Source organism: Paramormyrops kingsleyae, chromosome 13 (genome assembly GCF_048594095.1).
Source record: "Paramormyrops kingsleyae isolate MSU_618 chromosome 13, PKINGS_0.4, whole genome shotgun sequence".
Classification (NCBI taxonomy): Eukaryota; Metazoa; Chordata; class Actinopteri; order Osteoglossiformes; family Mormyridae; genus Paramormyrops; species Paramormyrops kingsleyae.
In genome coordinates this window covers 12,618,875-12,690,031 of record NC_132809.1, presented here as the reverse complement: position 1 = coordinate 12,690,031, position 71,157 = coordinate 12,618,875, and the positions used below count along the sequence as shown (strand labels likewise).

Sequence of the window (71,157 nt, the reverse complement as noted above, 5' to 3'; positions counted from 1 at the left end):
TCAAGATCTATCAACCACAACAATTGTGTGAATAACCGCACCTAAGAAGAAGACCTCACTTTGATGACTTCCACTCCCTCTTTGCACCCTCACTCTCAGCAAACTTGTTCACTGCTTAGTACAACCATGTAATACATATTTAAAACACCCTGCTGTGTCTTCCCTGTTCAGACAAGTCAGACAGTATGGTTTTTATTAGGTTTATATGCCAGTACTTTAACTAGATGTACTCTGCTGTTTCCCAGGAATTCCCACAGCAGCTAAACAGGGAAAGTAGAAAAAACACGTGTCACAATCAGCTGCATGTACATCCAGAATAAACTTAATCACACTGGGAGCACCTTCCATGACTGAAAGACTCAAGATGGTTGGAATAGGGTGACAGGTCTGCCAAAACGCTCACGGCCATGTTCCCGTTGTCTGCTTACCTTATGTGTGATTTGATGCCAAGAGAACAAGGTAAACCATCCTGAGATTCAGATGAGTTATTTTATTCTTTCCATTCATTCTCTGTCTGGTGAGTGTGGAAGCCAAGCATGACATCAGGGAGGTAATGAACAGGAGCTGAATCCGCTCAATAAATCACGGTAAATATGGAGCGAAAGCCTATATCGACCACATCTTAATTTATTCTGACAATCTTGATCAGCATGTAATCCATGTGTGTCAAGTTTTGCAATGTTTGACAGCTAACCACTTATACATTGAAGGCGAAAAGTGTGAATTCCACCAGACTTTAGTGAAATTTTTAGGTTACCGGATCTGCCCTGGTGGAGTAGAGATGGACAGAGATAAGAAGGGGCTGTCCAAGTGTGGTTCAGACCACGTGCAGTAAAGGGTCTGCAACATTTTCTCAGCTTTTCTAACTTCTACCGTTGGTTTATTAAGGGTTTTAGCTCTGTAGCCTCTCCTTTGAGAGACCTACTTTGGACTTGGGAGTCAAAGCTGTCCTGGTTGCCAGAGGCAGAATCACCTCAAGGATCTGCTCTGCTCTACCCCGGTTCTGCACCAGCCCGACGCATCACTGCCTCTCCTTCTAGAGCTCTTGTCCCAGAGAGACCCCCTATCAGGTACGATCCACCAGTGTGATTTCACTGCTGCAAAAACTCTCTCCTGCGGAACGGAATTACAATATATGAAAACGCAACTCCTGGCCATCAAGGTTGCCCTGGAAGAGTGGAGACAATAGCTGGAGGGAGCCTGTCACCCATTTCAGGCACTCAAGGACCACTGAAATCTTGAGTAGCTCCGAGAGGCCAAGTAGCTCAAGGCCCATCATGCCCGACGGACCCTGTTCTTCCCTGGTTCCATTTTTGCATAAAGCGTGTTCCAGGGACCTAGAACATGAAAGCTCCTACCTTGTCCCGCCTGTATGACGCCCCTCGAACACCAGAAGAACCAATGTCCATATTGCCTCAGTCTTGTTTTGCAGGCCCCATCACCTGGGACTTGGAGGAAAAGCTGAAGGTGCTAAACCAACGCCAGGCCCCACCAGCAGACTGTCCAGATAGAATGTATGTAGCTTCGCCGCTCAGGAAGCTCCAGTGGCTCCATACTTCCATAGGATCAGGACATCCTGGGATGGCTGCCACTGTGCACCTTGTCTCCCGACACTACTGGAGTCCTGCCCCATCAACCCCTCCTGCTGGCTTCCCCCAGCCTCTCCCAGTGCCGTCCCATGCCTGGTCTCACATAGCAATGGATTTCATTACCGACCTGCCCTAGTAGTAATACTCCTATTCTGACAGTTGTAGACCGCTTTTCGAAGATGTCTAGGCTGATATCTCTGCCGAAACTCCCATCTGCTACGGAACTAGCCGACCTGCTGTTTACCTGGGTGGTGGGAAGACATAGTATCTGATAGGGGCCCCCAGTTCATGGCCAGGGTGTTTCGCATCCTGTGTTCCCGTCTCTGAGTCTGTCCTCCGTTTACCACCCCCAGATGAATGGTCTCGTGGAAAGAACTAATCAGGAGGTTGGAAAGAAGCTGTGCATGTTGTGTGTCTCCCAATCCACAGAGTGGCCCCATTAGCTGTCCTGCACTGAGTATGCCCGAAACTCACTCCTCCAGCTCTCCACTAACCTTACTCCATTTCAGTGTGTGCTAGGCAATCAGCCTTCTCTTTTTCCATGCGATTCTCCACCTTTCCATGGGATTCCCCACCCTCAGTGGAGGACTGGTACCACCGCAGTCGGGTCACCACCACCTCCAGCGACCAGGTCTCATTGTCCACCCAGAAACTTTGCCTGCTGGTCGTAAGTTGGGACCCAGGTCCCAACTTCATCGGTCCTTTGAGGATTCTCCACAGGATCAGTCCCGTGACATTTCGAGGTTCTGTCAAGCCCTCCAGCACTTGGCCCAACACAGACGCCTCCAATTAGCACTAATCCCGACATACTGATATAAGCGACGTACTGAGCATACTAACACCTGTCTTTTGTCTAGCTCTGCTGCATCATGCTCGGTCTGCCAGTCCTTCCTGCTTCTCCAGCCCCTTCCTGTCCTCCCTTTCCTCCATCGTCCCACAAGTAGCCTCCCAGTGTTTCCTGTAGGTGTTATCGGACGGATCTCTCCATCACCTGGACTTTCGGACCCTGTTCCCTCGGCGATGACTCTGCCTGCTCCGCCCACTATGCTAGTTTACCCCGGTCTCAAAATAAAGCTCAGCCTTGCAAGTGTCTCCCCTGACTGGTGTGTTCTCTACAGCATTAATCGTTATAGTGATGATGGTAGTGATGATGCTGGTAATAGAGGTGTTGGTCATTATCATTATGATGGCAGTGATTATGCTGGTAATAGAGGTGTTGGTCATTATTGTGATGATGGCAGTGATGATGCTGGTAATAGAGGTGTTGGTCATTATCGTGATGATGGCAGTGATGATGCTGGTAATAGAGGTGTTGGTCATTATCGTGATGATGGCAGTGATGATGCTGGTAATAGAGGTGTTGGTCATTATCATTATGATGGTAGTGATGATGCTGGTAATAGAGGTGTTGGTCATTATCGTGATGATGGCAGTGATGATGCTGGTATTAGAGGTGTTGGTCATTATAATGATGATGGCAGTGATGATGCTGGTAATAGAGGTGTTGGTCATTATAATGATGATGGCAGTGATGATGCTGGTAATAGAGGTGCTGGTCATTATCGTGATGATGGTAGTGATGATGCTGGTAATACAGGTGTTGGTCATTATCGTGATGATGGTAGTGATGATGCTGGTAATAGAGGTGTTCGTGCTTATATTGGTGATGGTGGTGGTCTTGCTACATCATAAGTTTATAGTCCATCACCTTTGACCTTTGACTTGCCAAGCTGGGGCAAGGCAGGTTCAGCACTGATGATATGATTCTCACACATTCATCTTCTCAAAGTCAAAGACCTGTTCATTCTTACTCCCCATAATGACTAACGATAATAATCATAATAATCATGGAAATATCAGCTACACCAGCATTCAGTGATTATCCACCCATTATGCTGTGAGCTTTTGTTCACTATTTTCTTAATAGACAGTCAAACAACCCAAACAACGTCCAGGGCTCCCAATGTGGCTAAATCTCCTTAGACAACCATCCTGCGCCACTTCTAGCTGGTCCCCTGGAGCAGAGATGGCGGGCATCCTCTGTTCCACCTCCACACGACAGTCCTGGAGCTCCTAAAACCACAAAATCAAACCCGTCCTGCAGCAAAGTCAAAAAAAGAGCACAAAATCTGTGGTTAAAAAGAACATTTTAGGCCGTCTTTCACAGAATAGAGGAATTAAAACTGTGGCACAAAGGCCTATTAGTGTTGGACATGAGCATTAGCATAACAGTAGACTTATCCCTGAGCTTCCACAACGGCGTGGCCCTGAATCACAAAAAATGCTCCTTTAAACATAAGAGCTTTAACAGGCAGCATGGAATGGCTGAGATCCATGAGAGAAGTATGCAAACCAGGGTCTTTCACCCTAAGTGAGCCAGCATCGCGCGGAGGAGAGGGGCCACATGACAGGCGGACGGCCCGTTGGACCCCGAAAAAAGAAGGGGGGGGGGATAGGGGCACATTTACAACACATTTATCCCGCCGCCTCCCGCGTTAAAGACTGTTGCCGTGTCACTTTGACATTTGGCACGTATGGGGCCCGACTCCATAGCCGCAGGCTGGCTTTGCCCAGAAACGCAGCTCCCAGTGAAACCGGGAACTATGAGATGCCATTACAAAGGGGGGGCTCAGCATTCAGCTCTTGCGGCCCCCCAAAGACAGACCTGTACCTATCCACAGTGACTCCCTTCCGTGGCTCACAGTCTCTGGCGCTGCTTTGCACCCTCCCGCCATTTACGCATTAAAACGCTCTTCCCAAGACATAAATAAACGTCATGAGCAAACTGCTTTCCCGTCGCCCTTCCCCTTCAGTCGCAGTGCGAATCAGCATGAAGCGCCTCTCAAGGGATATTCAGCCCATAAAGACTAATAATCACTTTCTTAATAATCTGCTTTATTCCTTTTGTTAATCCGTGTTAATAATTCGATTTAAACGAAAGGTTCATCACTGCAGTATCAGTATTGAGCATATAATAAAACTCCAGGAGTAATACAGTGTGTGGACACCCTTCATTTGAATATTAATAGTTTAGGGGATTAAAGTATTTAAAATGACTTGGAAGTGAAAATACAGTGATTACTTTTTTCTGGGGATCCTTACAGTTGAATCTTCCCCAGGAGGCTTGCTTGCAGCGACACTCAATTCAGAGGGACTTTTGTCATCCGTAGATTATGCATAAACTTTTACGGTATTTGATAAAGCCTTAACAGGGGTTTTCAGGTTGTTGTCTGGTTGACATTTGCTTGACATTTCTTAAAAACAATGGGTAAGCCTTTACTTAAAGCAGTCATCATAAAGCATAATGCATAATAATGCATTCATAAAGTATTATAAACATGGCTATAACTATTTATAGGCAAAAAAAGGCATAACACATTATACCCATGTTTATTATGCATTATGAATGCTCTTTGAAGCTCTCATCTACTGTATAATGCACTATTGATACCTTCAAAATGCATTATGATGGTAAGTATGAGCCATTATAACGCATTATGAAGATATTTTTAGTGCATTATAGATGAGCGCCTCAAAGAGCATTCATGATGCATAATAAATATGGTTATAATGTTATACCTTTTCATAAATAGTTATAGCTGTGATGATAATACTTTATGAATTTATTATAATTCATTATGAAGGTATCTATAATTCATTATATGTGAGTACTCTAAGTAAACTGTAACCAAACAATGTAACATAAGTTTTATTCGCAACGAAGGGTTTTGAATTTAGATGAATGAGGGTGCAATCTTATTGCACCGATCTTATACTGACCTAGTCCTGGTTTTGGAAGTACCAGTCCCAGTGGGCATTCGCAGGGGCTCAAACAAAGGGGATACCCAAGCTAGCTGAATCCCTACCACGGATAATCTAGCGGTGGGCATAGCAACCACCCCCAAAGCGAAACAGGAGGATGGAGAACTCCCGAACAAGCCCTCTCCAAATAGCCAGATCTGCCAATGCGTCCTGAGTGCTCACGGCAACTAAAATAAAAGGAGGATGACCTTCAAACAGGTGATTTTTTTTGCTGTCGTGATTATTGCTCGAAAATGCCAGACTCCACATATCACAAGTGCATTCTGCATACGTGAACTAATTATTTTAAAGAGTCCTAACCTGTAGTTCTCAGTGAACTGACGCCCCAAGGTTATTTAGAAGCCACGGTCAAAATGGATTCAAAACAAAGCATTAAAGAAGCCCATGGAAACAGTCTAAAGAGAAACATTTGCAGGGACCCCCCAGCCAACTGCTCCTCTCTGGACTGCCCTGTGCCCCCCCCCCCCCCCCCCCAAAAAAAGGCCCCATGGCAGAGATCAGTTCAAATGGAAGGGAGGATCCTCATGTGTAAAACAAGCTGAAGAACACTTCACGGTGAGTTTAGGTCTCAATGAGGAGCGCTGGGCCGAGCAGCGGCCAGAGACACAGAGCGTGCGCGTACACATACACACACACACACACACAGACACACACACGCGCACACGCACACACAAACACACACATACACACACACACGCACATATAGGGTAAACATATCCTTATGGGGACCGCTCATTCATTTCAATGGGAAAAATGCTAACGCTAACTATGACAACCCTAACCCCTACCCTGCCCTAACCATAACCATAAGTAACCTAACAAAATACAAGAGTTTTTGCATTTTTAGTTTTTTCATAGCAGTCACCGATTTTTATAAAATAGAGTTTTCCCTTATGGGGACCAGGAAACCGGTCCCCATAAGGGAAAAAAAACGGATATAAGGATAGGTAAACCTGCTCGCGCACACGCACACAGACATACACACACACGCACACACACACACACAAACACAGACATACACACACACAGACACACACACACACAAACACACACATACACACACACACAAACACAGACATGCACGCACACAGACATACACACACACGCACACACAAACACAGACATACACACACACAAACACACACATACACACACACACACATGCATGCGCACACACACACACAGACACGCACGCGCACTTGTATGCACACACTGGCACTAACACAGAGCCCACAGGATGCACGGGCGCCTCAAAAGTGCAGTGCATGGGTGTGCCGAGCTCCTGGGCGAGCCGGGGGTGCCACGATACAGTGGGGGGGGGGGCACACAAATTCACTGGACAACGTGGGACTGCTGAATGAGAAAGAATTCCTTTGTGTGCTCTGGACGGTTGGGGGGGGGGGGGGGCAGACAAACAGCCCAGCTGGTGAGGGAGTTTTGGGGGTGGTAGTTGGGGGGGGAGGCACCCCCCAGCTACCACTGTGAGAAGTGGAGGGAAAGAGAAGGGGTGGAAAACTAAACACCGAGCGAAAAACTGATCCCGGGAAGAAAAGAAACTTCCATTAACTCTGAACGGCCCAAAATCTGCAGAATAAATGAATGCATAATGTGTCAATATTAATATTGTCAAGCAAAGGAAATAAATTAAGAGAGTCAACAAAGCCTAGGAAGTCAATATTGGTTGGGGTATATATGAGGAAAACGCCGGCGTGATAAATGGGGCAAAACGCAAAACAAAACAGCCGACTGTTGTGACTTGGCAGCGTGCACAAGCGCCCTCAGCAGCACCGTGCAAATGTTTGAACAGTGATTTAATTAACGGCGTGGAGTGGGGGGGCCCGTCGTCATTTAGAAATGACAAACAGTAATATCAAGCAAATAACTGCTGCGTTATCGCCCCCTAAAACAGGCAAATAGAACCCCCAACAAGAGAGGGTGCAACATACATGCCCCGAATTTACAGCCCCCCGTGCGTCTGTGTGTGTCACAGCAAGGCGGATTGGGGACGGGGGGCAGTAAGACTGCAGCTTCTCAGAATCTCCACACAGAATGCGAGGTTCCCTCTTTTATATGGGGACCTGCAGATCATAAAGTTCAGCAGTCGTTATCCTGAAATTTATGAGGTATGGTCGATGCCTCAGGTCATAATTGCAAGCTGCCGCTATTTTCAACTCATGGCAAGCAGGCGATTCACAACTGGGGGAGCAGATGGATGGATTCTCAACTTGCATCTCAAAAGTCATTCAGCACTAAAACGCTCGGCTCAAAGAACATGTCAGAGTGATCCAGTTTGATTGTTACTTTGTCATGCCCGTCTACAGTACAATTTCTGTTTCCGTTTTGCTCTGCTGGGCAGCCTGAAAGGTTTGCAGCATCCCTCAGATTTCGCCGCATCCCGGAGATGCTGATGCCTGCGAAAGATTCACGGCTGCCCGGAATCTCTGCACCACGCCTGAGAGATGCACAGGGCTTCGATAACTTTCAGACACCGTGGAAGCTCTTTGGGTTACCAGAGACTTGCAGGCCTCAGACAGTCAGGCGGCCTAGGAGATTCATCCAGGCCTGAGACAGCCCCCATGCCAGAACTCGCCCATGTGAAGGTATCCCGAATGAGGCTATATGATGCTGCGTGCTCCCCCAGCCCCCCTGCCCCCCAGGGTTCCTGAACGAAAGCCCCACAATCCCCTTCACTCCATTACTGTCACACGGAACAGATGGTGCCTTTCATGGCCGCTGTCCCACACCGCGATCCCACCGCGGTCGCCGTAATGTATTCTGCACCACGAGCCCCTCTCTCTCTGCCCCGACGCACATTTGCATAATTTGTTTATCAGAATTTTTCTTTCTTTAAGTCTCGGCTTTAAGGGTATGCTATGCTGGAAGTCGAACCGTCGGGTGAATCGATCAACAGACGCACCTCTATCTTCCATCGGAATTACTTTCTTTGCCGTTAAACTTTTCTTGTTGTTCCCGGTGAGGGTGTCAGGCGGTCGCTGTGTCTCACGCCGCGAGGATTATCAGAAAATGATTATACATCCACACCACATTTGGACGGCTGGGTGTCAGTGCTGGAAATCATCAGCCGCTGGCTGGTTAGTGCAGTTGGGGATGTTCAAAATACCTTCTGGAGATACAGCATGTGACCCTCCGCAATGCCGACTCCCACGCTCACCCAGATTTACAAAACAAGCTTCAGTTTAACTTTTATAATTCAACCTCTCTGTATACAAGATGCCAAGGGCTGGGAAATTCTGTCAGTAACCCCCACGTGTGAATTGCAAAAGACCCTTCTCCTTGTGCTAAGTGTTTACAACCCCTCCTGGATCCATAATGCTAACACTGATGCTGATTGGCTCAGAGGACCCGCGGCCCCAGTCTGCTTTAGATGAACAGGACCCGCCCCGCCCACCCCGTGCCACACTGACTCTGCAGAACAGTGCAATCTAATGCTAATTCATTCAGATTTTCTGACTTTAAATTTCTCCTTCTTGGCGCAGAGACAGCTACTCGAAAAAGCTAATACAAAAAGGCTAATAGAAAAACGTGCATAAAGATGCTTCAGCCTGAAGGGAGGCGGTTCCTCCAATTTATAAGTCACATGACACACTCATCACATGACTACCTTGCAGGCCATAGTGTCCTGAAAACCCTCAGATAGACACCCCCACCTTACCCTCCCCACTACCAAAATGTTTTCATCTGGATGCACTTATGAATACATTTCCATGCTCCATCTGTTTGTTGGACAGGATACTTTATAGCTCACTTTTATAGCCCATTCCTTAGGAGTTTGACACAAAATGTGACACTGAAATCCCCTTTGCGTGTGACTGCGCAGATTCTGCTGCATCACTGGGGAAGTCCGAGTCTGACTGACGGATGGAAATCACCCTGTGGCTTTAAAATCCCACACCAAGGTTCCCCAACCATTTTTCTCAGATTGCTAGTTATATGAACAACAAAAAGGCCAAGAGCTACCACCTCCAACATTGTTGTGTCATGCCAGCATAAATTGTTTTACATGCAGATTTACATTTAGAGCGGTGGGGGCAGAGGGAGTACAGGCAATAAAATTTACTGCGGGGGGTGGTGGTGATAAAATTTGATCATTCCATTTCCCCTTGATTTTCCCTAATGGTAACGCTAACTTAGCTAAATTGTACTTATACACGTGACATGGGTCAAACATTTCACTCTCACGGGCGGGACTTGGTCCAGGAACAGCCTATTGAGACAACCTTGCCCTAGGGCAATGGCTCCCTCTACATGGCTGTAAATTTCGCCTTAAACACCAACGCCGAATTCCACAGAAACATGCCCGGCAGAGATGCTCCGCAAAGAGGCTCTTAAATGCTTCCCGGCGAAGCGTGAGCTTGTGGTGACAGGCGAGAATCAGAAAAAAAAATATGCCTCCGGACACCAAAACTCAAAGGCTGGAAGAATTCCTCACCTCGTGTCTCCTCCGCTAAAAATAACAGAGCAGGTGTGGGCGGGAACCCCCCCATGGCTACAGTGGGGTACGCCTTACACAGCGACAGCATTCGTTAAATTCCAGCTACGCTCTGTCTTCCTCGTATTTTCTGCTTGACAGTTGGCAAATGGCAGAACCAAAGCCGCTCCACAGTGGTGCGATTGCAACCCAGTTCGAACCTCAAAGCAGCAGGAAGTGGTTTCCACACTGGTTGATCCCCAAACCCCCCCCCCCCTAAACACACACGATACTCCCACAATATTGATACCTACCATCCATACCGAAACCTACGCCCCTTGATTGAAACACAACAAACATGTGATGAGACCATGTAGACCTTACCTGTGATAGGTGGGCGGGGTTAATAGGTACATATGGCAAAAGAATGTTTTTCATGCCAGGTCTGCAGTAACCTTCAGAATCCAGTGCTGGTTAGAGGTGCTCACCTGCCCACAGAAGCCCGTCTCGGTGTCAGAAGACAAACACAGCAGGGTCAGAGTTCAAATGGTCATGAGCCACTGGGAAAAGCGCCGTCCGGCTACCTCTACACGGCCGGCAGCCCTGCCCCCCACAGGGTGCTCTCCGGAGATTAATCTAACTGAAGATCTGTGGCGATAACGTCCCGGCCGGTACACTGCGCGGCCTGGGCAATCACAGCCATATCTCATATTTGCCGAGCTGTGAATAAACTGCATCGATACACAGACCTGCAGGGGGCTGGTTCTGCTTTCGTTTTATCTGTTTGCCTCCGATCCTGCTATTGCCGGAGGAGGGGAAGGTAATTAAGAGTAAATGGATCCACTTTAGCAGTTAAAAGGAGCAGAGCGTGTGGGTGGGATTCCAGGGATAAAATTACAAGCGGAAAGCACCTGCAGGACCCCCACAGGCAAAGGGGCGTCTTCAAGCAGGCGGCGTTCTGAATCGCGTGGCCTATTGTGTACATGTGTAATGACACTACAGCAATAGAGGTGTGTGCTTTAGCAAGCAAAAAGCCCTGTGAGGAACCTGCAGGACAAAGGTTCATCAGAAATGACAGGACGGAAAGGTCCAACAGCATTCCCCTTATCCTAGGTTTGTCGGGGCGTGGTGTGTGACTCAGAAGATAAAGCCTCTGTGCCTGTGATTGGCAGGTTGCCAGTTTGAATCTCGTGCTTTGTGAGGTAGTAACATCTCCGTTGGGCCCTTGAGCGAGTTCCTTAACCCCCAAGGTTTGTTCTCAACTCTATATGTGTGTGTGTCTTTAAAAAGGAGAACGAGATAGTATATGTTTAAAAAAAAAAAAAAAACATTGCAATCTGCCTAATCTCATATTTGTATAAATAAAACTTTATTTCAAAATGTCACAGTGTTGATAACATAACATCCAAGCTGATTATATGGTGACTTGCGTTAACAGTGCACTTCCTCCCCCAGCGCTGGATCACATAGGTCTGTTTCCAGCTAACATGGCATGTCGTCCATCTTGGTGACTGAGCTGGACCTCAGGCATGAACATGGGGTGGCAAACAGGCATCCAGCAGAGATCAGATTAGGAGAAGCACTGAGCTGGTCTGACTGGCTGCTCCTCTCCCTCCCTGCTCGAACCTGGAGCCATGCCAGACCCTAGAACTGACAAGATAGGGCTGCTGTTGTTGTCCCGCCAGGAGGAGGCCCTGTCAGGCCCAAGGCTGCGGGCTCGGGGCTGGACCCGCTGTCTTTTTGTTCCCCAGATCGGCTTGTGTTTATTTTAGTAACTTTTAATCTGATAGGAGAAACCATAAACACACAACAGGTACTCAGCCTTGTGTATTTTGACGCACAGTCATGGGAAAGATTTTAAGTCCTCATTTTGCCTTTCCACGGGCTGGAGGGGCATTAGGGTTTAGTGCTGGGGAGGGATGGAAGCCAAAGAAGCAAGTTTGATCCAGTGGTGTTATTGAAAAAAATATGCCGCCATGCGCACTTAGTCCAGCGTTCCCAGATTCATTAAGAAACACGAAGCAGCCACGTTTTTAAACACATAAGACGGTGCCCCCTGCAGGGGCAGCTGCTGTACTCCCCCTGCTCATGCTGATTGTGGCCTTGCACACATGACTTTACCCAGCATGCATCTTGAGCGTAGGCCTAGAAATTTGGAGGGAAGACGTTTTCTACCTTTATTACTCATCAGGCTGGGGGGTGGGGGGGCATCACAGAGACGTCTATGGCAGTAAAAGCAGCTCACACCTGCCTCACTGTTGACTCAAATCCTTTCACCAATATCTAATCACCCCACTGCAGAACGTTGATAAATAGGCACATGTCTCATACAGGAATGAAGCGCCATGTTAAACACACAGATCGTTATCCCTGGTGTGGGGGGGGGGGGGGGTGGCTGATGGGCAGGTTAATGGTTAAGAGAGGTTAGGCTGAGGTATATCGTGCCAGAAGAGGCCTGGAGACCTGGGTCCAGGTCAACCACCCAATATATAGTCTGGGTTCAGGCCAACCACCAGACAGACAGCCTGGGTCCAGATCACCCACATGACGCATGTAGCATGGGTCCAGACCAACCACTCAATACAGTCTGGGTCCAGACCAATCACCAGACACACAGCCTGGATCCAGACCAACCACTCAACACACAATTTGAATCCAGACCAACCACCCAACACCCAGGCCACATCCAGACTAAAAACCTGACTTGCAACCCAGGTCCAGACCAGCCACCTGACACACAGCTAGGGCCTAGACAACCACCCGACCCACAGCCTGGGTCCAGACCAACCACCCGACCCACAGTCTGGGTCCAGACCAATCACCTGACACAGCCCGGGTCTAGACAACCCAACCCACACAAAGCCTGGGTCCAGATCACCCACCCAACACAGCCTGGGTGCAGACCTTCCATCCAAGTCATTTTAATATTTCTTCATCCATGTGTATTTTGGTTCTGTTTTTGCTGTTTAAAGCCAGTGGTCCAGCAGCACTTCTAAACGTTCTCAGCTTTATTTTAATAATAAAATCACTTATTTTGTGACTTCAATATTTCAGCTGTAGCATCAATGGCACAGTTACACCACAGATAACCACGTTTACCCAGAGACAGACTAATCAGAGAGAACGTTAATGCCACATCTTGGTCCTCATATCTTCCGACGGGTCTTCAAACCCATGAGTTATGGTGCCAATTTAGCCATGACAGTATTATCAGAGAATGTCCCCAATGTGCCGTGCCTTCGTTATTTATCCAAAGAGGCAGGATTCTACCAGTACTATCAGCTCGATGTCAGGGGGGACGAATGATGTGCCCTGATGTCAATCACAATTCTCACCACTGTGTTGCATCACTGCATTCGTGTAGGAAACCAGGGCCCAAACACTTCAGATATGCCTCCCAACCAATCATTTATGCAGCATATTTCTTCTCCTTTTTGACACTTGAAAGGCGTTCGGCTCATTAGAGGAGAATGCTTGCATCTATTGTTGGGTATTCAAGTTGGAGCAACAGGAAACCCACAAAACCTCAAAGTGCCAGATGTTACCCAAGAGGAACTAAACAGATTCACGAAAGATTTATGAATGAAAATATCACAGAATCGTAGGGCATGAACAGCCCTGCTGACAGATATATTCTATAAGTATAAGAATCACTCCAGGCAGGTTGGGAGACAGAGACACACGTGACACATCCACAGGGTGCAGGATTCTGAAATAGGCGACAAACCGAGGACTAGAGCAAAAAACTAAGCGGAATTAAGTCCAGGAAGGGAAGGATGGACTGTGGGAGCAGAACATCAGAATCTGTGTGTGTGGTCTGGTATCTTACATCAGGTCTTTATCTACCTGAACAGTGCGCTCTGTTTGTTCACTGATACCATTTTCATCCATTTAACTTTACACTAAAAGCACATTGAATTTATCCCAATGCACTTTACCTGACTCACTTAGTGCACTTCCCAAGTGGTTTGGTTTATTTGCTACCCTTGTACACGAATGCTGACGGTCGTAGGCTTATCATAGACAGCTACCAGTCACTGTTTTTAATGACCATGGCACCTATCCTGATTTTTTTAATTGTAAAACATCCTGTTGCAGAAAAAGATAAGTCACTTTCTGTGTAGAGTGACAAATGCTGATTATGAAATTCAGTAGAATCAAAGGTGTTAAATGAGAGTGACGATGATTTATGACAGGGGACCTTGGGGTGGGGAGATATAGAGCTCATATACAGTCAGAAAAAAGGATACAGTCCGGACACAGTTACATACCCCAAGGTACAAACAACATTAATACCCTAATGACACAAAAATGGTCAATTTCTGTACGTTAAAAGGTACATCTACACACAGTGAGGTACAAACTGCTACTTCCTTTTCTGACAGTGTACATGTCTGATCACACCAAGAATTTGATAGGAATCCACAGCTATAGCTCTCCAGCTGATCCGGCCCCAAACAATGTTCACAGGGCTTCTGGAACTTTCTTCCTGGATCGGACAGACTCCTGCTGGGAAAAACTGTCTATTTTCTGAGGCCTCTTGGTCAGTTTTCCCCAGGACCTGACTGGCTCAGTAAGAGAAGAAAACATGGGCTGAGGTTTGGGGGGGGGGGGCAATTTGGATGGAGAGAAGACAGTGCTGCGGGAGACTGACAACCACCCCCACCCCATCCCCGCAGCTCCCTCTCTCTCTCTCTCTCGCTCTCTCTCTCTCTCTCTCTGGGAAAAGCACACACTCGCACATGGCGGATCCACACTGAGAGGCTGTCTCCGAGGGGCCTGGCCGCAATTAGGGGAGGAGGTAGTTGACAAATTAAATCAGCATGCCACCTGCATGGAGGGGCTCAGTGACAGCAGCTTTTCAAACACGCCGGGACCTATCAAGATGTGTGTCACTGCACGACAATGGAGAGCAAAGGCAGGCCGGAGATAGTGCAGACGTGCAAACACACATGGGCACAGATAAAGGCTCAGAGAAGCCAGAGGCTGCGGCACAATCCACAGGTGTGATGTGCAGAGCCCAGCGGGAACCTGACGAGAGAACTCTCGTTATGACATAACTGCATCATTAGGGTTAACAATTACGCGCATTGTACTGCTAAATGAAACTAATTGGTAGTCACTGTGCGGGCCTCTGCTGTCATTAAAGGCTCTGCAACATTCTTTGGAACAACCATAATGGAGTGTTGACATTGCCCCGAACGTGTAAGATCGATGTGTGTTTTTTATTTTTTTCTGAAGGCTCACAGCAGTGGCCGCGTGACAAGGTTGCGGGACGAGGCGGGGTGCCGGCCGGCTGGCACCGGAGAAAAGGGACGGCAGGGCAGGCTTGTGGGGACCGCTGGTTCACCCTGGAGCCGGCAGCGGCTGCTCATTCCCGATGCATTTACTGCTTTGTTTATGACCTTTCCCCCGGAGTCACCAGTGGCAGTGGCATTCCTGTCACTGACTTCCACTCCGAGCCGCCTTCCAGGTGGGGGTGCTGCTCAGCCTCCGGCTTCCATGTTCCCGCTCTGGGGAGCCCAGGGCTTTCAGCCTGGAGAAAAAGTCACAGAGCCAGACAGCCTGCTTAGAAAACCCAGCGGCGGCCATTTATTAACTGGCTTTGGAGGAGGTAGGTGGGAAAAAAAACAAAACAAACTAAATAAATCCCAAGAACCCTCAGCATCAGATTTAAGAGAGAGAAAGAACGTAATAATTAAATCACCCTAATTACAAGCCCTGCCCTTTTCAGGAAGGCTCTCTCAGTGGGCTGGGGGGGTGGTGACTAAAGCCCCTTCAAAATGGCACTAATCAATCAGGGCTTCCCCAGTCATCACTCCATCTCAATCTGGCCCTGAAAGACTGACTGACACCCCTCAGACCCGGCATTGTGGCTCCGGACCGATTAGGGCTTTGCCCGGCCATTAGAGGCGCGGCCTGAAGAATTGCAGGGTTAAAGGTTCTTTTTTTTTTTTTTAATCAACATGCTCAAAGTTCTGGACACCTGCTTTTCAAATTGATGCTTGCCCCCCCCCCCTGCTTCCTCCCCCCATTTCATTCTGTCCTTTTTTATTGCGATTTGGGTGGAGAGGGGGAGGGGTGTCTCGATTGCGTGCGGCGGGTAAGCAAGGCTGGCGGTGGTGGTGGTGGGGGGGGAACGGGGGTGGGGGGGCAATGATAAAGTTTGAAGGGGAGGCTTGGCCCCGCGCCCGAGGCTGCAGCCATTGTGAGGACAAAAGGGGGACGCGGGGCAATTTAAGTCGGCTCTTTACATGCACAGCCAGACGGCGCAAGCGGGACATCCTGCCAGCAAACACGGGGCAGAGAAAGGAACGGGGGGGGGGGGGGGCTAAAAGAGATAAGCCCGTCAGATTCGGGACTTTAGGGAGGAGGGGTTAGAAGGACATAAAAATACTACGTAGGATGAGCTGCCGGGATTCACCGTGTTTGTGTTGGACGGGGGGGGGGGGGGGGGGGGCACGCCATCTATCCTCAAACATAGCCAGAAAGATTCAGCTTACAGTAGCGGGGGGTCTCAGGTAGGGATGGGGGACATGGAAAGGAATAAGGGTTGGGGGGGGGGCAACCTGTGCTGGGAGGAGGAATTTCCCGGGGGATGGGGATGCTCATATGGTTTATCCAGTACTCTTAATTTCTGAAGGTACTCTGCAAATTTTGCTAACACAGATGCTAGTCCAAACGGAAGGAGGTTGTCGGGTCACCCAAACACTTGGTCCAAGAGCCAGATCCACTTCAGTGCTTAACTTACCACACATAATGCTGCCACACAGCATATACTGTTTACTTCCTGCTGCATCCTTTAAATCTGATGGACATCACATGCTTACAATATCTAATGCATGACATCCCATCGTTTAAATGCTGTCTGCCTTAGAAACAAACTCTGCAAACGGTTATTAACAATGGGAAAACAACCAAATGAAGCATCCTGTCACATCGGGACCTGAACCACGCCCCACAGCGGACGCAACCCGGAAGGGAACCGCCCCTTTTAGTTAAAAGGACGGTCCTGGACCAACAGACTTTGCGAAGTATTGTTGCCATTGTTTAGATGTGCCTTGCTGAGCGTTTGATCATCTGTTGTCTCTCTCTCCTGCCGCACATGTCCTGCCTGCCCTGTCCTCCTCACCTGCCCCGCCTGCCCGTCCTGTCCTCCTCACCTGCCCCGCCTGCCCGTCCCGGACCTCCTGTCATCCTGCCTGTTCCCTCCTCCGGTCCTGCCCTGCCCCGTGTCCTGCGTGATCGTGTAGGACTGATCCCCTTGGCTTGCGACCCTTCTGCTCTGTCCCCGACTACGTCTCCAGTGCCTCCCTTTGGATTTGTTGTTTATCGGTACCGCAATAAACCTGGTGTCTCCCGCATGGAACATGGGACAATATTTTCTGAAAATCCTCTTCTACCCACTTACCCTGGTCAGGGTCACGGGGACAGTGAAAAATGCTGAAAATAATAATTGTCTGCACCTTGGAGGGTCTGCTAGCGTCACTCCACTCGCCCGCGTTCCTCTTCGGGGTCACGCCACGCTACCTGTGCTCCTCACATTTTTTCTGTCCCTAACATCCCCGTCTAAGCGCCTTGAAATAATTTTTACTTCCCGACCGGGCAGTGGGAACGGCAAAAGAATCGGCCCTCGCAACGGCTGCCGCATTACAGCGGACGTATTCGCAAAGTGCCCCGTTGAACTCTGGGACTTTATTTCGTTTTCCCTGGAGGGGTGTCGCTGTGCGTTTTTCTGATTTAGCAGCTGTGGCTTTAAGCCCTGTGACGACATTCACGCTTCCAGGAAAAGGCCACTCCATCAATGCAGAACAATGCCATATTCTGACAAAAGTCTAAAGACATTTTTGCCCCCCCCCCACTTCTCATCCCCAACAGCAGCTTCCTCTTCTTGTAAGCCCACGGGCCTGCTCGGGGTGGGTTAAAGCCACTTCTACTCTCCATCTTTTCTCTCCCCTTTCTTTCATTTCTCCTCTGGCTGCTTCGGTGGGTGTGTTAACCATTGTGTGCCCATTTGGGCCCGACGAGTCACCCGGGACCATTAAAGGCAGCTCCGGCCTGCGGCCAGATCAAAATAATCAACTGGAGGGGTCACAGGCTAATGAGGTGAAAAGGGCAAAGAAAAGCCCCCCCTCAATGATGCGCTTCTAAAGGCAGGAGACAATAGGCAGGGTAGAAGAAGCAGCCATCACAATGAGCTTATGTGGGTATGTCCACGTGTGTGTTTACATGTGTGCGCCTGTTGGGGTTCGTGTTTGTCCCTGTGAACGTTAATGTGTATAAGAAGCAGTCCTGACGTTTCTTCTTGTAATTCAACAATGGTGGCCGGTCTTGGTGGGCGGGGCTTGGAGGGCTCCTCCAATCATAGGCGAGGACACTGGCTCTAAAGGCACGCCCTTAAAAAGGCACACATTCGCGTTAATGATACGATGACACATGGTCGGCAGACTCATGAAGGATTTCTGCCTCTCAGGGCAGGTTGGGGTGGTCATGGGGAGCAGGGTTCGAAGAGTCACAACTTATTTGGCCAAAGTAAAGTACATGGGAGAAAATGAAAAGAGAGCAGAATCAGCCAGCATCTAGCACTCCTGCATGGAGCCAATGGTTAAGGGCCCAACATTTGAACTTTTCTTGACCCTCACATAGCTAGACGCATCATGAATGGTGATGTTTTAAACTCAGAGACTTTTTTTCCTGCAGAGGTGTCACTGCGCATTTCTTTGAATTTGCAGCCCTGGCTTTTTTTGCGGCCTCTGCTGCTCTGACCTCATTTCCTGAAAGAAATAAGCCATGGCTTTGTACATCTGGGGAATTCATATGATTGCGGAATTCAAACCCATAACCTACCGGTCACAGACTCCTAGCCCACTGAGACTCAAACCGAACAATAGATGGGAACAAATGCATAACAAGAAAAAGTAATATACATTTTTTCCATCCATCCATCCATCCATCCATCCATCCATCCTTCTTTTAATCACTTATCATGGTAAGTATCACTGTGAATATAACTTTTTAACAATACAATTTTGCTACAACAGTCATATTGGCCTGGGTATAATCTCCCAGCATCCTCCTGGTGGGGCACAAATTACAAAATTCCGTTTACAGTAAACGGCATGACATCAGATTGAAAGCTACCCTTAAGCTGAATTAAGATATTTGAATGACAATCTTTATTGTGAGTAGTTACAGTGACAATGGGCAAAGCAGAAGTGCTAACAGTGTCTATTGTCAGTAAACACTTCAAACGGTGAACCAGCTCTGGATAAAAAGCAGGGAGGGGTGGTGGTGGCGGCGGAGGGAAGGCGTGTGCCGCAAGAAACGGGCCGCCGTGGGTGCGTGTCCCGGCCTGCCTGGGCCGGCAGGGAGACTGCGGGGGGCTCTGACTGATGCTGTCCCATGGGGGAGATGGAGGAACGCGGTGCAGGAAGACGGGACATGCTGAAGCAGTGCATGCTGGGTGGAGGGGGGCATTATGGCTGGAGGGGCAGCATCACCAACACACAGGCTGTGGGATTGCTCCATACACTAAGCAGGCCAGAGCACACCTCCAGAGACAGGGAGAGAGGCGCTGCTTAGGGTAACTAGCATTTTACAGTGAAAAGCAGTAGGTGTGGCTCCTCGGGTACCCAGAGCCCCGGGGGGGGGGGGTTACATCCCCGGCAAATGCAGAGAGCTCCTCCCAGAACCAGCCAGAGATGGCGCCAGAGAGTTTCTTTTGCAGGTGCTATAGGGTTGCTTGACTTTTCAGCGGGGGGGGTTTCCGAAATTAAGGGCTTCCCCGTAATGCGCTGGTCGCCACAGTTTAATTTCTACTGCAGCACCCTTGACACGCATACACAAGCGCACGCGCATACACAAGCGCACGCGCATACACAAGCGCACGCACATACACAAGCGCACGCACATACACAGCACCTGCTCTGTGACTATTACAGTGACATTCAGTGTTAAACACAAAGCGAGTTATTAAATTACAGATAAAATTAAATTATATATTACATTACAGGTAAAAAATTCTAAATAAACCTCTGAAATATCTTGGGGGTGGTAAGTGGGTGCTATGGCTACCATAGGGGTAGCTACAGCACTCCCAAGCCCCTCCCTGGCGAGACCCCTGGAACCAGGTAAGGTCACTTTCACCCATCCATCTTCCTACTGCTTCTCCAGGAGTTACGGAGGGTCTGTCGCTCATCCCAGCAAACATAGAGTACAAGGCTGGGGATAATTCTGGACAGGATGCCAACCCACCGGAGGGCACTCGCTGTCCGTAATTTAGAGGCACCTATTCAGGTAAAACACACGTCTTCGGGCCAAAGAAATCAGAGGATAATCCATGGAGGCGCAGGAGGGACATGCGCACGCTGGTCACAGGCGTGAGGCAACAGTGCGACCCGCAGAGTCACTTTGCTTCCCCCGAGAAGCAAATTCACGACAAAAAAAGCATCTGCGAATGATTCAACTACATCGCAGAGGATCTGCTAGATTCTTGCTCAAACCCGAGTTCGTAACGCGACCCTGGAGATGCGAGAAGCCCCCTTTCTCTTGCTGTGTTTTTCTACCCAAACAGGGACTTGGGGGGCCAGGGTGCCTTCGTCTCTCAGCGTGCCATTTAGCTCGTACCCGGCGGGCATGAATGCAGTGGCATGGGTGTATATAACCTTTGGGGGGAACCGAACGTGGGGTCATGCACTGCTGTTTACTGTACACACTGGCAAGGCTCATCTCATTGATTTTCACCACAACACGCTCCCGCCAGCAAAACACCAGACTAGGGAATAATTCCCTTACGCAGCATAATATTATAACCAAGGCGATGAACGTTATGATGACGAACGTTCACTCCACATGCTGCAGTTACAGGACAGACTGTAAATAAACACTAACGTACTGTATTAACGGCTCGTGCACTCCATATCTATGAGTAACACAGGTACCGGGTAATTATTTTAGCCAGAGGATAATGAAATTGTTTTATGCACTGGTTTTTAATCACGGTGGGGTTGCAGTTGGCCTGGAGCCTGTCCCAGGACGGACAGGATGTGCTGGACGAACACTCTGGTGTTTTTAGACACATGAATTCCCCTGAAAGACATCTTTGGACCACAAAAGGTGACCAGAACATCAAGAAAGGCTAAATTAATACCTATTGTGTGTCAGCTACAGAAAAGCTATTAAAATTCCTGCTATTTCCCGAATCAAGCTTCAATAGGGTAACATTCAAACATTCATCACCTGTAGCTGCTTTTCTTTGTAGCCACAGGTTTCGCACTTTAATGTAAACAATTGCACTCGTCATCTGACGCCATTCAGGAGCGTAATTCAGTGTTTTCCTGGCCCTCCACGCAGCGCATTAATGAAGTGCGTCTCTAGTCCAGTTTCCATGCGCCCGTGCCCCTGTCCCGTGCGTGTCAAAAGCACAGGGGCTGCAGGAGGTCCGATCTCCAGGTGACAGCCCCGGGGATGAGGAAGGATGGGCAGGTTGCGGGATCCACTTCAGAGACAAGACCGCCCCTCTGTAACGGGGAGCACAGGAGAGGGGAACCTCCTAGAAACTGTCTCAAAATAAATGGGGCAAAAAAAACCACCACAACAATAGAGCATCCTCAGTACCGGCCTCCGGTCTCACCTCTTCAGTCTGCGCCCCCCTTCAACCAAATTAAGCCTCGGAACAATTATTCTGATCATTAGGCTGATATAAGCTCAGTGTCACAGAAGCGCAGTGGCCTGCAGTTTAGCAGAGGACAATTAGCTGTTCGCCTGGCATAGAATTACCCTGTAAATTGAGAACGCGCTGTCTAAAGGTCTGGGAGAATAGGGGGTGAAAGGAAAGTGAGAGAGGGAGAGAGAGGGAGACAGACACTCAGAGGAGAAGGAGGGTAAAGGGGGAGATTAAAATTGTTTGAATTAAGTCCACGATCTGCTTATCCATCCATTATTCGGCACAAATCAGGGCTTTGTTTGGCCTGCTGTAAAGGAGTGTCAATCATCTCCACCCGTTTTTTTTTCTTCTTCTTCTTCTTTTTTTTGTACAACGGGAGAATTTATTATGAATTTGCTCCGTCACATAATGAGAAGCCTGCGCTCAGAATGGCCGACGGGGACCGGAGTTAGCCATCACCGGGCCACTTGCGCTCTGGACTGACATCAAAGTGCCAGGGACGTCCAATCAGATTTGTCTTACAGGCATTACATGATGAATACGGTGTGGCCGGCCCACAAAAGCGTCTTTGTGAGGCCCGGAGCAGGGGCCTATTCACAGCGCGCAACAGCCAGCCAGAGTGGAAGTAAATGGCGAAAGGGTCCCGCGAAGCGTCCAAGTTGGGCGTCCACAATAGCTCATGCAAATGACCATGCCCCAGAGGAGTGCTGCGAGAAGCCCTGCTCGAGCATCTGAAGTTCAGGGCCCATTCAGCGGGGAACTGAAGTGGCAGTCAGAACTGTCGGGCTCAGAGCATTCAGCTTCTTCAAGCAGAGAGGGATTACGCTCCCCCCCCATCCCTGGGCCTCAAAGACAGAAAAAAACAGGAGTCTAAAGACTAACTTTTTTTGTATGAGAGCATGCCAGACATAAATCCTGAAGGCCTGGTGCAGTGGGGGCTTCCAGGACATGGTGGCGACGAGGGTGCTCTAATTTGCTAGAGCGGCCTCCTGAAATTAACTTGCGCGAGGGGGAAAGACCGAATGAATCCCGGGCCTGAGGCGGAGGAGAATGGCATCATAAGAGGTTCCTCAGAAGTGGTCCTGTGGCGTGATCCAGGAGCCATGTCTCCACAGCCGGACCTGAGCGGCCGCCAAGCCTGGATGCCGATTCTGGTCCGGTGGGACGGCGTCGGCCCCGGACGAGCCCCCCTCTGCCTCAGTCGGGGTGAATTTCACCAGCCGCTTATCTGGGGACCAGGTTCAAACTGAGCCTTGACCGTGAGGGATTGGGGGTCAATCAACAGGGAGAGGGAGGGGCACCCGCCAGGCAGAGGACTCTGATTGGACCCCACATCTTCGGATGTCCTTCCCTGGGCCTCGCTTCATCATCATCACTATGTGGCTGCCCCGCCACCCTGTGTTTGCTGACATCCCTGGGGGCATCGGCACATTATAAATTTGTCTGTCGGCCAAAGTGTTTCCCTCAATTTTTTTAGTGGCTGTTTAAAAATTAACAGCCCTGTCGCAGACTCCCAAGGCCTCCCTGCCTCCTCTGTCAGCTCGCACCCGTAATAAATCGACCCGACCCATTTGCCCCGCCATGACACGTCAGGGGCCCGCTTGTTCTGGGAGGGCATGAGATGGATGGCGCCGGAGGATAGTGCAGAGCGGGTCAGTTTCTGCTGGGGCTGGTGTGGGCCACGCTTGGAACTCTGGGAAATTGCTGCACTACAGTCTCATCACTTTCAAAATCTACTATAATCACCCACAATGCAGTTTGTTCTCCAGCAGTGGTCCCTGCTATCGGATTCAAGTTTTATTGCCTTCCTCTCCTGTGGACAGACCCTTAGCTCAGTAGACTGGTGCTTCTGTCTGATAAGTAATACTCTGGAGTGGTAGCTGACAGATATTCATCACCCAGTGTCCTTGGCAAATACTGAATTCCATAAAGCACAGCTCAGAAATAAATAAAGAGTGAAACAATACAGGTTCCATTTCTTACTTATAAATATCATTATCTTAGAAATATGTGTTAGCTTTGGGAGGTGCTTCTATACAAACTGATACACATTTTGAGAAACCAGTGCCAGACAATTGAAAGGGCCTTGCTGACTGGTCCAAGTGTGGTATTGCTTGACCGACCTCAGGATTTGAGCTAGTGACCTTCAGGTCGCAGACACAGCACAGGAACTGTCTGCGCCGCACGCCAGCGCTCTGAGTGGCGACTCTCATTAGGAGAAATCGAATGAAGATAGATGGATGAATCTCCTAATTTAAAAAAAGCTTCAGCCTTTGAGGACTGCAAGGTTATTTAAATGGTGTACGCTTACCACACACAGCAGTGGGAGTCACAGTTAAAGAAATGCATGACAGACTGAGGGAAGGCTCATTCTTACAGCTGCCCTCATCCTGCATACAGTCACTGCGACGGAGGGCTTGCATGCTGTCTAGGTCACTGCCTCCCCACCAAACTGGCTTACAGCAGGACTTACCAGACGGGCACAGGTGTGGCCCCACGATTGCACCTCCATACACGTCCAGTTCCCCCTGTCCAGCCATGCCTTCGGGTTCCTATGGTAACATACCCTGGACACCCCAAATACATCTCCGATTTACACGGATTACAGAGCATCGACATTGTCTGACCATCATCAGTTGACACTTAATGACAAAGAATAGTTCACATTGTTACATTATTAAATGTACAGCTGCAAATGTATTAAAGTGGACTCCTGAAATGAACCCTACTTTAAGTGGATAAATCATAAAGTTCATAGATCTTTGGGGTTACAGAATTTAAAAATCGGTCCTGATCATGGACACGTAACAGGTAACATGCCAGAGTTAGTACTCTATAACTTGAACAGAAAACAACTTTTCAGTTAAAAAGGGGGTGATAAACAGGCAAGATGAAACGGGACCCACAATCGCGTTTTTAGATGATTTTTAAAGTAGATGGTAGGTTCCCCGCAAGGAAGCTGAAATATCAGCATATTCCTCTCGTTTATAGAAAGAAAAGCGGGACTAAGCACAGCGTCCGTTTATTTAGGATACTAGTGTAAACTCTACACATATATAGCCATGGTGTGCGGCGCATGGCTATCAATGGACTGCAATTGAAACATCACATCTTTTAACACCAGCTTTTTTTTCTCGACGTGAAGAGAAAGGGTATTAAAATACATATCATCAGACGCAACATAAAGGGGTAGCCCTCCTTTTTTCTGCCTCTGTTATGTGCGGACTCCCGGGGATATTGGAGACTATATAAAGGAATGAGTAATTTCCCCCATTAATCACTTGTTGGAATGACGGCGCGTTTAGGGCCCACGCGCTGGCTGGACGCGAGCCATCAGCCAATGGGCTCGAGCGCGGATCCGCCGCTGAGTGCGGGCGCGTGGCTCACACCTGCAAGGAAAAGCATTAAGGCGAAGGGAAGGGGGTGCAGGCAATAAAGTGGGCCGGCTCCGCATGCTTTATCTCCGGAATGATAAAAACGACTTCGGGACACAGGGACAATAGAGCGTATAATGACTAACCTTACAATGGAAAGGCTCAGCTGCGTGTTAATGCATAGAGAAGTATAATATTGTGTCGCGAATGATGCAGCATAATAAGTAATGCGTCAAAAAATGTCGAAATTACTCTAATTAGCCTATGTATGCGCATAATATATAATATGGCATATAATTGAAATTTGAACTTGTTACAGTTGCAGCATGCAATATCTAGTTTAAATCTGAGGACATACTGTATTTAATACCAGTAATAAAGTACGCACCTTGCAAACAGAAAGTGTTAGAGAGAGTAACGTCTGTTAATCTGCAAGTTTGTTTAGTAGAGATTTTAACTTTTATCTCATCTTTCATTTTTTTAAAAAAGTTAGTATCACAGTTAGAAGAAGAATCTTATTAATGTATTCATACATTGGAAGTGAGCACAAGCGATCTGCGTCTATTGTGCGCGCGCCGTAAGTCGCTGAATCGGTCACCTAAAATTACGAGTCTGACATTGTTCTTATGTATGTGTCCACACATTATTTTTGTGTGGTCTCCCCTTTTGAAGCCTGTTTCATTTTGTTTGTAAAGCTAAAGCCGCAGGTGAAATCCAATTCGTTATTTTTTGTCTGCTTCACTGGCTTTGACAGCGATGTTTATTTACAATAAAAGGCACGCATAATACGTATAATGAGGCGCAAAGTCGCCAATAATAGCGTGCACAATAGGGTGTTGTGATCCCCATTTCGGGGGAGATGGGCTGTTTGATTGGGTTATGAATGCGTGCTGAAAAACGCAGTTGGGGATACAAGTTGGTCTGCAACACAGGTTTTATTTAGATTGATCTTAATCGGGCAACAACAATTTTGACCCAGAGCATTGTCCCACTGATTCGTCTGAACGGTATTTTAAAGTAGGCTCACTCTTTGAAAAAACTGAATAACGCCTCCCCCACCTTTGATTTATTGGTTGTTAAAGGGAGAGGATAAAGAGGAACAATGGCTTGCATGAAACTTAATATTAATCTTTCCGTTCACAATGCAAACAAAGCGCATTGCACGTCGCACGTCTTTTAATAGATGGCGTGGGCCGTTTTGCACAGCTGCGCGCGCCATGTTTTCTTGAATGTATTAAAACATGAGTAGTTCTCGTCTTTTTAAAACGTTTCCAGCACATATGCCACAACGAACATCGTGAAGCCACAGCTGTATTTGTTATGGTACTTTCAAGATCGTTGGACTGCCCAGTTGTATGAAACACGCATGAGCTTTACAACAGGCTACTGGGTGGAAGTGAGCAGTGACTGGTAAACCTTACACCTGATCCCTAAGTTGACGGAAATAACGTATCCAAGTCCTGTCAGGTCCTGCGGGGATCCCACCACCCGCCACTACACCAGCATCAGGTTTTCTTAAGCCTGTTGGTGGATGTGTTGTTTGGGTGGGGATGTATTACAAATATCACACTATATAGGCTAATATTTAGTATAAATAGAGTATTCTTTATTTATAAAGCTTGTTTACATAAAATATGATAATTCTGTTAAAAATTGCATATATACATTTAGTATGAAAAACGGGGAACAGAAGTGCATACATTTGAAGTCCTCCATACAGCGTAAAAGCCTTCAATCAGTCTAACAAGCGTCAGTATTACTGCCATAGCAATTCAGTTCAAACATACTATACAAAAATAATAATAATAAAAATCCAGCGATTCGAACAGTGTTTTTAGATCTATCTATGAAGAAAAACGTTTCTCTTCAGCATTTCCCGAAATCTCAAACGCACTCACACTTAAAGGTGGCAGTGTTACGTTTCTGATACATTTGTTCGTTTGTTTACAAAAATAAGTCTTCATTTAATTCAAACTGCTCAATAATACAAAAAAAAAAAAACGTAAATGTACATAAAATGACAAACAGAAATTTGAAAATCAAATGGATCGTTGAATCCCCAGAACAGCTGACTACTTATCTAAAGTTGATCTTAAGTCTTTAGTGTTTCACAGCAGGGCAGTCATACGGGTATCGAGTACAGCTCTCTTCCACCAGCCTACCGCATTTTCATCATTGTGAAGACTGACTAATCCATACGGTTCCAACTAAATAAAATTAATTGCACTTAGTTTGACAATAATATTATCTCCATAGGTTTTGCTGTGACATCCTCCTTGTCCCTCTGCGCTGTGCCCTTAGGCCGGACGACCTGGCAGTCGCCTCTGATGTTCAGAGAGGCACAGAGAGACAGTTGTAATGCCTTCTCCCGTAGCGTGGCAACGGCGACTGCAGATCCATCAGTGGGATCCTTTAAGGTACCGATTGCACCTGCAATAGCTGGAGAAAAGAGCAGAGATTTAGGACCTTTGCCAAGATGTTTAGCATATCTAATGAATCAAATGCATGCTCGGGTGCATGTTTTAAATGCAGATTGACAATAAACAAAACTGTAAAAAAAATATCGTACGTATTTCAAGATTGCAAAGGTAGCGGGATATAGCTTATAGAACTAACACCACACCTCATCAATATCGGTCGAACCAGGTGGTGAAGTCCAGCAGCTCTTGCTCCTCCGAGCTCAGATGCTCGTAGCTCCCTTCGTCTGAAGAGTAGGTGGAGTGCGGCGACTCAGGGTCCGCAGAGTAGCTGTTGGAAAGGGTAGGGGATGGCACCCCGCACTGGAAGGCTGCAGACACCGCGTCGTGCTCGTCTAGCAGCTGCTGCAGAGCCCGAATGTACTCGACAGCGGAGCGCAACGTTTCCACCTTGCTCATTTTCTTGTTTGCTGCCCCGTTGGGAACATGCTGGCGCAGCGTCTGGAAGCCCATGTTGACCTGTTTGACCCGGTTCCTCTCCCGTTCGTTTCGTCTGGCCACGGCCACCGGCTGCTGCTGTGGAATAGTGTAGCCCAGCCCGTTGAAGCTGAGTCTCCTCTTGCACCTCAGGAGCTCCGGGGAACTCGAGCGCTGTCTTTTCAGCACTTTGCTCTTGCTTTGGTTGTTGGCTGCGTTGGGGTTACCGCACTCCTGCGTCGAACTTTGCAGGGCGAATGCAAATGCACCTTGCGTAATTTGCGTCGCTGTTATTGTGCCGCTTTCCATCTCTGTCTGGAGCGCGATGGGGTGACTTGTAGACAAGGGCTGCGCGACCCTCACACACAGTGAAAACAAACGGGAGAGCTGGCAGTGCACTGCTCTCGTGTCCTTCGCGTGGGGCGTGTGGCTCGAGCGCACTGAGGACTTGGATCCAAACCTTAACAGCACCTACTCCACTAGCTGATCTGCTGCAAACTTTGGCAGTACTCCTCTTTTTCAACACGCGTCCTACACCCCACCCCTTCGGAGATGCACGCTTCCCTGGAAGGCCCCGCCCCGCTGTGTGATTCTTCTGCGCACCGGCTTCGCGAGCCAGGCGCGTGGCTCTGGGAGCTCAATAAACAATCCAGCGCTTTCACGGCACCAGGAGCACGCGCGCTACTCATTTACATTCCAATATACCTAGCTTGAAAGCCCATTGGCTGATTCAAATGGTCTGCAACCGGGCGAAAGAAAAGGAGAAAGAAAGAAAGAAAATGGGGAGAGAAGAAAAAAGTGAATGGTTTGGTTCTTTGAAATGTCTTTTGAGTTTGACAATGTACCCCTGGCAAGACTTCAAATTATCTATGTCTCTCACTCTCCCCCCCACACCCCTTCTCTTCTGAGCTTTTAAAATCTAAAATACCAAGGACTTTCTCTCTGGTATCCAGGTTACTGCCGGGGTGAAGAAAATAACTGGCAAGCGTGTCTCTATAGAATAACTGCTCCTTATAGACCTCGCTTGGAAACACGATTAATTTAAAGGTAAACATCTTTTCAAGATGTGGCATAAATCACAGCAAGCCTCCGCATCATTGCTCGTAAGCTCGAGTTTATTAGCTGTACGTGTATAAGTGCATATATGTAAAACGTATTGCTTTGACAGATTGAGCTGTGCGGTACACGATCCGGTACTCAGCACGCACCAAGGTGCTTTGTAAGTTTAACAAGCAAAGCGACGACAATCGGGACGTTCAAATGACTTTTTATTGCATAAAACTGCATATGTCAAAGGCAACAGATCATAAAAGAAATTCATATACTGTTTAGCTAATTTCCATAAATTGGCAAGTAAATTCATTCTTATAACTACTAAAATAAAATGGCGGACAAATATTGTGTTAACATAACTTAAATATGTATATACATCCAACACGTAAACATAAATATTTACATGATGCCTTAAAAACAGAGTAAGCGTCACAAGCCTCGCGCTCTTTTGATCAGTTATTTAAAGGGATGCTTTCTAGCAGCATCCGGGTCAGTAATGCGCCGCATTTCTGTTGCAAGACAAAACTTTGTGAAATTACATATGCATGGACCATGGCAACATTCCTTTGAGGCACATAATAAACTCAAAAACATCAAACATATACTTATGTTGCCCTATATTGAAACTGTAATGATATCTCCTGTTGTGTGAACTTCACGTACGGTGCAGTCTGGCATTGAATCGCGCTATCAGTTAAATCAGATCATAATACACATTTTGCAGTCATTATGAATGCATTTTGAGGTTGACCCTTAGGGTCCGAACTATCAGTTAAGTAAAGGAATTATGGTTTTGGGACGCACCTTCAGCCTCAATTGCAGTGCCGGGAGCATCATCTCTAGGGGTTCGTCGATCACGAAATTATACAGATAAAATCCCAAAGTATCCAATTACCATATTATTATTCATATGCATATGATACACCGAATTTTCATATTGACATAACACGTAATGATTAGTTTAAACATATAACCAGCGGCATTTGGGCAGGAAGACACCCCAAAATTAGACATATTCTGCCATCTAGTGGCCATTGTAACGCTTCAAGATTAGGCCTACATGCATTCAGGTACGTAGAGAGGGGATGAATTTAAGGTCAGCATCATTAGTTAGTTAGTAGATGTTTTATTTACACATATCCAGTGGCACTTGTAAAAGTGTTGGAACACTTTGAGACGCTTAATTATGGTGACTTAGAATTCAGAATTAGAAGCTAGTGTTAAAGGGACGCTTAACTGGTTGATTTAAGTGCCGCCAATAGATGGCAGTTATATACAACACAATTCGTCTGAAACACAAGAATGAGGCTAGTACGCAATATTCTGGTAATTAGGTAAAGTAATTCCAGGGAATAAAATTACGTTTTGTCGAGAAATATCACATTTACAAATAAACTCCAAAAATGACAGCAATAATTGTCAATTGTAAGGCTACCATCTGTAGAGGTCACATGCTCAACATTAAGTGCCGTAATCACTTATGGACTGATCACCAGCAGACTCCTAGACCTGGGACAACCTCTTGAAATGGATACTGAATTGACAGACCCCAACAAGTTGAGACAGGCAGCAACCTCAATTATGTCTCAGCAAAATGTGGATTCAGACTATTACTTTGTATGTCCCAGTAATTTCTTAGCAGTGGGAACAACTTCAGAATATGACCACGCAAAATAACAAACAACAACACATCTAACTATAAAGAAAGTGCAAGTAGTCCTTCACCTAATCTAAACAAAATGAAAATAAAGACACACAAAATTGACATATCTCCCTAACTAGTCAAAACAGTGAGAAAACAAATCAAAACAAAATGGTGTCGCACTCCATACTTCCCCAGCTACTCATAGTGGACTCAATATTTGCAAATATTTACAGGCTATTTACAAAGTAGATTCAAAAGCCAACAAATCCAAAAAAAGTACTAATCAAAATTCAAGTGCCAAAAAGCAACAAGGGCCAAGTACAACAAATTCAAAATAATGGCCTTCTGTTCATTGTCTGGACGACTTACAAGGGAAATGATGAAAAAATAAATCAGCCTATCGGAATGGAGAGGTATGATATGTAAAAGTGGGCGGGACAAAGATCAGGCACACCTAAAGAAAAAAAGTTTCCTTAGAATGAATACCACAGAAACATCTACCCTGTAAGCAGAGCAAATGACTCCTGGGGTCATAACAATGTCTTCCAATATAATCAACACCCCATAGCACAGTCTGTTGAGGTAATTTATTTACCTTATGCTGTTGTCCAAAGCAACAAAGGTGATAAAAACTTGAGGCCAGAGAGCAGAATCAGGATCTGAAGCAGGTCTGCAGTCTTGTTCAAAGACCCAAGATTGGTATGGTGGACCTGCTGGCCCCAAGATTCGATCCCATGGCCTTTTGGACACTAATGCAGTGACCTACCACACTCAGGTAATACAATGACCTATTACATTCAGGTAACACAATGACCTATTACATTCAGGTAATACAGTGACCTACCACACTCAGATAATACAGTGACCTATTACATTCAGGTAATACAGTGACCTACCACACTCAGGTAATACAGTGACCTATTACATTCAGGTAATACAGTGACCTACCGCACTCAGGTAATACAGTGACCTATCACAATCAGGTAATACAGTGACCTACCACACTCAGGTAATACAGTGACCTATTACATTCAGGTAATACAATGACCTATTACATTCAGGTAATACAGTGACCTACCACATTCAGGTAACACAATGACCTATTACATTCAGGTAATACAGTGACCTACCACACTCAGGTAATACAGTGACCTATCACAATCAGGTAATACAGTGACCTACCACACTCAGGTAATACAGTGACCTATTACATTCAGGTAATACAATGACCTATTACATTCAGGTAATACAGTGACCTACCACACTCAGGTAATACAGTGACCTATTACATTCAGGTAATACAATGACCTATTACATTCAGGTAATACAGTGACCTATTACATTCAGGTAATACAGTGACCTACCACATTCAGGTAACACAATGACCTATTACATTCAGGTAATACAGTGACCTACCACATTCAGGTAACACAATGACCTATTACATTCAGGTAATACAGTGACCTACCACACTCAGGTAATACAGTGACCTATTACATTCAGGTAATACAGTGACCTACCACACTCAGGTAATACAGTGACCTATTACATTCAGGTAATACAATGACCTATTACATTCAGGTAATACAGTGACCTACCACATTCAGGTAACACAATGACCTATTACATTCAGGTAATACAGTGACCTACCACATTCAGGTAACACAGTGACCTACCACACTCAGGTAATACAGTGACCTATTACATTCAGGTAATACAATGACCTATTACATTCAGGTAATACAGTGACCTATTACATTCAGGTAATACAGTGACCTACCACATTCAGGTAACACAATGACCTATTACATTCAGGTAATACAGTGACCTACCACATTCAGGTAACACAATGACCTATTACATTCAGGTAATACAGTGACCTACCACACTCAGGTAATACAGTGACCTATTACATTCAGGTAATACAGTGACCTACCACACTCAGGTAATACAGTGACCTATTACATTCAGGTAATACAATGACCTATTACATTCAGGTAATACAGTGACCTACCACATTCAGGTAACACAATGACCTATTACATTCAGGTAATACAGTGACCTACCACATTCAGGTAACACAATGACCTATTACATTCAGGTAATACAGTGACCTACCACACATATTATTTATAAGGAAATACAGCAATTATAGTCTTATATTTATTATCATGTATTAATTTGGTAATATAGCCTGCAAGGTGTAACCAACCAGGACTTCCATTGTACTTTAGCACATGTGACAACAAATGGATAAAACTGAAAACGATATGGATTTTTTTTCCTTGAACTAAGAGTTAATTTTACTCACCAATTTCAATTTCATCTATTAAACGTAATACAATTTCTTGGCAGCACTTTGATGGGTAATTGCAGCATAATTTGCAGTTACTAAGGGGATTTTGATGAATGCAAATGGGACACAGTAATGAAAAGATGCTTTCAGTAGTGACTGTTTCTCCATCCATAACAATCATTAAGTCTAGTGTTTATTATTGTGACTGACAGACACAAAAGTCCTTACCTAACAGAAGAGATATTCTTCCCCCAACAAATTTCTCAGGTCAGTCAAGAATGGGACTTTCCCTTGTGCTTATTTCTAAGGTTTATCCATCATTATACATTTAGTCAGCTTCCTGAGTAATTTAAATAACTATACACTATCACATTTTCAATTTGCTTTAATGTCACGCTTTTAGTGACTACTTATAAAGCCATTGATGGTTTTTACCTACACGAGAATATAGATGTTTGCTGCTGCTGTTGATGTTCTGATTCACCTTTTTTTTTTAAAAGTAATTTGCTCTTTTACATCTGCTGTATTAAATATGGCAGTTCTCTTTAACAATTTTTTTGATCGATGTCACTAGTCATGCTGCCTGCTATTCTACTGTTGTGTCTTTGTGCTAAATTTCACGATCTTGATAGCTACAATAGCACAATTGTAGCATGCCAATTTTCCTTCATTCTGCATAAACAGCATTTGAGCAAAAGACTCTCACTCCATCTAACTGTTTGACCTCGTTCTGTGGATTAAATTAGGAAGTGAAAAGAAGGAGAAGGGCATTTTAGACTAACTGGTCCTTCCTGTTTGTAAGCCATAAATCTTGCACTTAAAAATATTACTGACGCAAGACGTTCAAGGTATCTTATATCTAGGAATACAGAAGTACTCATCAGAAATACGGAACGGTTCCTCATTCTTGAGCTTTCGAATAGGATTCCCTGATGAAAGTATCCCTATCAACTCACTAAGGTTCTATGCACTTTTAAGTAGGCATTCTCTACTGGTGTACACAAAAAAAAGTCTGCAGCCCCTGTATAGGTTTGTTGCCCAAGGTAAAAACAACATTAATATACCCCAATAGTACAAAAAATGTTCCTCAATGTTCATTTTTCTACCTTAAAAGGTACATTTACCTACAGCTAGGGCACAACTGGCAGACCCTTGAGGGTACAGTCCCAGTGACAAGTAATTGTACCCTCAAAGGTACAAATTGGCACTGACAGTGCAGGACACCATCTCCTTCTGTCCATCAAACACCTCCCTAAACATCCCACAAGAAAAATGGCCTTGTAAAATTCTACCGCCCTCTGAAATATTACTTCATGGCAACTTTATTGCGACAATACTAAGTTTCTGTATTACTAATATTAATGAATTATATGGTGGAAGGGTGACATCGTGGATGTTATGTACGAACTGCAACATCGTGGGTGCAGACTTCAGTTTGGGTTGGGCAACCAGTTTACCTCGAACCCTCAGAGGTTTTTTTTTCTCCCTACTTAGGAGTTTTTGCTTCCTCTCCTCCGTGGTCATCTGGCTTTCTTTCTTTCATTCATTTCTTTGTATTTCTTTCCCTGTTTTTGTATTATTCTATCTTAATGATGTTGTGATGTATCACTACACACCCATGTAATGTGCCTTGGGGCAACTATGCTGTAAAAGGTGCTATATAAAAAGTAAACTGAATTGAATTCGTTAATAAAGTTTTGTATTCCTCAGCACCTGCAGCTGAGATCTTCAGACCTTTTCAGTTCCCCAGGAGTCATCATTCAGTTTCAGCATCTTTAAGACCAGCACAGCTGCCAGAACAACACACAGCCCACATGTATTGGAACTGAAATAATTTTTGGTATATAGTGTACAATTACTAGTGCACACATATAGAATTGAGGGTTCTTCTTAAAAGGCCTGGGCTTTTGAATAGAATTTGAATGCTCATTCTTGTGTTTGAGTAGGTTTCCTCCAGGTCCGCATGTTCAAACTCATACAAAACGTGAACGATTTGGTGGAATTCGGGGCTGTAATCGACATTTTATGCATGGGTCAGTGAGGGACTGTCCAGTGACAGAGAGGTGTCCCATATTACACAACATCTAGTCCATTCCTACAAAAGACCTCAATGTACTGGAATTATCGCATCTGCATAGCCCATGTGATATCAGTCATTTAGTTATATAATACATCCCTAGTAACTTTGAGTCTCAACAATTTAACCGTTGAATAAGTTTCCTTAGAATTAATAGAAAAGTCCTCAGTATTTTCACTGCACCAAATAGGAACTGAAAACCACAGGGGACACATTCTTCCCTAAAAAGATCAGCACACCTGGCCTTGTCATTTAATGGTGGAAATCAGAGTTCATCCCATTCAAATTTATCACTAGTCTGAGCGATTGCTAACACAGACTTCTAGTAAGTAAGACTGCACCTGCCAACGCTACTGTTTATCGAAATCAGATTGGGACGACTCTTTGCAGATGATTGTTCGGTAAGACTTGTGCTGATTCTGCCTTTTCTGCCAGAATAACTGGTGTCCCGTCCGCTTATCCTGGGGGTACAAAGCTGGGGCACCTTGGACGGGATGCCAGCTTTAGCAGCACAATCTGAAACTACTACAGGAACTGGGCTGGTGTTGCTCATCCGTAATGACAATTTCCACATTCTTAGTATGCCACATAAATACACTCACCCATACAACCATCCATTAATCCATTTTCTGAAATCGCTTCTCCTATTCAAGGTTGCGGGACCGACGCCTATCCCGGAAGCATTCATACACCTACGGGCAATTTAGTAACTCCAATTCACCCCAGCATGTTTTGGTCTGTGGAGGAAACCCCACGGCGACACGAGGACAACATGCAAACTCCACACATACGGAGCAATGGCGGAGAGCCATAATATAGGCCTAATATACTTATACTTCGTGTCGAGTTGTAAAAAAACGGTAGGCTGAACTCGAAAGAAGCATTGTCGGGGAGCCTAATTTAAGATACTTACTGAACTTTCGCAAAATTATATTTCATTTTGCTAGCGATCAAAACACTGCAAACATCTTTCATTCCGGCTAAACTTTATGCATTACAAGTGTGACGTGTGAAACAAGAATGAGCAACAATGTTTGGATTTAATCTGATGCAATGTAAGAGTAGTGATATATCTTATGTGTGCTATTTCCTCACCGATGGAAAACTGGGTGACGCAATTTCCTCGTATGGAGGAGCCGGTTCTGACTTTCGGTTTCAATTTTTCTTTTTTAGAACAACATGCGCGTAGGCGTCTCATTTGCGGAGGCGGCAGTGGTGTCAAGGTATAAAAGTGCATGGTTGTTAGAAACAGTCTGGAGTAAAACATTAGCACCGTAAGCAAATAAGCCAGCTTCGGTTAACGAACATGCAGTGGTAAGTTTATGTCTGCTTTATTCTGACTAGTGTTCAATTAAAACTGTATTTGGAAACGTACTACAGAAATCGGGCTGTATACGTTGCTTAGCTGTACTATTTAATTACTTCGTTCAATATAACCGTTAAAAAGCTTAATCGAAGGAGAATCGTTTAGAGTTAAATAGTTAAAGTGCTCAGGTCTTTCGCTAGACTGAATTAACTTATTTATTACGCACCGACTCAGATATGTGAAGTAGGTGCCGAGTACATAATTCAATGATTAACTTTGAACAGGGGAAACCTGGCGTTTTTTTTAGATGATCAATTAATGCCAATATTTGAAGAATTTCAGATTTTCTTATTAATCGATAAGAATTTGCACAATACAATAGCATCCGGTTAACTTACCTATTCAGAAACAGACTCGTATTTGCTCGATGCAAGACGCCTGCAATCTTGCCCATTACAAAGGTGAAATTTTATACAACTGTCATGTGTGTTTCTCTAAAACAGCAGTAAACCGCAGTTTGGTCAGTGGCTGATCGATCAGGTGCGAAGCGGACGGTACGAAGGGCTGAGATGGGTGGACAGCAACAAGATCAGAATCCCCTGGAAGCACAACTCCAGGAAAGACTGCGGCGATGAGGACAACAGGATATTCAAGGTAAGCACTAATTCATAGAAAGGTAATGGTGACAGTTCTAGCAACTAGCAACCCTGTATTGTTTGTTTCGTAAATTAACCAACCGGAATAGAAACGTTCATTAATTATATCTTGGGCAAACTATTGCAATACTAAATCAACATTTAGGTGTTAACGAAAACAAACAATACGCATTAGTGAGATTACTTTAATGTACGATGCCACATCTATAAATGTGTAGAAGCAGTTAGGGTTGGGTATCGTGTGGGATTTGATTTTCCGATACTCATACTGGTGCTTAAAACGTTTAAAATGGTGCCGGTGCAGAAACCGGTAAAATCCGTTTGACTGAAATACAGCCACACCAGACCATTTAGATCTATGTATTTTAACCGTGTTTAAGGTATAGCTACTAGATGACATCAGAACAAGTGTAATGTTAGCTTGCAGTGGCACGTGAGGTTCACTGATGCTTCTGTTTGCTTGAGCACCAGAGGGCAAATATTTCTACAGCTCAGGTGTTTAAGTGACACTGAAATTTTTATTGCAGTACGGTCTGGTACATGCTGATCGTATAGGAACCAGTGCTATATTGGCAGTGGGATTTGGTACTTAATCCTGGTAGCGATACATTTTCAGTAAACTGGTAATTGCAGTGATCTCTCCCTTCCCAACCCTGTCCTTGTAGGCATGGGCCGAGGCCAGTGGAAAAATAAACGAAAATCCTACCGACAAAGCAAAATGGAAAACGAATTTTCGCTGTGCTCTGAACATTCTCAAGCAATTCAAAATGGTAGAGGACCACTCGAAGGAGTCTGACGACCCGCACAAGGTCTACGAGATTGTCATGAATGGATGTAAGAGATACCGAAAGGCAGAGTCACTTCAGGAAGCTCTCTCACTACTTGTCAAACCGTAAAGGTGTTGTCAAGGATTAACTCCGGTGCTACATAAAATGTCTGTCATGACTGCTGTTTAGCATTTACAAATGCTCTAGGGGGCGCCATTTTTAGGGCAGTTACACACAAAATATGCCATTTAATGTCAGAGACACAGTCCACAGTCCATCCCAGCACTGGACTTTGCTTGAATGGCAGTTAAATGAAAGTCAATTCATTATCCTTGTATTTATAATAGTTTTCTCTTGTCACTTACCATAATGCTTTTTCACTAAACTTTCCTCTTCCCAGATAATTATAAAGACCAGAACAGTCAGGATTTCTCCATGAATGTCGAATATCCTTTTATCCAAGACATTTATATCACAGATCACTCCATATCTCAAGATGAAATGCAGGTAATGCTTCATGCTCTCATTTAATCATAATTTTATTAACATCTTTGTCTGAATGGAGATTTACTGGCAATAATCTTCTACCTGTACAATCTGGTCTTGTGTATGTCCTGCATGCATTTCAGCTATACTGTATGTAACTGAAAGGGGAACGTTGGAGTTCTTCAGGTCAATTTAGGCCAAACTTTTATATCTATATTCTGTTCCTATCCGACAGGAGGCCTTGTCGAATGACATGCTTTCCCTGAATCTCAACAACCAACCAGGAGGTATTGGTAGTCTATAACTCACACCCTATTTATAAAAGGAGTAATTTGATCTGAAACCTGTTGACATTCTCAACCCTCAAAATAACAGAAAACTGGTCTTTGTTTCCCCCCTGAAATAAAACTAATGATTGAAGTCTTTAATTGATGTGATTAGGGAAGGGAGTTGGGAGCTAGGGAGCAAAAATGTGGACCATCTGTGGGTCCCCAAGGAGCAGGTTGGAAGACACTGGTGTAAACAATGAGTGAGTGGTGACGGCGATGTTCTTGTTTCCCGGCAGATGACTCCCAGTGGCATGTGCCCTATCCCATCACCAGTGATGCTGAGCAGGGCGGCTACCCCAGCCAAGCCATGACCATGGAAATCCAGCAGATTCCTCCGAGCCAGATGCCGGTGGTGGTACAAGAGCCCTACTGCCCAGGTATGGTGCTGCCAGGAGATCTGCAGGACTTGAGAGCTGAGAGTGCTGTTTCGTGATGTTTCATGACTCCAGACACACCACTGCCCCCGCCCCCCCCGCCCCCCTTGCAGTGAATCAGCCTGAAGTGTGTGACGTACCACCCTCACCTCCTTATTACAACCTGGAGATCAGCATCTGCTACAGGAAGAAGCTCATGCAGAGCATCACAACCACGAGCCCCCGGGTGCAGCTCCACTTCCGATGTGAGGACCAGACGCTGGGGGCTCAGTCCATCTGCCTCCCCAGCACCGAGCACATCCTGGACCGGTATCAGGCCCAATACACCAATCGCATCCTCAGCAGCATCGAGCGAGGCCTCCTACTGGAGGTGCGGCCTACAGGCATCTATGGGCTGCGTCAAGATAGGTGCCATGTGTTTGCCTGCACCGGAAACCCCGCAGAGATGCCAAACCCCCAGCCCAACAAGCTGCCCCAGAGCAGTGAGGTGGAACTGCTCAGCTTTGAAAAATTTATCAGGGGTAAGTTACTTAATCACTCAAGATACTGCATAGTACTGTGGAATTACACCTACAGGGCATCGAGTCCTATTCTTGGCTCTGTGATGAGTTATTTTTTTTATTCTACTTGTGTTCATAAGGGGTTCTACCCACAGTTCAAATTAGGGATGCATTGATCCAACTTTCAATTCCAATACCGATACCTGTACCTGGGTTTTGGGTATCGGCCGATCCCAAGTACCGATCTGATACCAGTGTTTAATAAGTTGTATGTCTCACTGTGGGGAGGAGACTGAGATTATTCTGTTATTCTGTTTGATTATTCTGTTTGATTGATTGATGTTTACGGTAGAGGTCGACCGATATTGAATTTTACCGATACCGATAGCTAGGTTGGTCCGTACTTGCCGATAACCGGTTAATTAACCGATAGTTTTTAAAATGGATACTGGATTAAAAAAAAAAAAAAACTAAATAGAAACACAACACTCCATGTAAAATAGTACTAAACTTTATTACAAAAAAACAAACAAAAAAACAGTACTGAGTCATGAAAATGTGATATATGAAATAAATATGAATATATCTATTTGTTTGGGAAGATGGTGGCGCAGGATGTAGTGCTATTGTTCGGCAACCAGAAGGTTGCAGGTTCGAGCCCCGGGTCCTCCTGACCCCATCCTTGAGCAAGATACTGAACCCCAAATTACTCCCGGTGTGCAGGTTGGTGCCTTGCATGGCAGCCTTCGCCACTGGTGTGTGAATGTGAGTGTGGATGGGTGAATGTGAGGCATGTATTGTAAAGCGCTTTGAGTACTCGTAGGAGTAGAAAAGCGCTATATAAATGCAGTCCATTTACCATATTAATAAATATTGAGGTAAATTAAAGACATGCTTTCAAACTGAAACAAAAAGTAACACTCCAAATAAATAAAAAAAAGTTACATACAAAATGAATTATAATTATATAATATTATAATTATATATAACATTAAATATATAAATGTATATTATATGTGTAGTCTCCCACTATATTTGCTTCTATTTTGAAAACTTTTTTCTCTCTCCATAGGCAGAGGATGACCAAACTGTTTGTGTAATCTGTTAACAACGCTCATTATATACCCGTCTTTTTAGGCAAGAACCAGATAATGAGTGTCACGTCATGAAATGGTTTTAATACGAAGGGAGCTGTATTACGTGATAACAAATTTAATAAAAACATCGTAAGTTAGGCCTATAATAGTAATGATTTAATTTCAAGCAACAAATATATTATATAGAGAAAGTGAGCAAAGTATCAACAGAGCTTTTTGAAACTCCGAATCAGTAAAACACTGCGTCGCAAAAAGATTCACTGTTTCGAAGCGCTCCAGTCGGATCCCCCCATCCCCCCGGCAAATCGCACCCTGTGCCTGAAGATAAAAAGAACTGAAATCGAATGCATTCCTGATGGTAACAATCATGACATTAAACATTTGGGTCGGACTTGCGTGTATTTTTGCCACATTATTTTAACCGCTTGATGTACTGCTAATGTTAGCGTCCTCTCAGCCTTGTCGACAAACATACTGCTGTTCTTTCTCCAACGCAGAATGTAATCAACAAATGAATTACTTTATATTGAGATGAAAACATGTACTGTAGTGTACTGTATACATACCTTTTCGCTGTCTGTGTTTTAAACATGCATTTGAAGTGTCAGCGTTGTCCGTGCACCGCGCTCTCTCCAGGCAGCTTGCACTCTCCTTGGAAAAAACAGTATCACGTGTCAAAACAAAAGCACGTGCTTTACAGCGATTTTTCCCTATAGAGGCGGCTCTTGCATATAGATGTATATGTTGGCTCTTGCACTGTATAAGGACAACAGACCGTTCTCAGCCGCTTCAGCTCTGACGCAACCCGGAAAAACTATCGGCGTGGATTTTTGCCGATAACCGATAGTTCCGGGAATCAACTATCGGTGCCGATTAATCGGCAAAACCGATACATCGGTCGACCTCTAGTTTACGGAAACATCAAACTTAAATACTTGACTTAAATACTGTTTCCCTAACTTTGTAAGACAATGTAACAAATACACACGTACCACTGTGTGTGGGCTCCAGGCCGTAAGCAAACGTAACATACCTGGGGCAATGACAGATAGACTATGAGCCAGGGAGTCGCTAATTGTGCATCTCTCCGTATGCAAAGCGATGGACTTTTGCTAGATGTTTCAACGGATTGCTGGTGTTTCTGCCCTTACATGCAAAAGATTTGTTACTTGGGCATCGTCAGCATCGACTTTAGTGACTTTAAGTTCTCTCCACCGCTAAAAGCAGAGTGTCCGTGTGTGCTGCGTGCGCACGCACACACACACAGGCTGGCTGCGAGAGAGATCTTTCTTCTGGATTATGAATAGCGAAAATGCAATCGGACATGCACACTTTGCTGCAATAGCAGCCCCTTGTATATCACAAACTGCAGTGAGTGCACAAAACAGCACGTTAGCGACTCCCAAGCCATCCATTTGCTTTTTTTTTCCCCCACAATACTTGCGTCGGGTGTAATTTTATGCGCTTTGTTTATAGAGATTATCCACCCAGCACTGTTTCTACCTCTCAAAACTTTACAACGATTGCAAACCGCTGTGCTACTAGTTGTCTCAAGCGTAAAATACTTCCAGATCGTTACCCACTTATCTGATGTTCTGCTCCTACTGCAAAGGATAAGCACTTGTAATGTTGGGAAATACAAAATTAAAATAAAATAGTCATGTTACAGCAGGCGTAAGTCACCACGGTCACACCCAGTAGACTGAGTGGCAGTGTTAGCATTTAGCTCGAATGCCACACAAAACACAACTAAAATGCGAAAGAGCTGTTGTGCGGTTGATTGTACAAATCGATTTAACAAGAAATGTGAGCTCTTTTTACAGACTGCCAAAATCTAAAGTATCTGGTGTGGATCGGTCACATACGGTCGATACCCGATCCGTGTAATAGGTATGGATCGGCGCCAATATCAATCTGAATATTAGATTGTTGCATCTCTAGTTCAAATACATACAATTTAAATGGGCTTGTGTTTCTAAATTTCCCTTATTTTTCAATGGCTCGGTTCAGTTTAAGTATCTCCGCGAAACATGCCTTTGTTTTCTTTACTCTAGGATACTATTGAAATCACGGTCCTCAAGAACCAAGCCCTACTGGTTTTCCAGCCTTCCTTCACCTGTAAACTGGGTGTGAAGCCTCCAGCTAATCAGAATCCGTAATTATTATACTAACTACCTGGGAAAACTGAAAACAAGGCCTGGATATGGAATCGAGGTCCAGATTTGAAGAGCCTTGCTGTAGGATAATTCAGAGCTCACATGGAACACATGCAGCTTACACTGTATTCAGAGAACCAGGCTTAAAAGCCATTGCTCTTCAGAACTTCAGTTTACAGCCTGATGAAAGAACGGCATCTATCTATCCATCTTCTATAGCTAGTTAACCATTAGGGGGTGACGATGAGCCTGTTGAATGCATTGTGTAGTACTGTTAGTTCTTTAAGGCAATGGCTCATAGTAAAGGATTCATGTGGTTATTCTGACGTCATATAACCATATGACGTCTGAAACCCTCTCTGTGGCATTGATGCGGATGGGTCCCTACTTCTCTGGCCAAATATTTTGCATTACTTTCCCAGCATGAAAGCCTGCCCTTTTTTTCAGACCTGAAAGAGTTCCAAGAGAATAAACGAGGGTCCCCAGAGTATACAATCTACTTATGCTTCGGAGAGAAATTTCCGGATGGAAAGGCCGTGGATAAGAAGTTAATAACCGTCAAGGTAAAGTGCTTGTGGTTTTATGTCTGTCAGTAATGGAGCCCACAAATGTCTCCATTAGGAAGTAATCTTAACTGTTTAGTGACGCGTGTGGTCAATCTCTTTTGGGCATCACTCGTGATGTTCAGGCTGACATTTAGAGGAGTTCCCTCTTGTTTTATGTTGCTCCAATACCTATTCTTCTCCATCAGGTGGTGCCTCTGGCTTGCCGGGACCTCCATGAGAAAGCACATATGGACGGAGCCTCCTCCTTGCAAGGCGATGCCGTCAGCTTACAGATCTCACACAACAGCCTCTTTGATCTCATAAACTCCACCTTCGGCCTTCCAATCGCCTTTTCCTGAAGACCATCCCACCCCCAAATGCCTCGTCTGCTCTCAGATGCCATCTGGGCTCTTTTGTTTCTCTGCCCAGTTAGTCTATCCAGCGTTTCCCAATCTGGTCCTCGGGGACCCAAAGACAGTCCACATTTTTGCAAAAATGTGGACTGTCTGTCAAGGTGCTGGGAGGGAGCATAAATGTGGACTGTCTGTCAAGGTGCTGGGAGGGAGCAAAAATGTGGACCGTCTGTGGGTCACCGAGGACCGGGTTGGGAGACACTGGTCTATAGACCCAGCAGTCAATGTGTAATTCTTCTTATCTTTCAGACCTTAGAAAGTATAAAATTACATGCTGCACTTAAATAATAGAATCTACAGAAGCACATATAAACTGAGGCGCAACACTTTTTTTGTATGGTTTCTAGAAATTCATGCTGAAAACACTCCTTTCAGAAGCACACAGTGGAAATGTTTACAGCAATGGTAGGTGGTATTCATTTGCAACAGTTTTTGGGCAAAGAATTAACAGCTACTCTGAAATGGAAAATATCAGCACTTGAATACTTGAATTGTGTATCTAATCTTTATGTAAATGGATGTGAGATATTTGTATTTGACATAACTTCTTAAGTAAGTGTAACAGCTAATTTTTAAAGGCTGCTCTGCTATCTGCTGTCCTCTCACTGAATGTCTTCTAAGATTTTCTTTACAAACTACATTCCTTGTGTCAATTTACCTGCAGTGAAAATAATAAAAGCCCAAAACTTGATTCTGCTTTAGAAGAATCCTTTTATTTTCTCTGGCAATACAAGATAAATTTAGACAGTACAAGTTAAGAGATTTGTTTGTTAATGGTTTTCCTTTCAAATATCATGGGGAAAAAAAAAAAAAAGCTCAAAACATAAATGAGTGATAAACCCCTAACCCTGAATATATGACAATTAAGTTTTACAGCTAGAAAGTGCCTTTTCGGCGAAGTTGTCGTTTTGCTGCCATTATTTTTTTCATTTTGCACTCCAACCATTAATTGGAATTTGTCTGTAAAATAAACAAAGAAACCACTTTTACTAGGAATTAATTTTTTTGTAATCTCTTTTTGCTAATTTTCAGCCAGCACAGTACATCCTGAACATGCGATTCAGTCTAACAATTACCTGTTTATCAACAATGATGGTCATGGGTCCCATTTAGATGTTGCCACAGAAGAATTTATGATTTTCATGTTTAGGGGTAGGAAAAATTGGATCTATATTAAAACAAAAACCATGGCATGAACTAAATACATTGGCATTAAATACATGGTACATATAAACTATATCCATATGATACCTGAATTATGTATAAGTTACGCACCTTTTGGGAAGAGCAAGTGCGTCTTGCATGTATGCCCTTTCAGGCAGGTCATCTTTTCTTCCTGAACCCTGTGAACCAGAAAATCAACAATAATGAGGTTAATAATCTAAGTTTGATAATGTTCATAGCCAAATGTTTCAGCTCCATTATAAGTGATTATATTGCTAGTATTCAGAAATGTAAATCCCGATTATAATTAAACGTTTAACAATATAGGCCACACAGGAGTGAAAGTAGTTTTGATCCTTCCAAATATACCAGTTGTACAGAGAAGTGTTTAAATTGACTCTGGAATATTGACAGTGTTGTTTGAGTGGATTACTTTTCACGTGGAGGGAGACTGTGCCAGTCTTTCCATTTGAAGTCTTCGGTGCATCCTGGCTCTCTGCATGGGCTGTATGTGTACTGATACAAGCCAGGCCACTGGCTCGAGAGCTTGTTCAACTCAGACAACACAGCCAGGATCAGGTTCCACAGCTGTTTGAAAGCCAATACTAAAGAATAATTCATTATTAAGTATTATTTATTATTATTATTATTATTATTATTTGATAAGTCATAAAATCCACAATACATTATGCATTGCCATATCTATGTCATTAGTTAGTCAAATGTTTCTTCCTTTGGTTAAATTGTATTATGCTAAGTGTGCTAAGATCACTTACAATAATATATGTCCCATCCCACCATAGTCCTTGAGCATACAGATGTACTGCCTGAAATGGAAGAGTACTTACAATTGTCTTCTGGCCTCTTGCATCGTATTTCAATGTACTGATCATCACTGTCGGTGCTTTTTTTCACCAAAACAAGTACGGCCTCGTAGCCAGCCAGTAAGCAGCTGTTTCCCACCCAGTGTGTGCTGAATATGGAGCACATTCTTACAATAAGCCTGGAAAAAAGCATCAAACCGAGATTTAAGGCGCCACGCAACTATGTCTCAGAACCAAAAGAAGGTAGATGGTACCGTACCGGTGGAAGACACCATGAGGGATCTCCGGCATGAAGTAGACCAGAACCTTGATGTCCTCTGGATCATCCTTCCCCCACATCTTCATGACCTTGTCATTGTCTTTCAGATAACCAGGGAACATGCAGGCAGCTTCGGGCTCAGTAAATGAGTGCCTCTTTGGTAAGGATGAATCCCACTTCTTGTTTGGGTCAAACTCAGAGGCCTGAGGGTTCAGGCTACATGCGAAATTAGTTGGTAGGCAGATCTCAAAATATCTGAGAAGGCTGAGGATTTTCCCTTCCTTATTCCTGGTGCCCGTCATCTCTTTCACAAAATCCTCATCCCTGGCCATGTCCGCCTGCATCAAAGCCCTTCTGACCAGCACGCGAACAGCATCGTAGGACAGAGTGGCTTGACTTTTGAGCTGGTCGATCCATTTGTTCTTGTGACGGATGAGACAGCCTTCTTTCTTCAGGATAACCTTTGGAACCTCTGTCAGCTGCTCCACCAGGTCGTGTCTCACTAGAGTCTTTCAATAGCAGAGAGGATTACTTACATATGATTACATACACCGATGAGCCAAAACATTTCATGATTTACCGTTTCCCCCCGTCCAGACAATAGTATATTTTACTCCAGTTGCAGAAACACAGCAACAGTGTCTTCTAAACACTGGTAAAAAACTAATAATTAGTTTCCCTTTCAGTGTCAGCAGCTACCTTGAAGAGTGTAATGAGAAAGGACGGCTTGACAAAGACTGTGTCTTTCAGATCCTCAATCTCTTCAAACCACAAAATGGTCCCAATTCGATGAAGGTAACGGAGTATAGAGTGTAGGTCCTCCTTGCTCAGATTTCCAGAATTGAGGGTATTGTTTGCCACAAGATTGTTAAGATCCACAATTCCTGTATATGACAAAATAATTGGTGTAAGAGGTTACTGCCTCGACTTGCCTTGATATATGTGACATGAATATGATGAATACTTAGAATAAATATGTGGTTCTTTTTTTAGTCATATTAATTTTCCCTTATTACAAAAAAATAATGTATCATGCTGTACATATATGTGAATTACAAATGAGTGTGAAATGTAAACAGCAAAAATCTAATGATTTATTTATTCACAAAAATGTGTTCACCGTGCTTGGGAAAATCCGGCTTCTTAATCAGGCACCGCATGGAAGATTCAACCTCTTTATAAGAGTGTGGCAACGTCCTGACAATGTTTGGAAACAATGGTTTATTCTGAACATGCTGCAGAATGTGTTTTTGAATCTCCTCAATAGCCGCGCACTTTGTGCAATCAATGGTAATGAGGCTAGAAACCTTGAACAGGGAATGGATTCAAAATTAGCAAATACATTACAAGAAAATTTTATCATTTTCAACTTTGAGACCCTGACTACTATAAGCAATTGGATGATGAATGATTGGATGGATGTTTAACAAAAAGAAAGAAAGCATCATGTGCCCAAGTTATCACTCCTCAATCTGCTCACAGTGGTCGAGAAAAGTTCTGTCAATAATCAGTAGTGAATGTAGATGACATAATACCTTGAGGGTGTAACATTTAAGCTGATGCAGTTGTGTCAGGTGCTCAGAGAATTCGTCTTGTTGGCTTTTGTCTATAATATGGCTTATCTGTTGATCCAGGTTGGACATCCTCTCCTCAAGCAGATCATTTATCTTCTTTTCTATGTCCTCCTTCTTTTTCCTTCTCTCCTCCGCATCTTTGCACTGGTCAGCATGGGTCCCCACGAGCAGAAGGACAGAGTCTGGGACTCTCATCAGAACATTGTTGATCCAGAAGCTGACTTGGTCTTCAAAAGACTGTGCATCCTCAACGATGTAGCTAAGACCAGACATTAGAAAACAAAATGAAGATAAATATTCAATTCAATTTGTTTATTTTTATATAGCGAATAATGTAGTAGGCCTATATGGCCTATATAAATACAGCGACCCCTTCACAATTGTGGATTTGATATTCACGGTTTTGGTCAATCGCAACCTGGAAATACACAATTAAACAGGAAGGGAATATTTTTAGAGCTTGCTGAAAGATTGTAAAAACTCACAGACAATGCATAGGCCTAAGCCAAAGACAATACTGAAAATGATTTGGATCACATGAAATTCTATAATATATAAATAATAGTGATAATATATTTTAGTGTAAGTGCACACTATGACTTTAATATTAAAAGTCTTGGCGCTTGGGTACTGTGCACATCTTTGTCTTGGCAACTTGGCATGTGTTAGCTGTCTTTGTGACCGTGGAATCTCCTGTTTGTCGTATATATATAGGGATACTTCTCAGTGGCAGTAATTTTGCGTTTTTAATAAAGGGTCTAAAATGTAGTGCTCCCAGTGTGTGCAATAGTAAATTTGATGGTTTATATGTTTAAAATCCATGGAATCCATCCATTTGAGTGCTGCCAGATTAGAAGAGTGCTCTATGAGCATTTTCAAAAATTGTAGATATGTGTTTCATATGATGCGTAATATATGATTAGCGAGTAAAGATACTAATGCTTTTATTTATATTTCCTTTAGATTATTTATTTATTATTTTCTTTGTTTATTTTTCCCTCATCTTTTTTTTATTAGTATATTATATTTTTAAGTATATTTTATTCTCATTCTATTTCTGTTTAAAATTTGCTTAAAATTCGAAGTGGCATTGCACGGTGTGATTCATTTAAAATCAATAGAAATATTTGGAAAATAAATAGAATGCATCCATTTGTCATCCATCCACACGTGAGGGTTGCAGCTCATTGGGAAAGTGCGTGCTTTGTGTATTTCAGGTCTTGGGTTCAGTCCTGAGCATCTCCACTCCAATATCTCAACAAACTGCAGGTGGTGTATGACTAGGATTGAAAGGTTGTCCACTCAAATTCTAATTAAATATGCTAATTTTCCCACAATCTACATTTTTGCTCCTTCCCAGCTCCCTGCCAGACAGTTCACATTTTTGCTCCCTGGGAGTAAGCAGAGGACATTTGGGAGTTGTAACATGCAAAACGTGAACCAAAAACATGAATTGTCTAGGGGTCCCCAAATACCAGGTCGGGAAACACTGATATATTGTATGACCTGCATATAATATATGAACTAACAGTTCAGATACTGTTTACATTTGCCAGTGGGTATTTGGAGTAGATGCTTGGAGAACATAGTAGCAATGCAAATACCTTGAAAGATCAATAGCCAGAATGACAAGAGCATGAGGTGTGATGAAGATGTGGTGAGTTAGATAATACTCCTCATGTCCAGCAAAGTCCCAGAAGAGAAACTGGACGCCATCCTTTTCTACTTCGCTGATGTCAATACCAACTGTCCGATCACTGGCTTCCACTGTCACTGCTCTTCCTTCTCGCAGACTGCGGCATAAGGTGGATTTCCCAGCCATGCTGGAACCCAGGAACAAAGTCTTGACCCTGGCCACAGTGTCCCCATCTAGGTCAGATCCCAGTTGGCGGAAATAGCTCTGAATGTCCTTTAACCCTCCAGCGCACACTTCTTCTGGGGGTGTCTGGAGCTGGTTACCATTGACTCGGAGAACTTTGAGGTTAGTTCTTAAGAAGAGCTCAGCTGGCAGTTCAGTCAGACGGTTGTTCTCCACATGCAGCTCGTTCAGTAGAGGGAGCCCCTCAACTGCCCACAGATTCTTCAAGTAATTGTTGGACAGGTTTACATACTTCAGGCACTTACAGTCCACCAAATCAGCAGGGAGTTCTTCCAGGTGGTTATTGCTCATATTGAGATACTGCAGATTTGCAAGGAAGGAGAAGACCTTCGTGGGTATCTTCTGGATCTTGTTCTGATTCAGATAGAGCCGCTGCAGCTTTTTCAGCTCCCTAATGGCAGCAGGAAACTCAGAAATATTGTTCCAAGACAAAATCAGCTCCTTTAGGTTGACCAGCTGTGAAATATGACCTATATGCTGTAGTTCGTTGATTTGAAGGTTCAAGCTCTCAATATACTCTGCTTGACCAAAGATCTCCTGAGGTAGAGTATTGAGTCTTCGTTTGGAGAAATCCAACCCCCGTCGGTCCTGAACATCTAGCAAGTTGGAAAACAATATTATTAAATGAATATATCCATAGCAAAACTAAAGCAGTTCAAATTAAAGTGAATATAAGCAGGGAAAATGTCTTTGTCATTAAGCGCAAATGAAAGATGCAACAACTCGAGTATTAACTGCGATTCTTTTTATAATTTCTCTCAGTATTATTTTTGATAGAGGCAATTTCTCACCAAGGCTTTAAGATTGCTTCAGAACGATCTACTTAAAAAAATAACAACATCTGATCGTTCAGCCACACACTAATTATTAACCTGGCTTGTGATTGGTGCTGTGCGTGTGCTGCATATAAGGGTTTTTGGATGCCTTGGTGTGTGGCTCAGCGGTTAGCACTGTTGCCTCATACCTACAGTATTCCGCTAGGCTAATTGCTCTCTAAATTGTCCATTGTGTTTATGTGCCCGGTAATGGACTGACATCTTATATCCTCCTGAGACCCCCGCCCATTCATTTATGTCCATTGCAGTGGACATTTTGTTTTTGCATCTATCTTTTCACTGATGTAAGGAAACGTATTTCTTCCTGTTGTGCACTAAACAGGATATGCTGTGAAATTAAAAATAAAAATAAATTTGAAAAAAATCTAAATTGTAAGATGTCTTATTTCCTCCACAGACAAATAACCTAATTTTAAGCAATACGTCGCTTTGAGATGTCATCATTGTGCGACATTAGAATGTACTTACACAAACCTTGATGGCATAACCCTACTACACACCTAGGCTATATGTTATAGCCCAAATAACAATAAAAGTACAGTATAGTAAATACATAAACCAGTAACATTTGTTTATTATTATCAAGTATTATGAACCGTACATAATTGTATGTGCTATACTTTTACACGACTGGCAGCGCAATAGGTTTGTTTACATAAGCATCACCACAAACAGGTGAGCAGTACATTACAATGTCACTAGGCGATAGGAATTACTCAGCTCAGTGCAGTCTGTCGTTGACCGAAACCTCGTCATGCTGCCCATGACTGAAATTTTATCTGTATAGTATGGTAGCCTATAATGCTAACCCAATTCAACATATTTGACATTCAGGACCGTTACTCCCCAGTCCAGTCACTGACGTCATTGTTCTCATTGTCGGCGCCCTACCTTCTGCTAGGCTTCCTGTTTTGACCCCTCATGGTACCGTTTGGTTTCTCTGTTCCTGATTATGAATCTCAGTAAAGTCCCCTTTGGTTTTCCTTACACCTGCTCCCGAGTCGCTCCTTTCCAAAGTGTGGCAAGGTGTAAAGTAACTAAAACTAAGGCGATTTATTACTATTACTAGCTATGAATGTGTGACGAATACAGGAATGTTTGACGAATACTATGGAACGTTTGTTTGTTAAACATTTTGAGTATTACTCAAATGAAATAAATATATCTATAAACAAACAGACATAGATAGATATTTCAATAATTAAATATGCCCTTTTATTTTTATATGAAAAAATATTTCAATAATTGATTAAATGTGTCTTAAATAATTAAATAAATAAAAATATAATTTTATATGACTACTTTAATTTTTCAAATTATATTTCACAAGCTCAGTTCCGCCCCTCAAAGTGATGGACAGAGCAGACCATTAGTATGAAAAGTGGCATTATAAAATAAAAAGCTGGTTCAGAAAACCATGATTCATTCAGAATCATATAAAACAATATTTTTTCATCTAAAAATAAAAGGACACGTTTAATTAGTTATTGAAATATCGATTTCATTTTGAGCAATATGGTGTTCCATAGAATATAGGAACTGATTTAAAACTGGTATGATTTCCTAATAATTCTATAAGTCAACATCTTTTTGTGTGATTGTTTCTTCCACCCCAGCATGTATTTTAGTATTAATTATTGAAATAAACAGAAAAATCCTACCAATCTGCACAATATGCTATGAAGGGAAAAAACTGTGTATATATAAAAACATGTTATGTTAGATCACCAGTTATTTGTTAACCACTACATATGCACAAAAAGAACAGCAAGCTTATAAGTCAGGCTATGCGTCTTGTAGGTAATTTAAAATAACATTCTCCTTACCATTTGACCGTGCCATCTTGGGTTCCTGGCAATGAACTGCCTAACTGAAAATGATAGTTACTAGAAACCTGCTCAGCAATAATATAATACATGACTTGGGGGGGGTTGAGCAATAACAACGACGACAACAACAGTGTATCCCGAAACTTCTGAAGAATCAGATAACAACATCAGAATCAGAAACCGAAAGTCATTCGGCGACTTCATACCGATATGTGTGACACGTCATAAGTGGCTGAAAGTAATGCGTGCGATACCCAACACGCCACCAAAATCTTCAACTTACATTCAAAAGTCATGAAAAGTCTTCTTCAGACAATCCTGTTAGGGCTCAGATAAAACAGTAACACTTGACTTGAGGGGGCAGAAATACGTAGCAGCAAGTTAGTTACTAGAGCTGCCCTGGTCAACCACGGGTGAAGAGATAGTGAAACCACCTGGGATAGAGTTCGGCTGCAAGGTGGCGGCCACACAAGCTCACAGAAAGGAACCCGATCGCCCAGCATCGACAGCCAACCTCAATGGCAGCAGATCCCACCAGCAATGGTCCAGCATCTAGTGGAGAGCCTTCCCAGAGAAGTACAGGCTGTTATAGCAACTAAGGGTCAGTCAGCTTCATATTAACGCCCTTGCATTATAGATACTTTATAGATACTTTATAGATACTTTATTGATCCCCGTGGGGAAATTGAGAGTGAGATCTTGGACAGACTGGTGTCCCAATACTTTTTATCCACATAGTGTAATTAATAGCATAATACTACATTATTTGTGTTCCCTCAAGGAACTTTTAATTATCAAATTTGATATGTGATAGATCGAAAGTAAATATGATATAAATAAATCGAAAGTAAAAGACGCACTTTCTCAGCAACTTTATTTTATTAAAGACATCCTCTAAGAAACGTATTTACAAACAGTTTAGTGGAAACCTTCAGTTCCTTGACAGTACAGTTAAATAAGGACAGTGACTCCGAGCAGCCCAGGGACAGTTCAGGGAGAATTTTCTCTAACCAACCCATTTCTTACAGCCATAACCTGCCTAAACAATTAACATGACTTGCATTTTAAACACTTTAAATCCGATAAATGAATACCCTAAATGAAAGAGATGAACCTTAAGTAATCTCCTCATGAAGACACATTCCCACATTCCTTAAGAGAGATAAGAAGCTCACCGACATCAGTACACCCTCTGTCACAAAATCACCGTTGGTGAGCTCTACAGTACTCAACACACATTTAGCTAACAATGTGCGTAAGGTGACGTGTGACCCGCAACATAAAACTGATCTAATTCTCAGCAGGACAGTCCCTTTAAATGACGAGAGCCTCGCATATAGCACACCAGCCCCCAAGCAGTCGACTCGCTGGAACGCAACCCGCACGGTGCAGTCTGAGCTCGGCCTATATAAATCCCCAGGAGGCGCCATGTTGTCATAGTGATGACCAGACTAATTTCTTTAATATCTTGGGAAAGCATCAACAACGGAGCCCCAGATCATACGAAATACTGTACAATATTCATTTAATAAAAGTGCAATGTTGACAAATAAAATTTCCCCCAAGAATTTAAAAATTGGAATAAAAGGAAAACTCCAGTTTTTCATGACTAAGGGGTTGCCATGGATACAGACAATGTCAGAGGTGGGGACCTATCGGCATGTTGGGGTTGTATGGCAATTTGATTCACAACCTCTTGCGGGTTGATCTCTGCATACCAGGATGAATCGATCTCTGTGTAAAGCTTTTTACCAAAAGAGATGTAATTGTGTTTGTGGGAAACAGCCAGACGTTGCCTTCAGCCCTGCTCCACGTTACTGGAGCATAATGCAGTGTATGGTTATAGGGGTATCTGGTGGTATGAGCTTTGTTAGTTTAGCTGCATTTCGGAGCCCATGAAATACAGAGAGATGTATCTGTGGGTAGACAGAATGGGAGCTCATTACAAACGCAGAGGGAGGAAGAGGAGGGGCTATTCATCAGAGCTGCTTTAAGATGCCATCTCAGTAGCCTCCATGAACAGCATTTCTGTTCAGTGAAACCCAGACTAGCGAGCTGTACCGCAACCCCTTCCCCCAGGCAGGCAGAGCAAACACAGCAGATCTCCGCTGCTGCCCTCAGCAGAGTGCTGACTCAGAATTTCTAAGCCCTTTAGTTTATACCATCACTATATAGTAAAGAAAACATCAAATAAAAATGGAAAAAAAGTGGGGCAAGCTACAGAGAAGGGATCAGGTTGTCCTTGGAAGACGGGGGTTGGGTTTGGGTCCTCCTTGGAAGATGGGACGGGGTTTTGGTCCTCCCAGGCAGAGAGGGGCGGAGACTGGGTCTTCCTGGCAGAGAGGGGCGGAGACTGGGTCTTCCCTGACAGAGAGGGGTGGAGACTGGGTCTTCCCTGGCAGAGAGGGGCGGAGACTGGGTCTTCCCTGGCAGAGAGGGGCGGAGACTGGGTCTTCCTGGCAGAGAGGGGCGGAGACTGGGTCTTCCCTGGCAGAGAGGGGCGGAGTTTCAGTCCTCCAGGGCAGAGAGGGCAGGGTTTCAGTCCTCCCCAGTAGACAGAGACCAGCTCCTCACGAGTTGCCAGTAGCCTTGCCGGTCACGGTCTCCTGGGCCTTCCCCTCTTCCCCATTCTTCTTGTGCTTCCTTGAATGCTTGTATTTGTCCACGTAGGCCTTCACAAGGTTGGCCACCTTGACTGGGTTAATCTCGCCACTCTTGCTGTGGCACACCTGTAAGCCAAAGACAGACTTAACACAGAATCGTTTATACGGGCCATCAAAGGTGTACATGTACAGCCCCTCCATCACTGACAGGAACACACACATGCTCATCAGTTTAGTAGGTTCCCTACGACAGCAGTTAGAAACCTAACTGGAGGAATCAACTGTACATCCATTACTAATGTGAGTCTGCCCTCCTCCTTTTAACTAAACCCTAAAAGACCCCGGACACACAGTGCCAGGTCACAAAGGCTCCTCAGAGCGGGTGTGGGCACCTTCTGAACGGCCTTCCGGAGGATCTCCTTGTATTCCTCCTTGGTGATGTCTCTCTTCTGGTAGAAAGGCTTTATGGCCAATTTCACTTCCTCCACGGCCCGTTCCTGCATATGAAGCTTCTTCATGTACTATAAGGGCAAGAGCGTCGAGCATGCAGTGGATAAGCCCTAGGTTAGACACTGGTCAGACATGGTCTTTACTGAAGAAGCCCACTCATTGATGGGGATCCCGCCATTTTGGGGACTCACCTTGTCTTTTCTGGATGCATCCTGGGCACCACCTTCTTTCCTGGATGCCGACTCTCCCTGGCTGGGCTGAGACTGGCCTGGCTGGGCCTCCGAGCCACAGGGGGCGCTGTGTGACACTGAACTGACGGTCACATTTTTAGGGAAGTGGGGAGCCAATTCCCAAACCGGGGCAGCAGGTTCAGCAGACTGACTGGAGTCCTGGGTGGGGGTCAAGGATTCAAATAAAGAACAACATTAAAAAGAAACTGATCAAAAGTATGCCGACCAGTGGCCGGCAAACACAAATCCTAATCAATTCAGCGGCTCTACACCTGCTAACCTTAGACAAGAGGCAATTTAAATGGAGTTAAACAGAAAGGAAATAAGAATAAGATGCTCAGTTTATAGTCAGCTATTGACAGACATCCCTGATTGTCACGTAGCATCAAGGCAGGGATATCTTTCGTAAAAACACGCATGGAGGCTGTATGGGGCAAGGGCGGGAAGCCACGAATTACGAGGCATGGAAATCGAAGGGGAATTACAGACGTCAAGCAAAACCAGTAGAACGCAAATAAGCCTCAATGCCACACAGATGCATTCCTCAAATTGGCCAATAGGTGCACCACAGATGACAAGGTGCCTGGATTTCAGCATCCACCTTTGAGGTACTGATGAATGACCTCAAATTCCACCACAAGACTACAAGCCCATGGAGCCAAACCTTCCCAACTCACATCCCTCCCACTGCAGAACAAAACTCAGCAGACGTCAGATAAATTCCTTACATTTACGATTCTATTTACCGACATAGGAACCCGGTTCCTAAATGTCAGCATCCTGCAAAACCTGAATGTCTGCATACCACAGCACAGAGAACACAGCTCCATTATTATACAGCTAACGTTAATGTCCTATTTTTAGCCAATTCGTCCTCATCAGTCCAGCACACGTTTGAATTCCTCACTCTAAAGCAGATGACCGAACCAGTTCAGGAAATGTGTCAGAGGAATAACCTAATCGATCAAAATATAAAACAAAGCCTCGCTAAGCATGCAGCTAAAGAGACTATGCCCAGGGATACCGGTATCCCTGAAAAGTTCCCTTTTGACAAGGCATCTTGGAGAATGCCCCAAAATTCCAAGGTGCCATTCTGAGCCAACTGAGCTTTGACTTTCATTTACGAAGAAAATACTCCGATATCACTTTCAGTTTCAGTCACATGGTTCCCGCTGGCCCGAGATGCCCCCGCCTACCCATGCTTTCTGTGGGTGTACCAAAAGCAACACTGCAATTTAACAGGAAACATCAGCATAAATAAATAAATAAATATCTGCTACCACCTTCTGCTTTGGTGATGTAATTACAGTTAAAAAGCAATCTGGGAAAAGAGGCGATGGTTTAGCATAGGGGTTATTATCTATATATATTATGTAATATAACAATTATTATCCAAGGGCCAAATTCCACCAGCAACACAAAGCCAAGGTCCAATGCATCAAGAAAAAAAAAAAAAAAAACCTGACAGTCGGGGGTCTCCCAACGATGAAATTTTCCAACCGGGGGGGGGAGGATCCCCGGTCAATAACATTTACAATAATTTGATTTGCCTTGATTTGTGGTGCTGGGGGGGGGGGGGCTAACTAGACAAACCAGACAGAAGTAAGCGGGTCAATGTGTGCCAGCTTGAAGCAGCTCCTGGGAGGTCATGTGACTACGCCATACCTGGGTCACAGCTTGGTTGGATCCGGGGGCCCTCTTGGATGCTTCTCGGCTGCTTTGCAGCAGTCTAAACTGAGAAAGTTCTGCAAAGATTAAAAAAGAAAAAAGAAAAAAGAAAAAAACAAGGCTGATGTCAGAAAATTCCATTGTGCAGATTTTCCTGTAGGAATTCCTGCCATGCTCAAATTGTTTAATGAAACCAAGAATGAACTAGCAAGTAAAAGCAGCCAAACTGAGTGATGTAACTACCACCCAAAAGGTTTAAACATTTACTACTTGTCTTTAAGTGTCTCCTGGTTTGATAAAGTCATTTCCTCATATCATGACTGGCATCCACCCGCCTTTTATCCAGCTTGGAGTAAACAGCCATGCTGACAACTCTGGGTAGGATTTAAATCCCAAGTATAAACTGCCTTTTACATAAACCATCAGTCTTCCCCTGCTGTTTGTTCCGACTTACACTTTTGTTTTTTTTTCCCCAGATATACTTTGGCAATTCCCAGGACACTTTAAAATGGACAGGATATGCAAATCTCCCAAAATTTGCATCTCTGTACCTTCATTTGATTGCAACGTCAAAACAACCTACTCGCTGATACCTAGGCCTCACCACGGGACTTTAAACAAACTACCCCCACCTTCATTTCTCCATCTGGTTCAAAGGTCCAATAATTTCAGAAAATACAAATACTAGAATAGCTGGTAGCAAGTTCCTGAATTAGGACAGGCCCTTGGTCACCCAAAACTGGAATGCAGCTGTTTAAATATTGACACTTCTTCAATGAGTGTTTAATGGGCGTTTCATATCTTTCGCCAACATTGGTGGGTACACAATCCTTACTCACTTCCAGATTTCTCAGCGACGGGCTTATCAGCCTCCTTAAGGTTCCACGTCACCCTCTTCACTGATTGTTTGGACCTGCTGCCAACCACCATAGAAAGGGGGTCTGTCGTGACTTTGACAGTGGGCGTGTCCTCCTCCTTGCCCTGACAGACGGACGTCAGTCCTTCCTTTTTCACTGCAGTACACTCCCCCCATTCAAATAAGGACTCATCTTCCTGCTTGACTGGAGGAAGCTGCCCCAGGCTGACCATAAATGTCCCTTCTGTCTTGGTCGCTGACAGGTCCTCCTGCTGAACTAAAGACTGTCTACCTGATTCAACCTCAGACAATTCTTGTTTGGCCACAGACGTGCCATAAAACACGGTGCTCATCTCGTGACCCCCAGCCTCTGGATCTGCTGCTCTCTCACGCTTCATAGAAGTCAGACTGTTCAGGATACGACCTACATTGGCGATGTCATCTGCTGACAATGCCTCTAGTTTGACTGAACCCAATGTGTGCTGCAACTCTAGGCCTGTTTTAGAGCCATTTTCAGCTAAAGTGCTACCTGCTACCCCCATGTGACAGCCTGTCACTGCAGGCTGGCTAGGGCCAGAGAGGAGAACTTGAGTTATGTTGTGGGATGACAAATGTGCAAACTCCTCTGCCCAGACAGATTCAGTTTTGATCTGCTTTTGCAGATCCACACCTGCCGTGGACGCCATCATGGCAGCATCTTGACTCAACTCGCAGGCCACCCCATAATGAGAGGGAGATGACTCCTGTTTGATCTCTACAGGCTTCTCCACTTTTGCTTTTTTTGGCTGGTTTGCACCCTCAGTCAAGCAGGGGGTGGCAGGTTTCTCTGAGCTTTTAGGACATCTTAAGTCTTCAACCTTCTCTATCGAAATGGGTGATTCCTCTTTAATTTCATGTGGGTCTTTCAATCTACCAAACAGGTCAGGAGAGAGACCAACTCCTTTGATCTCTTTGTGCTCTTGTGGTTCTGCTGGCATGTTAAAAGAAGCAGTCTTTTCCTCTTTGACCATACTGAGATGACCACCATCTTCATCTGCCACTTCTTCCTTCATAATGTCCGTAGATGCTTTAATTTCCCTGCTCAAAGAGGCATATGATTCCACCTTGATCTCCTTGGCTTCCTTCTCCTCAGGCACTGCTTCTGAAAGTACCAGAGTTCCCTGAGAGCTCTTCTGTGTGGACTGAGAGCTGTTTGATGGACAGACATCAGCCTTCTTCTCTCTGGACCATGACCTGGATCTTGGACACTTGCCGTCCTTTGACCGTGACCCGACCCCTTCTTTTGACTTGGTGGTAGGATGAGCCATCATCCGGTCTTTCCTTCGCTCTCTGGACCTAGACCGGGATCTGGACCTTGACCGTGACCGGGAATGACCTCGCCGCTTCTCCTTTGATACTTTCTGCCTGCCGTCTTTTTGCTCACGGCTGTCTCGTCTGTGATTCCTTCTCCTGGATCGGTCCCCACTACCAGAGCGAGACCGCCTCCGGTCTCTTGACTGTGACCGCCTCCATTTTCTCCTGGACCTCTCCTCATCCTCCGACATGCTGTCAGAAGAGAATGTGCCCCCCCTCCTGCCCCGTGAATGCGAGTACTGTGGTCTTCTCTCCCCGCTGCTCCTCCGAGTTGCTTTCCTGCAGCTGGTTTCAGGGCTGCTTGAGGCAGAGCTGGTGTCCCTAGCCGTTCTCCCCTGCTTCAAGTCACGATTTTGCTTTGCACTCACTCTCAATGGTGACCTGGACCTTGTCCGAGAACGCCGGCCATCTGGCCCAGATGGTTCTGGTTTAACATTCATCTCGCTGTGGTCACTGGAAGCTGAGCTTGAGTGTGTGGATGTCTGAGGCAACTTCATTGCAGCCTGGCCTGATACTCCCTCCTTGCAGACCCGACACTCCGGATTGTCACCTGTGTCCCTCTCCTTCCGTTGAGATAAACTCAGAGGACCAGTGTTCACCTCCTCAGGCTTACAAACTTCTGGCAAACTGTCCCTCTGGGTGCAATCCAGATTCTCCTCACCCTCCTCCCCATCTCCCAGGCACTCATCCGTCCCTGCCATGCCAGGCTCGGTTTTAACCTCGGAGTCTGAGCTGGAACACGGCGGCTGCAAGCCATCCGATCTCCCCGGTGGGGAGGCCTCATTCTCAGACGCATTGTCAGGGGAGTCCGAGTCAGAGCCCGTGGGCTCAAAGGGGTCATAAATCTCGTTCTTGCCCTGCTTTTCATCTCCCTTTCCCCGTGATGACAGCAGCATCCTCTTGCTCTCGCAGAGCTTCTTCCATGGCTCGCTGGCTGCCTGCCCGCCCGGGGAGCCCTGTGCCGTGGTGAGGCCCAGTCGCCTTGCATGCCATGGATTTCCACTACTGCTGATGCGGAAACTCACAGTAGAAGGGCCGGGGTTGCTGGGCAGCGGACCAGAGACTGCTGACGCGGCTCCTGGTTCACTAGGCCTCTGCCTAGTACTGCCACTACTGCTACCCTTATCCCGCTCACTCCCGGACGTGCCCTGGCCTGTGGTCTGCTGTCGGACCCTGTGGCTGGTCAGGATGTTAGTGCCGGAGTCTGGGATTCCCACTAGGCCAGTACCGCTGCTGTTTGCACCTGTGGTACCACTAGGGGTCCCCCTTTTGATCTTTGGTATCCGTGGCAGGCCAGAAATATCCATCCACACAGGTTTGGGTGGGGGCTTATTGACCAGCGGTGATGCAGAGTCCTTAGTCATAGAGGCAGAAACGCAGGGGGCGAGGCCGCTAACATCCTGGCTTCTGAGGCTGGGTTCTGAACATCTTTGGTGGTCTGCGTGACCTCCTAGGGGAACGCGAGACCCCCCGGGAAGGGCAGGATGCCTTTGGGGAGTGAAACTTGACGGCTGGGGGGACGTCGGTGTTGAGGGGCTGGGGAAACTGAATGGTGGTGATGGTCTGGCAGGAAAACCAGAGGAGAGCCCACCCTCCCCACTTGAGTTAAAGGCACTTGATCCTGAGCTTGCCGATGCCCCGATGCGGATCTCGGCTCCAGACTCGCACGCCGCTCCACTGGGAATTCTGCTCTTTGGTGACGAAATCGTGACTGCGGGGAGAGAGAGAAAAAGATATTTGGCGAGGGTGTGATAGCGAGGGCGGCACCGGAGCGTCACGGGGAAGCCTACCTGGCTTGATGGCCTTCAGCGAGCCGTCCCGGCTGATGACGATTTCCGAACTGTCCATCATCAGGATGCTCTGACCGGTCAAGATGCTGCCCAGCAGGTCAGGCACAGGGGCAGCTTCCGCCACCGCCTCCGTCTCGGGAATAATCCCAAGCCCTTGCCTGCAAAATTCAAAATACACTCTCATGCATCCTTGACTTGCACTGACCATCACCGTCAATATCCCCGACTGTGTCAGGTCAATGTGACAGAGCAGACTGAGGTATAAGGACAGCGTGAGGCTCACCGGTGAAGGCCGGTGGGTACGGGCCGTGCCACAGGCTGGTGGGAGCGGAGAGCAGAGCGGGACAGCCCGGGCCTCTTGGCATCTGGTCGCTGAGATGGCCCCGGCTCGTCCCTTTGCAATGACATGGATGTCATGATGCTGAGCGTGGCCGGCACGCCAAGCAAGCCCTGCTCCGACGGCACACTGCTTACCCTTCATCAAAGGGGTCCAAGTCAAACGGGTCTCCATACACAGACAGGGAGGCGGCGCCGATGTCGGCGCGCATGCTGCCCAAGCTCTGCTCGGCGGGTCGGTACACATCCGGGATGGAGGAACTGCGCCCCTGCCGGGTGATTCCTAGGTTCCTGGCCAGGCGAGAGCGGCTTGTCGCCGCCTTTCTCACCACCTTGGGGACACAGGACCAAAGGGGGTGCTACAATACCATGCTTCCAGGAAAAAGGAGAGTGGCAAGGGCCAGAGACGGGCATCCACCTGTTTCCTCCTAGATCTAGGCCTCCTGACACGACGCCTTCGCTTCTTGCCGCTCTTCTCTGACGGCCCCTTCGCCTTATTTCTTGTGGCTCGCCGTCGCTTCGCTGGCCAAACAGAAAACAAGCCCATGTGATGTCTCACTGCTGCTCTGATTGGCCCACTACCCCAGCGACCAATTTCCCTTTGGCTGGCCTACCTGCCCTGCGTCTCCTGGTCCTCGCACGTGGTGCTAGGTCTCTCACGTATTCAGCGGTGTTCAGCCCCGCTACCACCGCCTCGATGGCCGTGTCCAGCCATGTGGACCGGGCCAGGTATCCGGGTACCTGCTGTAGGCCCAACAAAACCCCCATCCTATTAAAAAAAATGTCCTCTTCAGCCCTTTGGCCAAACTAAAAATGTGCATTCACAAGCCTCAGAAGTTCAAACATGGGAGACAATGTTTATGAAATGCAATCATGTTTAAAAATGTAACCTGACTGCTTTAAATTAACAAAAAATAAGAGTCCTGTAATTAAAAATGGCTGTGTGGCCTGACTGCAGCACTCAAAAGTATACAACAAAATACACGCAATGTCTTTCCACTAAACACCGTTCTTGACACTTTAATTCTGCACTGCAGCATTCAGAGACTGGCCAGAGACGGCTCTAATTAAAGCTCAGTGCTGAGTATGTCAGACCTGTCCCGCAGTTAGTGCTCGCTCCAGTTTATCGCTACTTAGCCAGTCTCAATTGTGAATAATGTTTGGTGCCTAGCTACATCAATCAGGACCGAGCACACCTCAAACACACCTGGATGCCGCGTGCTTGCGAGATACGGTTCCTGTTGACGGTGGCGCGGACCCTCTCGCTCTGCCATGTACGGGCGATGGCACGCGTGGGGCGGGCACTGGAGGACCGGCTGCTGTCGACAACCAGGGCCATCACCGCACCCTCTCTCACCTCGTCCCCAGAGCCACCTGGAACACAAACACAGACCTTAAAACTCCTGTCCAACGTGACTCTCTCCAGATAGCTCGTAGGTACCCGGCCCTGTTGGACAGTACCACATCCGCCATCTTGCTTTCGGCACTATCCATCTTATTCACCTGTGCTGGAGTTGCTGGCCGCACATGCCGGGCAGAACCACTCCTCCACGGGGACCGCGCTGAGTGGGGGGGTGAGGCACTCCATGTGATAACTGCAAAGCATGCATGAAGATTGAGCTCCGTTCGTTTGTGCCTCTCCAAACGGCACACCCCATGCTGGCCCGTTGATCCAACTCACCCCATGTCACAGCCGTCGCACAGAAGCAGACGGTCCTCACGGTCACTCTGCCCGCAAACCTCGCAGTTGGTCTGGTCCAGGTCCGGATTCAGCTCAGGTTCTTCCACAGCTGCCCTCGCAGGCTTTGGTACGGAGATCTGACCGCGGAGACTGGCACTTAACCTCCAAAATCCTGCTTCCCTCCCATTTAATGACTTAAGCTCATTAACGTTACCGCCCCGCCCCCTTCCATTGGGACGATCACCGATTCATTCTGAGCGTTAGTATCCTTATTTCACACAAATCCCAAGAAGGTTCCAACCATCATGTCCCTAGGGTGCTGAAAGCCAGAATGGGCAGAAGAGAAGAGCAGAGCTGCAAAAACTTCTTACCGTCTTCTGAACTTCCCCCCCGTAACACTTCCGCAGGTAGATGCTCTTGAAAATGATCCTATCCACTGGACAGGAGCTCGCATTCTAGTTGATAGACACAGCACAGAAGCACAAATTACAACCTAAAGTCTCGGGTTTGTGTCTGTGAACAAGTTTAGCCATTCTGTACGGACAGCAGAATGCAATGGAAAAAAACAAGGGCATCCCAATAACATAATGCAATTTTAAAAGTAAAGTGCAAGAACATTTTGTCTATCATCTGTTACTGAGTTCCGGTGGTTAGTGATGATTCTCTTAAAAGCCGTAAAACTGGTGGCAAAGGGAATTTCTCACTACTGTCGCCATTGTTACACATGTGAAGGATTTCTTCATAAACGCCGCCTGTAATTTCCCTTTAAGAACTGGTTACTTGGGGATCCTGGGGAAATTTTCAGGTGCAGGCGGAAAAGTTACCATAGCCCACTCCATGATGCAGTCAAGGCAGAAGTAATGCTCGCAGGTATCAGGCGTGGCTACCAGCTGCTGCTGGAACGAGTTCAGACAGATGGGGCATTTCTCCGTGTCCTCATCTGAACTGAGGTCCGGCCCACCGGCTGCTCCGCCGGCACCCTCTGGAACCTTCCCAGAATCCTCCTCACCATCTTCACAAAGAGGCACAAGTTAAATACCTAACAACAAGAGCAATACACCCAAGCAGTAGTGGTGGGCGGATCGATCCAAGTATCGATAATATCGATAATAATGTTGGTATTGATATTGATCAATACCAATTTAATAAGCTCGATACTTTAGTTTCAATCTCTCTCCTGAATGCACTGCGGCTGTCTGTGGAAGCGATCTTGATTTCCATTGCTGCTCCCGGCTGTGACAGTGCGGCGCAGGCTTCGCTCCTCCTCCCTCGTGTGTTGATGTTGTACCGTCACGTGACTCAGCGGCGCCAGGCAAGCAAACAGGCGCGCGCGCGCACACACACACACACACACATAACGCAGAGCGTAAGAAATTAAGGCAGAGAGAAAGAAGAGTGCTGTGTGGCTTTATTTTCAAGCCAAAGATCAATTAATGGCATGCAGTATTATTTGTAAAAAGGCTGTCAAATCACGGTAATATAACTAATTTATACAAGCATATGAGAAAACATTCAAAAGAAAATGCAGAGCCACAGAAACGGAGAGAGGAGGTGAAAAATATTTCTTTGAGCGTGTTTACACTTTATTGTATTTTTTTTAATTGTACTTTGTTCATTGCATTTTATTTAAAAAAAAAAATTCCCAAAGCCGGTTCTCAAATTTTGTGCACTTTTAAGAAAAATAAAATTTGTGTTACTTGTGTTTTTTATTAATAAAGTATTTATTTACTTGTAAATTTTGCCCAAATTCTGCTCTCAGTTTTAACTAATTAATAAAAAGATCATAAAAACATTTAAAGGTAATGAAAATTTATTCAGCATTAGCAATTTGATGATGCATCCACGATAATTATTAAAAAGTATCGATATCGGTATCAATATCGCGATACTTGCCCTGCATTTACTTGGTATTGGATCGATACCAAATCTATTGCACACCACTATCAAGCAGACTGCAAAGAGCAATATTATAGTTTATATGTAAACAGAGATTATGCCTGTTTAGATTGTAGAATGGCAATTTAACTTAATTATATTTATTTCCTGCATATCATTATTTGTATCTGTGTGCTTTGTGTCCCTTTACTGCTGTATGCAAAAGAATTTCTCCCTGGGATGAATTAAGTACATCTTATTTAACATGAACTACAGCACTGCAAATACTCTGATGTTTATCGTCATTATTATATAACTACAGCAGAAGCTATCAAAGCAGAATGACGGCAAGTGGACTGGGAATTACTAAAACACAGAGTCTTTGGCCAAAATGCCTCCAGGGGGCACATCCACAAACAAGAAGCAAAAGGTGTTCCCTCACCGCAGCTGTCGTTTGAGTAATCTTCCTCGCCGTCTTCCTCATCGCCTGACTCTTCATCCATGTCTCCTTCCTCACTGCCGTTCTCACTCTCCTCCGAGTTGTCCCCCCCCTCGTCAGTGGCATCCTCTGGGGGTGGAAGCACAAGAACAAGAATATTATTTTTACTCTTGGGAACAATGGTTCCTAAAGGACAAAGCATATTAGGGGGCAAAATAATGGGGGCTAGAGATTATATTAAATTCCTCCAGTGAAACATATGTAGGGGGGAGCTTAAAAGAGTACAAATCAGAGACATGGTTAACTTGGAAGCTTATTAATAATATTAATAATAATCAAAATGTCCATCCACCTCCCAGGACTGATCTCAGGAATCACGCTGTAAGATTACAGTGTTAAACTGCGATACTGGGAAAACCTGACATGACAGGTAAGTTACCCAATCAACAATTCAAACCAGGATCATGGAAAATAATAAAAAGAGCACCCCCCCCCACCACCACCACCACCACCACCACCACCACCACCTTGACATCATATCCTCCATATCTTCTCACCTTCATCAGTCATGATGGCAGAACCAAGCCTTTTCCCTTTGCCGTGGGATGCATTCCTATTGATCAGCTCATCCTGGCTGTCCTCCTCATCCATCGCTAACCATCAGAAAGCCACAAAAACTGCATGGGGGGGGGGGACAGCAGAGAGGAGGACACTTCACCCTTCAGCCAGGAAACAGTGGAACTGAGAAAGCACATTTCACCACGATAAGACACAACCCGTGCATGTCCTGCAATCCTCACCGATTCATGGCCAGTCAGCCTCCTTTTACCGTAGACATAAAACTTTAACATAACATAACCAATTCACAATTAACATCAACTGAAATCATTTCTATTAGAAAAACAAAAAAAGACGGTACTATTAAAATGTAGACCATCATTTTAAACACCCATTTCAGCATATGTAAATAATCGAACATTTTAATTTGTAGCAGATTCAATGGTTTTTGTTTCTTAGAGCTTTTACCCGAGTCTTTAATTATTAAATCTATTAAGTTATATGGCTGACTTAAATATACTGCAGTAATAAACGTTATTTTCCATTCCTGCTTAGTACGATAGAGTAAAAAAAAGAATCTCCTACCGTTACTAGAGTTGTACAATATTTCAGCAAAACAACCGCAACTGCAATCACATATAAACCAATGCCTTTATATAACGATGTAAAAAACATTAAGAAATTCAATTACAAAAATCACTTACACAACACATGAAAATCATATTGTCACGTTTGACAGTAAGCAAAACATGTCTTTAAAACCAAATGCAAGTCGAAAAGAAGAGCCCTTTCTGCAGCGATACTCCTGCATGACCGTCTCTGCGGGGCAGGTGTCCGAGCTCGACCCCCGACCGCAATCAAGAGGTTGTGGGTCCGGGTTAGTAAATACTCGGCCCAATGACAGTCGGTGTATCGCTCCAGCATGCACGGCTCTTTATCATTGCTTGTTATGTTTTTTGTTAGTTTTTGTGTAGTTTCCCTATCTGTGTGCAGCCGTCGCATGCAGCCATGAGACGCCGCCTTGTTGACCAGTCTTCTCCATATCTCGTTATTAAAGTCATTGCCTACAGCGCTACCACGCACGAAAAGGGACAGTAAATGTATTCGTGTACATGCTTCATTTTTGGCGCATGCTCGGATCCCATATATGATTTATATATATATATATATATGTAAACATATAACTGGTCGAATCGGGCCTCTTTCAGACCAGCCAGTACCTCCTTTAAGAAAAGCTGGCTAGCTTATTGCTAAAGACGGATATATGTTTTACCAAACACAAGCGCATCTATACGCCTTTTCTGCGATGTTACCAAATGCTCCAGCATTCTTCGCAGCTGGCTGATAATTTGTACGCCCAGATCGTGTCGATCACCTACCCTAAACGGCTGCGTGAAGCTTAACTTAGTCAATTTCTGGCGTCCACGATTAGCGCATTTGAGTGACAGTACCGGCTGGACTCACGGGCGGAAGTGACCGGCGGGCTGAATTCGTTGTAACACATTTAAAGTGACAGTACCCGCACGCCCAGAAGGCACTGTGACCCCCCCCCCAACTCCCCCAGTAATAACTAAAATACCATATTCCTTTAAGTTTGATATGTATCAGAAGCAGCTGCTGTGTAGACAGAGACGATTCTAGGGACACTGGAGGCCATAGGCAAGAAACTCTATGGGGCCCTCCAACACACCCCGCCTAACATGGTAATATACTGTATGTGATCATTATTTTACCGTGAAGCGTAAATTAATAATATCAACAAAGAGAATTTAATAATAACAATGCCTTTATTTTCACTTTACTTGGAAAAACAGCATACACAATTAAACTAGATTTGTCGGTGCAATTTACAATGTTATCGGCCCAGCTCGGGGTCCCCATGAAGTCAATTGTCTTGTCCCTATGGATCTGTCTGCAAAGATTAAATTATGAAACAAATGATTTTGAAATAACTAATTAGTAAAAATGTATTGCCATGTAAAACATACTTGCTTCTTTAAAAAATCATTATTGTAAAATGTTTTATCATTATGAGCCACCACTGATATCTTTTAAAAGTTGTCAGTAATCAATAAATGAACAATACATCGCTATCTTAATATCAACAAAGATGAAAACTGCATATTTTGACTACAGACTTGAATCTGCTCTCTACGCCAGAGACATATGGGTCCCAAAGAAGGATTGCATTGCAAAAACCCAGCAAAGTTTATGATAAAGCTGTGGTCCAAATCATATTTTTGAACTGCATTTTAGCGACCGGTACGGATTTTGCAACCAAAACGTCAATCACGACCGGGAAATGTTTGTGTAAATATAAATTAAAGTATAGTATTGTTTTCCACAAACTATACATGCGCGATTTTAACACATACAGTAAATGTGACGTTAATAACCATTATTGTGTCACATATCTCTTAGGTCCTGCCCCCCAACCGAAAAAAAACGCAGAATGGAGAAGGCGGAGTGTTAGTTATTTCACTTGTGAAACAGGACAAACAACGAATGAAAAATTTTAATTCAATCAATAAGACGACAAAGGAAGTAAAAGTATATATTAACTCACCAGTGATGGGTCTTTGATAAATTTCGAATATGTATTTATATTATTATATAATACTGATTAACGATACGTGGTGTGTCGTCAATATATTTGTCCAACCAATTCAAATAGATATATGAAACTTAAGTAGTTTAAACTTCACTAATTTTGTAAAGGGCTCTTTTTGTGTACTTTCTTTTTCGCTTTATTGTTGCCATGACGACAGGGTACTTTAGGACGTATCGTGGAACGTTCATACTGTATAATAGTACCAGATATCCCTCCCCCCCCCAACCCCCTGTGCTGTCATGCAGCATCCTCCGTACGTGCACATCGACACTAGCCTCATGGCAACACCGTACACAAGTGTACAAGAGTTCAACCACTTTGCGCATCGCGGGTAGAGCTTTCGTTTTTCAGAATGCGTATCATAACATTATCTAGAGACTGTGATCAATAATATTGCATAAGAATGCTATTTTAAAATAAAATAAATGAAATGCAACCGCGGCATAAATAACAAAATACGAAAAGCATAAAATGGATTTCATGTAATGGTTCCGTCCTAAAGTAAGACGTGCAAAAATGAACGCGCCGCACCCCAACTATAACTCAAGAAAATCCACCGAACACATTGGCGGTATATAATACGCCCCTCAAAGATTGTAACACAATAGGAGTCCTTATTGGGCGGGTTTTGGGACACATATTTGGCTGCTCATTGGCTGTATAAAATGCCAGTTACTGTTTAATTTGCATATCCAGGTCAGGTTGCAGATGCAGAGGCGTGGGCTGGGTTGGATTAGTGTAACTGAGCTGAACTTCTGCGATAGCAAGCATAGCTCAAATTCAACTTTGTAAAAAATATTCTTTTGCTTTTCGTGGATAATTAATGTATAATTTAATTCCAGTTAAATCTTTAGTTTTCTTTTCCAAAGACCAATGAACTGCAAGTTATGAGACCGGTAAGTATCAATAGGAGCTAGTAATTCATATATTAATGAGATTTATAGATATTTTAAAATACTCATAAGTAATTCAGTGATGTGTATCAGTTTAATCGATAGAGTAAGAGCAATATAAATAAGTAACTCGTTTAAAAATTGTTTTGTTGAAATGTGCTTATTGTGACAGCAATGTTCACAACCTTAAAGTCTAATATGACATTTTAAATATACTTTGAACTACATGTACCTTATATAAGTTTGCGTATGAGTTTTCATATCGATGTATCATCTACGTTTTGGAGGAAAGTGTTGAGTGACACATTTTGTCAATTTAAAGACGCAAAAAGATTCGCCATTTATCTTTTTTGCACAATGTAATACGATAATAATAATAATAATAATTATTATTATTATTATCGTTAATGTTATTATTATTATTATTGATGTGATAGTACGTATATATTTGGTGATAGTACGTTTTTGTTATTATTGGTGTCCTTGTTGTTGATCTCCTTTTATTTTTATATGGGTCTCGTACAGTAAGGCACATTGAATTTCCAGAAGCAGGTAAGCCACTGACTAACGCACATTGCGCCCGTTCTTACTTCCACTGTGCGTGTGACAGCGGCTAACCAGCTTTTTGGGGTATCGGTCAGTCCGCCAGCGTGCGGCCCCAGATGCACTCGTCCCCGCGTAAAGTGAAGCTGCCGCCCTGCCCGACACCTTACATGCCTCGTCCGACGAGGAAAAGAAAACGTTCCAGTCTTGGGGGAAAAGATCAATCCGTCTTTATTGACTCTGGTGATATTTTATACCCTGAGACTGTTCCACTAGGGCCATTTAAAACAGCAGTGGATTTGTTGTAATATGTTGCTGTTAAGCATTCCCCAACATTTCTTTATTTATTGACCATATATTTAAAATATATCTCTGTATTATTTAAATACATGTTGACTTCTGTTGCCATTTTGGCTGTTGTATGTCTAGTGTTTCAGTGCTTGAAATAAAGTGGTATTATTTGGTTTCATTTTGACGTGACCGTTTTACAGGTTTCTGGCTACATTTATCGCTGAATGCGGCCATGCTAAGTGAAAGATGCCTGGTGGCGCTTCTTTCGTTGTAGCGTTTCAGCTTGCTGGCAATCGGAGGGTTAAAGCAGTGGAGGCGCGGCTCGTAGCTCCGCCTCGCCTCGCCGTCCGCCCGCTCCGTATCAGGCGGCGTCCGCGTCCATCTCCATTCATAAATGTCCATCATTTTTTCAGCACGCGTGTTAAACCTATCGATTATAAAAGCGTATTATATTATCAGATGTGTTCGGAGCGTGGGGGACGAATTATGTTTTCAGGCAATTATATATATAGTGCCCATGTTTTATTGAAAAGGACCTGTTTAATAAATTTAAATCTGAAATTTAGAAACTGAATTCGTTTTCTGCACTGGCCTGGGCATGGATTATCCTGGTAGCAATAGTATCAACTTTACTTGAGTTTTAGCATCCTCTTAATCTTCTAGAATAATAAAACGAGATTTATTACAACATTTAGAATATACCGTCCTTTGAGTAATAGGCTAATTGCGGCAACTGACGGTCGAAAGTCAGCTCAATTTAAATTAACCATAAATTGAGAGCTTTGAACAACGTAATATGCACAAATGTGTAGAGAAACATTAAAATCATGCGCATATGTTTCTCTCCCTCTTTAAGCAAGTTTTGTTGTAATATGTATGCAGTCGTATAATTTTACGGGGTAAAAGTCTTGCTGCTTCAATAGTCGAACTAGCCTATTATGTGAGAGTTGCTTAACAGGTGCTTTTTTATCAGAAGAATCGATTTGACAGCCTTACAGAATGCACATCTCTGCACAGCTGGTTATGATGAAAAAATAAATGAATCACGTCTCGGTTTAATCACATTTCCCAAATCTAGTGTCGTAAGGTACCTCGCGGGACATGAACCCATGACTTTGAAATGATACTCGCGGCATGAAACA

At 44.7% G+C, this 71,157-nt stretch overlaps 4 protein-coding genes and 1 long non-coding RNA gene across 10 annotated transcripts; 2 read left to right on the top strand and 3 right to left on the bottom strand.

Annotated features, from left to right (window-relative positions):
- Positions 1–26,429: 26,429 nt before the first annotated feature.
- Positions 26,430–28,438, bottom strand: LOC111859486 (achaete-scute homolog 1b-like). Its single transcript, XM_023842199.1, has 2 exons — positions 27,503–28,438; positions 26,430–27,318 (listed from the first exon to the last, which is right to left on the bottom strand). The coding sequence occupies exon 1, from the start codon at positions 28,080–28,082 to the stop codon at positions 27,507–27,509; it is 576 nt and encodes a 191-aa protein (XP_023697967.1). The 5' UTR covers positions 28,083–28,438; the 3' UTR covers positions 26,430–27,318; positions 27,503–27,506.
- A 6,658-nt stretch (positions 28,439–35,096) lies between these two features.
- Positions 35,097–44,164, top strand: irf7 (interferon regulatory factor 7). Of its 2 annotated transcripts, XM_023842018.2 has the most exons (10): positions 35,688–35,704; positions 36,018–36,158; positions 36,654–36,804; positions 37,472–37,640; positions 37,974–38,080; positions 38,295–38,346; positions 38,625–38,765; positions 38,876–39,283; positions 42,963–43,078; positions 43,267–44,164. In XM_023842018.2, exons 2-10 carry the CDS (start codon positions 36,151–36,153, stop codon positions 43,417–43,419), a joined length of 1,305 nt encoding a protein of 434 aa, XP_023697786.1. In that variant the 5' UTR covers positions 35,688–35,704; positions 36,018–36,150; the 3' UTR covers positions 43,420–44,164. The 2 variants fall into 2 exon arrangements, with proteins under 2 accessions (XP_023697784.1, XP_023697786.1); XM_023842016.2 differs by lacking the exons at positions 35,688–35,704; positions 36,018–36,158 and adding an exon at positions 35,097–35,245.
- An 11-nt stretch (positions 44,165–44,175) lies between these two features.
- LOC111859396 (malignant fibrous histiocytoma-amplified sequence 1 homolog) lies at positions 44,176–51,867 on the bottom strand. The gene is made up of 11 exons (XM_023842014.2): positions 51,836–51,867; positions 48,899–49,769; positions 47,256–47,553; positions 46,841–47,027; positions 46,420–46,604; positions 45,721–46,229; positions 45,486–45,640; positions 45,071–45,242; positions 44,749–44,816; positions 44,550–44,641; positions 44,176–44,433 (listed from the first exon to the last, which is right to left on the bottom strand). The coding sequence occupies exons 1-10, from the start codon at positions 51,849–51,851 to the stop codon at positions 44,583–44,585; spliced, it is 2,520 nt and encodes an 839-aa protein (XP_023697782.1). The 5' UTR covers positions 51,852–51,867; the 3' UTR covers positions 44,176–44,433; positions 44,550–44,582.
- Positions 51,868–52,698: 831 nt separating this feature from the next.
- phrf1 (PHD and ring finger domains 1) lies at positions 52,699–68,500 on the bottom strand. Of its 5 annotated transcripts, XM_072698221.1 has the most exons (19): positions 67,057–67,149; positions 66,263–66,303; positions 65,677–65,796; positions 65,123–65,248; positions 63,630–63,817; positions 63,177–63,260; positions 62,806–62,942; positions 62,628–62,719; positions 62,332–62,498; positions 61,739–61,868; positions 61,543–61,646; positions 61,263–61,456; positions 61,072–61,182; positions 60,789–60,946; positions 57,629–60,709; positions 56,787–56,866; positions 55,083–55,280; positions 54,834–54,962; positions 52,699–54,567 (listed from the first exon to the last, which is right to left on the bottom strand). In XM_072698221.1, the coding sequence occupies exons 3-19, from the start codon at positions 65,768–65,770 to the stop codon at positions 54,409–54,411; spliced, it is 5,232 nt and encodes a 1,743-aa protein (XP_072554322.1). In that variant the 5' UTR covers positions 65,771–65,796; positions 66,263–66,303; positions 67,057–67,149; the 3' UTR covers positions 52,699–54,408. The 5 variants fall into 5 exon arrangements, with proteins under 5 accessions (XP_072554322.1, XP_072554324.1, XP_072554321.1 ...); XM_072698223.1 differs by lacking the exons at positions 66,263–66,303; positions 67,057–67,149 and adding an exon at positions 68,244–68,500; XM_072698220.1 differs by lacking the exon at positions 66,263–66,303 and having other exon boundaries at positions 67,057–67,164.
- A 521-nt stretch (positions 68,501–69,021) lies between these two features.
- LOC111859475 (uncharacterized) lies at positions 69,022–70,193 on the top strand. Its single transcript, XR_002841826.2, has 2 exons — positions 69,022–69,184; positions 69,707–70,193. It is a non-coding gene; the product is annotated as an uncharacterized lncRNA (long non-coding RNA).
- Positions 70,194–71,157: the final 964 nt, after the last annotated feature.

Bases quoted from the DNA above. Each gene is read 5' to 3' on its own strand.
- LOC111859486 (XM_023842199.1), bottom strand. From the start codon at position 28,082: ATGGAAAGCGGCACAATAACAGCGACGCAAATTACGCAAGGTGCATTT.
- irf7 (XM_023842016.2), top strand. The intron at 38,347-38,624 runs GTATTGGTAGTC...GTTTCCCGGCAG, and splicing joins TCTCAACAACCAACCAGGAG to ATGACTCCCAGTGGCATGTG. The intron at 43,079-43,266 runs GTAAAGTGCTTG...CTTCTCCATCAG, and splicing joins AGAAGTTAATAACCGTCAAG to GTGGTGCCTCTGGCTTGCCG.
- LOC111859396 (XM_023842014.2), bottom strand. The intron at 47,028-47,255 runs GTATTATGTCAT...TCCCTGTTCAAG, and splicing joins TTAAATGTTACACCCTCAAG to GTTTCTAGCCTCATTACCAT. The intron at 44,642-44,748 runs GTGCGTAACTTA...GTTTTAATATAG, and splicing joins GCACTTGCTCTTCCCAAAAG to ATCCAATTTTTCCTACCCCT.
- phrf1 (XM_072698223.1), bottom strand. From the start codon at position 65,770: ATGGATGAGGAGGACAGCCAGGATGAGCTGATCAATAGGAATGCATCC. The intron at 65,249-65,676 runs GTGAGAAGATAT...TTCCACCCCCAG, and splicing joins TGCCATCATGACTGATGAAG to AGGATGCCACTGACGAGGGG. The intron at 61,869-62,331 runs GTGTGTTTGAGG...TTGGGCCTACAG, and splicing joins CGCAAGCACGCGGCATCCAG to CAGGTACCCGGATACCTGGC.